The sequence below is a fragment of the Phalangium opilio genome, unplaced genomic scaffold (assembly GCF_054372755.1).
Source record: "Phalangium opilio isolate 3A_F unplaced genomic scaffold, DU_Popi_V2 ptg000039l_1, whole genome shotgun sequence".
NCBI classification, from domain to species: domain Eukaryota; kingdom Metazoa; phylum Arthropoda; class Arachnida; order Opiliones; family Phalangiidae; genus Phalangium; species Phalangium opilio.
In genome coordinates, this window is record NW_028324162.1 from 1797728 (window position 1) to 1869816 (window position 72089).

Genomic DNA, 72089 nt, shown 5'->3' on the forward strand with positions numbered 1-72089 from the left:
GGACTGGCCCGAGCTCTTACAGGCTATTTTCAAACCCCATGACGTCATCTTCTTAACTCAAACCAAAACTTAAACTATATTCATCGCTGGCCTGCTAGTAATTGGCTCGATTTCGTAAAGAGTTAATGAAACGTTAACTATGAACCCGTAGACAAAAAAGAAAATGCGGTACAGCATATTGGGAGGGTTCCAATAGTAAATGATATTTAAATAGCTAGTACAATAAGCATATAATTATAAGTCTGAAAAGAAAATACAAATTTACAAATAAAAATTTTTAATAACATAAAGTATATACAATAACTAGCAAAAAGACATGTATAATAATAACAAAGATATTTACAAAAGAACCCACCACCATTAAAAAATGACTAGACACCAGTCGAGCCAAACCCCCCACTCCCACGAAGCGTTGGGGTTAGATTCTAGAAACAATATATAAAACGTGTTACACGCTGAATCCTAAATTAAAACTAAAGTTATTTACCGCTGCTTCCACCGGCCTTAACAATAGCACCGGTGTAACTATTAATTGGGCAACTCTATCGCCTCGCCGGACAGTGTAGGGGGTTTCCCCTACGTTGGCTATGACCACTTTCAGGGGGCCTCGATAGTCGGCGTCTATTGTTATTCTTTAGAAATATTATACTGTTGGGCATTATAAAATAACTAATAAACATACCTATAGTCCCTTCGGCGACAAACAGCCCTTGGACCGTTAAGCTACTACGGCCGACAATGCGACCGTAGCTGTTCGCCGGTAGCATAACGGCTAACCCGGTCGACAAGATTTTGACACCATGCGGTTCAATCATGGTATCTACTGGACAATATAAGTCCAGTCCGGCCGACTGGGGAGTGGCACGACGAGGAGTAAGCGCTGCCGGATGAATTTTGACAAACGACAGGGCGGGTAATCGAGGAGCGGTAGAGAAAGACATCTTAAAGTTGTTGGGATTGGTGTTTAAGTAACAGAAGTTGAACAACTGATAACTTTTACCTTGAAACACGGGGCTTATATAGTAAATTATGGAGGTTAAATCTAATAGTGTCTAGCTTTCAAGATTCTTAAGAAACTATTTTTTCGATAATAAGGAAAAAAGTTAATTAGGTATATATTCATAGAATGAGAAATCTCTCCAAGGTCTAGGTTTAGTTTTCTATATGTAAAACTTGTCTAGTCACTATTCAAATAATTCAAATAAGATCGTGTGATATTAAAAATTTATGCGCGAAGGTTAAGAAGGAGTTACCTTGACAGAAGGCCGAGGGGTTAGGTTTTTTATTGGTATGCAAAGTTTGTTTGAGCCTGTCTGAGCGTGATTTGAATAATATATTTTGAATAATATGTATAAGATTTCCTTATAGGAAAATTTTTTGATGAAGGTTAAAAGTAATTATTTTGGGAGGAAGTGAAATTATTTTTAACATGATTTAAATATGAATAAACGTATATTAATATTAAACTATAGAGGTGTTTTTTATATGCGTATCTACGCTAATAGCCTTCATAATCTCCAGTATCAACTCGTCAATAAAAAATGCATTTAAAGTTAAATTAACAAATCGCTTGTTGATACACTTAATAAAGGTAAAATTAGGTGGTTTTATAAAAAAAAACCATATCTGGGCCTGTATTCTAAAAAAAAAATGGCCCTGAGATTTTGGTATAAAAGCTGGAGCATCGGCAGTAGATTTTCACAATCGAACTACCAGCAATGAGTCACTATCAAGAATCGCAATCGCTCTCTCAATCACTTCTTGAGTCTCCGCCGTCTTCTCCCGGGGATCGACCAGGCCCTAGTCGCGGTCGCCGCGCATTAACCCAATTTGTAAGACCATCGCCGCCGGAAGTTCTTATCGACTCCGACGACGATAGCTTTGTACAGGAGGTACTCCAAAAAAATATTGTCGGATCCAGCGGGATCGAAGGCTCTTTTCGCCTTCGAAAAGACGGTCAATACTACGAGACCAAAGTCCCCCCACGCCAGGGGGATTTCTACGTGGATCTTGCAATCTACAAATTCTCGGACATCAAAAACTCCCAGCCCGATAAGGTCTGGGAGTGTGACCACAAGAGGCTAAAGACAGTCCTCAAAAAAAACAATAGTGAAGGCGTTAAATTGATTAACGCCTTCCACAAGCTGGTGGAGGCCGTCAAACAGGACGAAGAGGCCAAACAGCAGCCCCCCAGTAAAGTACGTATCTATTTAACAATAAATCTGCAAACGAGGCGCTTTTTCTAATTGTTTTATTTCTGATAGAAATTTAGAAAATGAGCGACAGCAGTAGCAGCGGCAGCGACTCGGAGGGTAGTGAGAGGGAGGAACACGCGCAGGTAGACCGGTACTACACAATTGAGCGGCAGATTGACAAAACGAGTCGCAAATGGCATTGTAAACAAATCGATTTGCGTATAGCTTTTAAAAATTTGGATGACATTCCAACGCGAGATTTTTTTCGAATTTTTCGAAAAATTCTCGACGACGTTATACGTAAATTAGTAACCGAGAATCCCGGGTATAATCGGGTTCGAGTTGTTTTAAGCTCCCCCGGATTGACGACCCCCGTTAATATTAAATTTATAAAAATTGACAAATTCACCAGCAAACGAATTATGCGGACCATCTATAGAGTGACGCAATCTAGTCGGGACTTTGTCTTTAATGGTGAAGATTTTCAGTTTGATATAATTTTTCTAAACCTCGAAGCGAATATAGGTACATTGTACAAATCCATTAAAAATAGAACTTTGGTTAATTTGGATTATTTCGTTAAACAAAATAACCAATTTATTTTTATGGAGAACAATGATAATCTCTGTTTTGCGCGGAGTTTAGTTCTGGGTAAAGAGATGGCCGATCGCAATTTTTATCAACAAACTAAGCAAGGTCCTCCCTTTAACCAGGACAATTTTAACAAACTGAAACGTAATAGCGACCTTCAAGGTCATATTGCAAAAATCTTGCACCGAAAAGCCGGCGTCCCCGAGGGTTTCGTTACTTTAGAAGGTATTCAAAAATTTCAAAATTATTTAGTTCCCCATTATCGGATCGTAATCGTTGATGCTGCGAATAATTTTACCGTATTTTTCAAAGGACCCCAAGCTCCTAAATTTATTTATCTCTTAAAAATTGGCGATCATATCCACCCCGCTAAAACTTGGCACGGCATGATGGGCGGTTGTACCTCTTGCGATTTATGCTTAAAATCTTTTTACAAACGTGAATTGTTAAAAGAGCATAAATGTCCCGAGGGTACAAAACCCTATACATGTTTTCGATGCCAAGGAGAAGCTTTTCATTTAACCAAGGAGGACGTTTTAAAACGTTGCGACGAATGCCACCGCTACTTTTTCCCGGGCCCTTGCTACGAAACACATTTACTTAATGGCACCTGCGATAGTCAGAAACGATGTTTAGAATGCGGGCGGGTGATGGGCGAGGATCACGACTGCAATCCCGAATGCTCTCAATGTAAAATATTCCATCCGCCAGGCGAGCATTTTGTTATGCCTTTGGAAACCAAAATAAAAGCCTCGCGGTTTATTTATTACGACATTGAGACTATTCTTAGAAATAATATCCACGTCCCCATTTTACTAGTTTGCGACGTAGAAACTGAAGCTGGCTTTGAAACCAAAATTTTTTACGGCGCTAATTGCGTCGAGCAATTTTTAAATTATTTATTTAGCGTAGAGCAGGTAGTTTTGACTGGACAAAAACGTAAAACTTACCGACCACGCTTTACTAAGACTCAAGTCGTAGCTCATTACGCGAAAGCTTTTGATAACTTCTTAATTCTTAATGCTTTAGTCCATAGACACGTCACCCCTGCCGTTATTTTTGACGGCAGTAAAATTCTCATGATTCATCTCGAGGGACCGCAAATTAGATTCCTCGATAGCTATAACTATATTAGTCAGCCTCTGCGTAATTTCACCAGCATGTTTAGCCTCGGCGATGTGGCAAAAGGATTCTTCCCGTTTGATTTTCATACCGAAGAAAATCTAAATTACATTGGCGTCATCCCTGAAGCTTCGTACTTTAACGTAGCTCAAATGAAGGCCAATGATTATCGAGATTTTCAAACTTGGTACGCGTCAATGGAAGGATCTATTTACAACATCAAAGAGGAGCTTATTAAATATTGCATTCAAGATGTCCGAGTCCTGAGACAAGGCGTCGAAGCTTTTAGAAAAATTTACGTCGACCTAACCAAATTAGACCCTTTCTGCTTAAAAAATATCACTTTGGCGGGTGCTCTAACCACTATTTATCTTAACAATTACTATAAACCTTACAGCATGGGTATTGTTCCTTCTAACGGGTATAACGCAAAATTTAATCACAGTCAAATTAGCTTAAAATATCTCGCTTGGGTGGAGAAAACTGAAAATATAAAATTGCGCACTGCTTTAAGCTACGGGGGCGAGTATCGCGTGGGTCGCTATTTAGTCGATGGCTATAGCGAAACTCCGCCCAAAATTTTTGATTTCCACGGTTGCTACTTTCACGGTTGTCCATGCCAAAAACTTAATGCCTACAATACCCAACTTAAAGCCAGCAACAGATTTCTGTACGAGCGGATGCTAGATAGAGAGCTCTTTATTAAAGAGAATATGCCCGGCTATGAGTATACCTCCATATTTGAGTGTCAATTTGCTAAGCTTTTAAAAGAAAACGCCGAAGCAAAGGCTTTCTGCAAAAGTTTAACTTTTCGGCCTCAAATATCAGCTCGTAGCGCTCTCTATGGGGGACGAACGGAAAATTTTGTTCTCAACTGCCATGTGCAAGGCGAGGAGAAAATTTTCTACAAGGATATTATTTCTTTGTACCCGAAAGTCTGTCGTGATTTTCCCTACCCTAGCGGCCATCCCATTATCTATAACAGAGATTTTGACAAATCGCCGGGGTGGTATTTTGGCGTTATGAGTTGTCGTCTGCTGGCCCCTCAAGATCTCCACATCCCATTAATTCCTTTTCGCAGCGGTGGTAAATTAGCCTACGCCCTCTGTCGCACGTGTTTAGAATTGCGAGCGGAAATCTGCGATCACACTGTTAATGAACGGGCTTTCGAATCAGTCTGGCCAACGGTAGAAGTCTATGCCGCTTTGGAGCATGGTTATAAACTCCTCGATATATTCGAGGTGTACCATTATCCAAAAACGGAATATTTCTTCGCCCAGTACATGACTGATTTTATCGCCTTGAAGGTGAAGAATTCCGGATTTCCCGCTCACGCGCAAACGCCTCTGCAAAAAGAGGCGTATATCGCCGATATAAACAAGAATGAAAAGCTCTCGCTGACGGTGGCGGATATTCAATCAAATCCTTCCCTGCGTAGAGAATGCGAGAGCAAGTAACCCACTATTTCCAGAATGATGATGCTACGCCATTATCTCTGTCCTTTGATTGGTCGAACCTGAAAGGTATCGACCTGAAGATGTATCAGTATTGGAAAGTACTCAACATTCGTGAAATGAAGGCTGGAAGTGGGGGAAACTATGGAAATCTCTACCCGACCAAGAACGGGTTCGTCATTGGAGCCGCTCTTTGGGGTAATTTTCTGGAGAAACATGATCAAGTGGTAACCTTTCTAAACGCGGCCAAGCGAGTGTCCTCGGAGGTGAACGAAATTGTTCATCAGCAACTGACAAAATATTTTAAAGAGGCCTGCAACGGTTGTATTATTTCTAACGGATCCCAGCTACAACACGAGTTTGTGACTATGGACTGGGCTGAACGTGTGATTATACTACGAATATGCTGTTAATAATTTGAATATTAATTTAATTACCCAGTTGTTTAATAATTCAACATTTTTAAGTTTGGATTTTTGTAAAAGAATAGCTACAATAGTAGTATGTAATTCAAAACTTGGTTTGTGAATAAAACTGGAAAAATATTTAAGTCTTATCATTTATAATGAATAAATAGGATAGTTCAAATTAGACCTAATTAACTATCCGTTAATCCTCCGCCATTAGGGTTTATAGTGAAATTTACCAGTCTTGAAAAACCCTGAACTTTGCAATATTCCAAATTCTCTTCAAAAGCAAATATAGATTCCATAAAAGTCATTTACCAATCCTAAAAAAAACCTCGAACTTTGCAACATCACAAATTCTATTCCTAAGTTAATGCAGATAAAAGTTGACTAAATAAAGGTCATTTCCAATCTTTAAAACCTTGAACTTTGTAGTTATGCAAATTCAACTTCTAAATACACATAGATAGGTAGAAAAGATGATACTATAAAGGTCATCAACACTTTGGTAAAACACAAACATATGGAAAAAAAACAAATTGGGGAAATTTGATTAAAATCCACTTCCAAAGTATTGATAAGATATTAAACATTTAAAGTGATTAGTACTGGGAGGGTATAGTTTTATTTAAACAGTAAATGAAGATATACTAGATAAATAGTAATCGACGATCTTTGATGAGTGGGCAAGGTTGGAAAAAGTCAATAGAGATCAGTGGCCGAATTCAGCTGCCAAAGAAATCTCCTCCTACCTCTCCTAAGCTCGCTCATTGGTCCATCCAAATAAAACTTAAGGCTTTCATTGGCGATGGTGGTTATGAGCATATTAAACTTAAGAGTTTTGATTGGACGTTGATAAGAGGAAAAAAATATAATCCGGTTCAGTTCAGTTTTTTTTTCGTGAACAATGAACCGTGGTTGCAAGGTAAGTGCAATAACCTTTACATTAAATGTTTAAGTGCTCTACGTCATCTAGTTTCTGAACCTTAATTTAACCATATATGTTTTCCACGGGTTTGGTGACCTTGTGCAGTGTGTTTTATCACATTGTCATAACACTGGAAAAGCTATTTATTACGGTATTGAAATGAAAATTTCTGTGGTGGTTTTTGGCTGGTAAAATGTAATTATATTTTATTATAAATTATTAAATTCTATACTATGATGTATCAGCCTTCTTTAATGTTATTGGTCAGAGCTTCGTAATTGGGTCTGGCAAATGTGTTAGACATGAACAAAATGAAACATATACTGTCTTCCCATTGATAATTAGTTGGGTCCACTGCCAACATACTCAATTGCTTTAAAGGACTAGTAACGTATTTTTGACCTCTACAGTAGGAATTACATGGATATTAATATTCTCTTATGTCACTAACATGTTTATTTTAATACATTGAAGCCACCAATACATGGAAAACGTAGTTTCAAAAACTTCATTGATTGTCAAACACCACCTAGCAGAGGAAGAATTTTTATAGCTTATAGAAATAATAATAAAACACAGTCCATTCAAATGTTGCAGTTGTTTTTATTGTCTCAATTCATTTGTGTGTGGCATCTTCCCTTAAATACATTGGGTTGCACGGAACATTAATGACGGATTCCTTTGATCAAAAAATAGCTATTGTAAGACGTAAATATCACCATTGAATCATCAATAGGCTTACTTGTCTCTAGAGCGGGCACATTTTCTAATCGAATCTTCGTTAAATTATGCGAAGGACGTAATACATTTTGTGATTTAACGTTAAAGGTCAGAAGAAATACTGTTAAAGGGTTAGTTGCCAATAAATGGATCATTAACGTTTAAATTGAAACACTTTTTTAGAATAAAACATGCAAAATGAAAGTTATATCAAATATTTTGCAATTTATATACTGCTTCGTGGCATCTTAAAATGTACAATTGGAAATATACATATCGGGAATCTTCATTTAAAACTGCAGATATGATGATCAATAAAAAACCGTTTTTTAATAAATAGTATTTTAGGGTGAAATTTAGAGACGAGTCGGGCTTCCGATTTAATCGGGCTTTTTCGACCCGACCCGACCCGAACCCGTTTCGGTTCGGGTCGGGTCGGGTCAAATTCGTATTTATAAAGAGTCAAATCGAGGAATTTCAAAAGACTGGCAGTGGTTGGGTAAGATTTTGTTCCTTCAAGTGAACATCATTTCCTATTTACCGCTGTTGGAGGAACAATTATTTAACTACCCCAGAAACTCGTAGTTAAAAGGGACATTGGTAAGTGCTAGAACCGACGACCACCGCTGCTTTTTGTGGTCAATCCAGGCCCATTTACACCCGGTGACGTCTAACGAAAACCCTTCCCGAGTACAAAAATACGTCGAGTTACAAGACGAACTAGATTTAACAGGAGTAACGTTTCCCTTTGAATTTAGTGTCGATAAACTGGAAAAGTTCGAGCGCCAAAATAACTTATCTATTAACATGTTTTGCTACCAAAACGAGATTTTCCCAAGAAAAATTAGTACAAATCGGGTAAAAAACATCGCCAAATAGACCTCCTCATAACGAAGGGTGAAACGAAGCATTCTTGCCTTATTCGGAGCTTGAGTAGGCTTTTAAGCGACTAAGCGGGATTCGAACACGCGTCGCACTGTTGACGGTATTGCCTGGACCGTTTTTCCGGTCCCGATTCCGAAAAACGTAGGGATGAACAGGTCATCGACTGCAGCATTCACGGTCCGCAGAAAATCCTTATGCCGACGAAGGATCCAGTTTTGGAGTTCAAGAAATACGGATGGCGTGAAAAGGTGAGATATTAGTTTGATTATTTTTAATTGGTTGGTTTATAGATTTTGTCAATCGAGATAATTAAGTTAATAAAATCTTTTAATTGAAGTACGTAATCTTTGCGGACATTGAGGCTATTCTGCCGAAAATAGCCACCAGCATGCCCGATTCCACCCTCTCTTCAACAACTCGCCTAACCAGCCACATCGCCTGCGGGTTTAGTTACGTCACATACCGCGGGGAAGATGCCGCCAATAAATTCCTGGAAAATCTTCTAGTCGAACAGGAAGTTCTCTCCGAAAAACTAAAGGAGAATATACCGATGGACTTATCCCCAACGGATGTAGCCGATCTCACTCCAGCTGGATCGTGCTACATTTGCGGTGGTGGTTTCACGGTAAACGACGGTAAAGTTCGCGACCATGACCACTCACGTGGGTCGTATCGAGGAGCAGCCCATAACCCCTGCAACTTAAAACTGAAAACCCCTAGATTCATCCCCGTGTTTCTACACAACTTACCGCGTTATGACGCCCATTTGATAATGGAGAAAATAGGACTCGTCAAGGACCAGAATATCAAAGGCATCCCCAAAAAACTCGGAAACCTACATTTCGTTCAGTTAAGGAAACCTCAGGTTTCTGGACACTGTACGGTTTATTATCGCATCTCTTGAAGAACTCGCTAAAAACTTGGCCAACGGTGGAATGGATAAATTCGCTTGCATGAAGGAGCTTTACACACCCGAGGAAGTCCAGCTTTTGCTACAGAAGCAGGTCTATCCATACAATTATTTGAACAACGTCCAAAAATTCGACGAGAAGCACCTCCCCGCTCAAGACGAATTTTATAACAGTCTGACGGACGAACACATCACCACCCAGTTCTTCGAACACGCCCAAAATGTATGGGCTAAATTTAAAATCGAGAATCTTGGTAAGTTTCATTTTCTCATCTTTGTTAGGTAAGGTTAGGTTTTAACATTTCATTTCTTCTATAAGTGGGCTATCACAATTTGTATGTCCAATCGGACATTCTGCTGCTTGCGGACATTTTGGAAAACGTCAGAACAATGTGCCTGGAGTACTACAAATTAGACTGCGCTCATGTTTTTACGGGTCCCGGGTTCGCGTGGGAGAGCGCTCTGGCAATGACGAAGGTCAAATTAGACCTTTTAGTCGATCCGAATCAGCATTTCTTTATAGAGAAGGGTATAAGAGGCGGCGTTTCCATGATAAGTCACCGATTAGCACATGCTAATAACAAGGACCTCCCGTAATCTTACGATGACCAAAAACCAAGCATCTACATTACGTACCTAGGTAAGAATATATTAATATATATTTATTTTTGTTTGGTTTTTGTATTGCTTTGGTCATAAGCTAACATATCCCCTCTTTCTATCACCAGATTGGAATAGTCTTTATGGTACGGTAATGTGCGATTACCACCAGATGGGTGAATTCAAATGGATTCAGCCATGCCGCGACTTCAAGCAGGAGGTTATTATCAACCATTCCAATGACGACGAATTCGGATACATCCTGATTATCCGCAACATCTCCACGACACCCATAATTGCTACCCTCTCGCACCCGAAAAAAGGGAAATTACCACAGCTGAGCTCTCCCCGTTCTCCAAGGACCAACTTAAAGAAAAGGACATCTGCCCAAAACAGGTGCCGTCACTTTATGGGAAGGACAAATACCTTCTGCACTACCGAAACTTGAAGAACTACCTGGCGAAAGGGCTCCTCATCAGAAAAATTCACAAGATTATGACATTCAGACAAGGATCGTGGCTCAATTCATTCATTGATTTTAACACGGACAAGCAACGAGTTTGAAAAATTATTTTTAGCCACATCGTTCGATGTACATCTAACGATGGGGCTATTTGTTTGATTTGGTCTGAAGAAGATGTAGATGTAGAAGGGGGAGAAAAAGAAGAAGTATCGTTGGTCTTTTTAAAGGGAGAGTTAAAAGAGGAATTTTTGATTTTCAAAGGGTTGGGATTATTTTTTTTCTATAACAGTGCATTGGGAATGTACAACGCACATGTAAGTGAACGCACTTAGAGTGAAAAGGGATAAATTGTGTTAATGTGGTATTTTTCATTAATTGGTGATTTTAAAGGGGAAAGGCTTATGATCTATCTCTATGCGGATGTACTGTGAAAATATTAATAAACGAACAGTAATATCTGTAGTCTTTTATGAACACACAATTTTGTCATATTGCATTAATCGCTAAAACGAGAAATATCATTCTTTCCTTAAAATTTCTTATACTTTAAGCCATGACTTTTCTAGGAATGCGAACTTTCTGTACAATAAAAAGTTCGGGGTTTACAAAAAGAAATAACTCAAGTTGGGTGTTTTATCGAATTCTTTCTCTTTCAAACGCTTCTGGGCATAAGTTCATGTTATAAATTTATAAAATGCGATATATATGCGTCGGCATAAGTCTATGTTGTAAACTCATCGAGGGGGTAATCGCTAAAACTATCAAATTTATAAGATGCGATAAGTATGCGTTGGCATAAGTTTATGTTGTAAAGTTATATGAGCGTTATGCGTTTGATAATTTTAGCAATGTTAAAGGTAACTCATCGAGTGGATAATCACTATAACTATACTTTCACTTTCAAAAGGTCTGGGCATGTTAGAAATTTATATGATGCGATAAGTGTGCATCGGCATAAGTCTATGTTGTAAACTCATCGAGGGGATAATCACTAAAACTATCTGTTTTTCAATTCGCCGGAATATTACAATTACAGCAAAGTAATTTATAAGGGTAATAATTTTATCACTGTTTAAGGTAGGGCATCGAGGGGCTATTCACTCTGATTTTATGCACGGTAAATCTTTTAAGCATTGTAAAAGATAGCGCTATTCAATAATTAGGGTAAGGTATAAAGGGGTTATCCACTCATTAGGGTAGGGTATAGAGGGGCTATTCGCTCCTACGATGTGGCTACTATTACGAGCCCTTGGGTCGTCTACGGTATGTACAGACTGTTAAAAAAGTCTTTGCGCGTTGCGTTTTTCGCACATATTATATTTCAAAAACTATTCAAGCTAGCGCTCGTAACAATGCTTGTTAGATGTTATGGCACTTTTTGCGTATATATATGATTGGTCTTGTGGCGCAATACTTTGAAATAAATCAGACGGTCATTAAAGTGATGGTGAAGTGGAAAATAAAATATTTTTTTATTGATTTTTCCATAAGACATCCAGGAAATAACACCGAACGACTTTTAAACTACGATTAGTTTGAAATTTCACGAATAATTTTAAATAAGGAACTCCGACCAATTGCGTAGTGCCCTGCCTTTTTATCAACAATTTAAACTTGGCACGCTCCGTGTTGAATAAATTTATCGCGAGACTTGAAAAAATTTGCGCGATGTGACAATTGTGGCGCGAGACATGGAGCGTGCCACGAGAATTTTGTTAACAAAAAGGCACGGCGTTACGCGATTAGTCGGAGTTCCTTTTTGGAAATTATTCTTAAAATCTAAACCTAATTTGAATATTAAAATCAATGGGAGGTATTTCCTGAATTTTCATTATGCATACTGGTCTCATGATTAGTAGAAGAATCAATAAAAAGTCACTTTATTTTCCACTTCCCACTCCCTTTAAGAGAAAACTCGCGTCTTTTGAAGAGGAAAAGCGGTTTAAAAATATTGTTATTTGGGCCATGATATTATAATATTTACAGCTCACATTAATTACGTTTGGGACTTCAGCCCGACTCATTGCAGCCCACTGAAAATCTCATTCATGATGGCATATGCGCTGCACGAGATCCCTTCAAATACACAAATTCGACTATTCCATGCATGAAACAAATTCAGAGAAGAGGGCTTCTATGCTAGGAATGTTCCCTACGCGATTGAGCTACTCTAAACGGAGCCTGAGGTTGACCATAGCCTCCCGCGTTTAGCGCAAATGTGAGGCCATTGAAATATTTTTATTTTAGAAGCGGAAATACGGAACAGAGTAATCTGGGTGCGCGTCAAAGTCCAGGACCCCCTTCCTCGGGACGGTTCGATATGAAAGAAGAGGCTGGTCTTAGCGACAAAGGTAAAAGGAATTACATATTTTTTGCCGTCCCAGTCAGCAACGTCATAAAAACTTAGTTTAAGTGAGCCAATATGAAATTTTAAACTTTTAATTACGTGTTGGAGGGAGGGGCTCTATACTGGGCTATGAGTCGGACTGAGTTAAACGCTAACCGTTCTCTATTCCTACCTCTAAAATTTAATCTATCTCTGTTGAGGCTTAATAATAAAGCCGACCGCAACCAAAGCATGGACGAAGACGTATTTCACATTTGACGTTCAAAGCTACCGATGGAAAAGCCTAAAAATTAAATGAAAAAAAAATGAATGCCGGTAACAATGATCACAACTGAAAATAACAGCTAACAGCTAAAACGAACCCGAACGGTAAACACTTGAAGTTGGTCTCTCTGCGCTGCTGGTCTGCTACTCCTTTCGGTTATTTTCTATGGCAAAAATACTAACTTTGGGAGGTATTGGGATATTAGGCCATTTTGTGTTTTAAGACTTATTGTTAAGGAAAGAAAACTAGCCTTTTTTAAGAAATTTTGGACAACTATTAATATAAATATTGATAACTAGTTAATAGTTAAAAGTTAAAAAATATTTGTAAAATTCGGACGAAAATTTTCAAATAACAAGACTTTCTTCGAGTTTCAAACTGAAGAATGCTCGTGTGCTTTATTGAACTATTTTATACAAACAAAACAGTCACTTTCAGCTTGAATTGTTGCTTGATATTTTATTGGACATCCCCTAGCCTTTAAAGGGAGGATGAAGATGAAAATAAAGTGGTTTTTTTTATCGATTCTTCTTCTAATTAAGACCATTTTGCATAGTGAATCATCCAAGAAATACCGTCTGCGTTCTTGAACTATTTATTAAAAACAAGACTGTCACCTTCAGTTTCAAATGTAGCTTAAACCTCCCTTAGCCCTTAAACACATTTTTAATCTTTTATTAAATGACAGCCATAAACGCTAAATCGGGTTCAAGTCGAACGAGAGAGCGGGCCAATCCAAAGCGTCAATTCCTTCGTTCTCCAGAAATCTTGTAACTAGTTTGGACACTTGGACTGGGCAATTGTCCTGCTGAGCCTGAAACCATACACTAAAACAATGTTTTAAGTTAGTCAAGAATAATTATCATGTTATTAATACTAATACCGGTCACGACGTGGGCTGGTTACTCATACGGAGAAAAAATACAAGGGAACAGGGCGGATCTCTATTTTTAATATTACAATGCTTTACCTCCAAATTTCATTAGAGTTTATGTCTGTCTTTTAGAATACGATTAAGAATGTGTTTAATGGGAGGGTGTAATGAAAAATCAAACAATTTTTTATCGATTCTTCTACTACTTATAAGACCATTCTGCGTAGTAACATCCAGGAAATATCTCCGAATGATTTTGAAATTCCAATAAGGTTCAGATTTTAAGGATAATTTGAAATAATGACCTCCGACCCATCTCGTAACGACCTGCCTTTCTAATGACAAAATTCTCGTGGTACGCTCCACGCCGAAAGAAATTTATCGCGAGATTTAATAAAAGTTGCTCGCGATGTGACTATCGTGGCGCGAGATATAGAGCGTGCATTGGAAATTTTGTTAACAGGAAGGCAGGGCGTTAAGCTATTAGTCAGAGGTGCTTGTTTCAAATTATCTTTAAAATCTGAGCCTAATTTGAATTTTAAAATCATTTGGAGACTGTATTTCCTGGATGTTTCACTGTGCATGTAATGGTCTTATAATAAGAAAAATCTATAAGAAAACACTTTAATTTCCTCTTCATCCTTCCTTTAACGGCTAGGGGATGTCCAATAAAATATCAAGCAAGAATTGAAACTGAAAGTGACTGTCTTTTTTGTAAAAAATAGTTCGATAAAGCACACGAACATTCTTCAATTTGAAACCCAAAGGAAGTCTTGTTATTTAAAAATTTTCGTCCAAATTTTATAAATAAATTTCAACTTAAAACTAAATATTAAAAATTATCCAAACTTTCTTTAAACTGGGAAGTTTTCTTTCCTACACAAAAAAGTCTTAAAACACAAAATGGCCTTATATCCAAATACCTTCCAAAGTTAGTATTTTTGCCATAGAAAATAACCAAAAGGAGACCAGCAGCCCAGAGAGACAAACTTCAAGTGTTTACCGTTCGGGTTCGTTTTAGCTGTTAGCTGTTATTTTCAGTTGTGATCATTCTTACTGGCATTCATTTTTTTTCATTTAATTTTTAGGTTTTTCCATCGGTAGCTTTGAACGTCAGTTGTAAAATACGCGATTATCCATGCTTTGGTTGCGGTCGGCTTTAATATTAAGCCTCAACAGAGATAGATTTAATTTTAGAAGTAGGAATAGAGAACGGTTAGTGTTTAATTCAGTCCGACTCATAGCCCAGTATAGAGCCCCTCCCTCCAACACGTAATAAAAAGTTTAAAATTTCATATTGGCTCATTTAAACTAGGTTTTATGACGTTGCTGACTGGGACGGCAGAAAATACGTAATTCTTTTTTACCTTTGTCGCTATGACCAGCCTCTTCTTTCATGGCCCACCGTCCCGAGGAAGGGGGTCCTGGACTTTGACGCGCGCTCAGATTACTCTGTTCCGTATTTCCGCTTCTAAAATAAAAATCTTTCAATGGCCTCACATTTGCGCTAAACGCGGGAGGCTATAGCCAACCTCAGGCTCCGTTCAGAGAAGCTCAATCGCGTAGCGAACGTTCCTAGCATAGAAGCCCTCTCCTCTGAAGTTGTTTCATGTATGGAATAGTCGAATTTGTCTATTTGAAGGGATCTCGTGCAGCGCATATGCCATCATGAATAGGATTTTCACTGGGCTGCAATGAGTCGGACTGAAGACCCAAACGTAATTAATGTGAGTTATAAATATTATATCATTGCCCAAATAACAATATTTTCAAACCGCTTCTCCTCTTCAAAAGACGCGAGTTTTCTCTTAAAGGGAGTGGGAAGTGGAAAATGAAGTGATTTTTTATTGATTCTTCTACTAATCATGAGACCAGTATGCATAATGAAAAATTCAGATAATACCTCCCATTGATTTTAATATTCAAATTAGGTTTAGATTTTAAGAAGATTTCCAAAAAGGAACTCCGACGCGTAACACCGTGCCTTTTTGTTAACAAAATTCTCGTGGCACGCTCCATGTCTCGCGCCACACTTGTCACATCGCGCAAATTTTTTCAAGTCTCGCGATAAATTTATTCAACACGGTGCGTGCCAAGTTTAAATTGTTGATAAAAAGGCAGGGCGCTACGCAATTGGTCGGAGTTCCTTATTTAAAATTATTCTTGAAATTTCAAACTAATCGTAATTTAAAAATCGTTCGGTGTTATTTCCTGGATGTTTCAGTCTTATGGAAAAATCAATAAAAAATTACTTTATTTTCCACTTCACCATCCCTTTAATGAACGTCTGATTTGTTTCAAAGTATTGCGCCACAAGACCAATCATTTATATACGCATAAAGTGCCATAACATCTACCAAGCATTGTTACGACAAAGATTCGATACTCGGTTTTGAATTATCTCCACTCTAACCAAAGTTGCCATACTTTGAATAAAGGCTTGATTACACGTGACCTATTCATCCGAATTGAATTTGGTGAAAACTTTTCAAATATGAATCGACCCCAAGGAATCTGAAAATCTTATTTATATCCTCGAGAATACAACAAGTTGAATCAAAGTTGATAATTTTGACGTTTCCGGTTTCCGGTATAAGTATGCAAAGGATAACTGTGAAACCGGTAAAATATGAAAGAAGAATGCAAAACCTTTATAACGCACTTTACTTCAGAGCGCTAGCTTGAATAGTTTTTGAAATATAGTAAAATATGTGCGAAAAACGCAACCCGCAAAGACTTTTTTAACAGTCTGTACCAACCGGACCGAACCTAACCTATCCTATAATAACCATACTATTTAATATGTATTTTTATTTCGTTTCTCCATAGGTAAAACCATGGAGAACCTCCGGAGTAGAATTGATTTCACTCTGGTCAACACTCCCGAGCGTGCCATCAAGCTGGCGAGTTTCCCGGCCTTAATTTCCGTTAGGGTATTCATCCCGCGAAGTATAGTTACCCTCGTCCAATAACCATTGAGAGGTTTGGGTAAAGAGATTCGTATAAGACCTTATATATTGACCTCGAGGAAGGTTCGGGGTTAGGGGTTTATGCGGGACGCTAGCTCCGTCCAGATACAAGGCAATATGATTTAAATCAAAATGTTTAAAATTAAAGGGGGGCTTTTTGTATTTACCCAAATAAGCATTCTGGTCTACCAGAGCGAAAAGTACCCTTTTAGGTAGTTGTCCCATGAATAAATTATCTCTAACACATATTTTTGTACCGCTATTGATAGAAAAGGAGTTACACACCGTACAGATAATGGGGTATTTCATAGTTGCCACTTCGAGACATTTGGCTTGGGCTATAAGCACTTCCGAGGGTAATTTCACTTTGCGTACATAGAGAGATGCCAACTCGTAAACAACATTCCATTAAACCGCGTCTTCCGCGTGTATGCAAAATTAGTTTGGACTTTTAACAATTTTGAATTGAAGACCCGTCATATTTGGAATGTAACGTTATTGTTGACACAAATCCAAGTGTACAGTTCCGATCATATCGATCGTGCCACTTTTAGCGAAAGCCGCCCTCGCCTTAAAATCCTCGTTCTCGGCAAAGACGTCAAATTTACCGGCCGTGTCTTTGTAAAACAAAGAACTGGTAAGAAAACTAGTTTTGGCCGGTCCTCCAAATGTTACAGCCGTTTGAAACATGGCCTTGTAAGGGTAGTTTTGCGGTGACGGTGTCACGGATCTCTCTTGCGTCGAAAGGTGTACTTCGCTGAATAGACTATGGTGAAACAGATTGACGGGTCCCACATTTTCCGTTGCCGCCGGTAATGTAGTTCCATCGGCGGGATTGACGATCTTAACTTGAAAATGCGTTAAGGTCTTAGACATGTCCAAGTAAGCGTCGGTACTGCCGGCCACGGAGATCGTGATGGTGGAATTTTCGTTAATGTTAGAGATTGGGCTGTATTCGACCCATTCCCCACTCAAAATACTGGTATTGGTTAGAGGTACGTTGAAAAGTTCAACTTCCGAACTGACGGATCCATGCGAATCGGGGTGAATGTGCGCCATTATATTTTAGAAAAAATATCAGGCCGTTTAAAAGATGATGCTTTCCTCTTCCTTCTCACGTTTCCTTTTATTACCACTTCCCGTCATTTTTCGAATTTCTTCCGCCGCGCTGAGGGCCACGTCTTACGCAGCGACTTTACCGTGGGTCTTTACGGATGATCTTATAGCAATACCGCTAGCCACGTCTTTCGCGACCTTTGCACCCGTATTTAAAAACTTTCTCCCAAGGAATATAGCCCACTTTTTAATTAGTGGCATGGCTCGACGAAAAGCAGAGGCTATAAAGTTCTCTAAGCCGTAACCGACGTGTTGCGACGAAACACCCCTGTACACAGCCAAAGAACCAACTAGCTGGGAATGAAAGTGCTTATAGAAATCAACTCTTGATCCATGTCCAATCTGGTTCAGAAAATGATGATCGTAATCCGATTGGGACATTTTTCTGCTCGTGACGCGTTTACTTTAACGCTCTAAATGCAAATGATACGTGAATCACCGTCACTTTCTTATTTATAATGGCGTCCACATTCTACGAGGACTAAAGTGTAGGGTAACGTGAAGTCTGCCTCGCTCGAAATATACGGGAATACCGAGCTCGCTCATAATGTTAACTTCAATCGACTGGAAAGTGTTACTAGCAACGGGAAGATAGTGCAGTCTGGGAAAGTCTTTATCTACCGTCTCACCATCATTACCCTGTATGCTCACGATTCTGAGTAAAGGTACGTGCACATCTCCAACCGGTCTACTTTCGACTATGTCCAAATAAAAAAAGAGAGAATGGAGACCCGCGTCCAAGTCCATGGGGTACGCAGCTGTTCTAGAGTGAACAAAGGTTGAGGTTTTCGATGGGTCTTTTGAAATTCCCAGCATAATAACTATCCGCCACGTAAATTACCACACGGCGTATACGTCGTATGTAACTGAAACTACACTTGGCATTCGAGGGGTTTCGGACTCTATGATATCGTCATCACTGTCGACCTGGTTTTTAAGAATAGTCATATCCGAAACGTCATCCTCGTCGTAATTAAGTTGCTCTAGGAGATCCTCTATATTTCCATAATACAATGCGGGTAATTCCACCATTCTAGAATAGGACAGATCCTTCCCAATACCGGTGAGCGTGGACGTGCACGTTCATGTTATTCCAAGTGTGTGGATATGAAATTTCCGCTAGGCCGACTTCATACGGTCCTTGTAATTTCACTGCTTCGGGAAGATAAGTCCTAAATTTGTTTCTCGTATTATCGGGGAAATATCCCATCGACGAATCGGAAGGTAGAGTAACGTAAAAACTCATGCTATATCTATTTCCTGAACCCAACTATCGAAGGACGGTGGATAACCTTTCCAACGAACTAATCTCTCTAGTGTCCCGTCTCGTCTGTGACGTTTCCGCAAGATCTTTTCTATTTTAAACACGCTGGTACTTAGGTCTTTCCCAATTTTCTGTAGTTGTTCCTTGTAAACAATTTCAGTAATGGGGTCGGAATTCAAGTCATGGATCTTATAAACCGGCGGACTTCGAGGTAATCTTTCCGCTACTTTAAAGAGTTCTTCCGTCCATGTGGGTAAATATCCTTTCTCAAAGATATTCTTATGCTTGCTTATACGAACCACATCGCCAACATCAAAGGGATACTTTAAAGGGGGTGAAAAGTTTACTCTACCATAGAGGTTTTCCCAGACGCGTTTCGAGGTTTCCGCGGTGACTTCAATCGGTTTGCATTTCATGGACCGATGATAGTTGTTGTTGTAGGCCCACACCAAATCTTTTAGCACGTCAATGTACTTTAAGGTGTTATTTTCCGTAAAAAAACGATACATACGACTCTTTAGAGTCCTATTGAACCTTTCGACTACCGTAGCTTTTTGCTCGGAATCAGGGGCGAAGAACTCTATCCCTCATCTTTTTAGTTCTCGCTGTATGTCCTTGCAAATAAACTCATTTCCATGATCACTTTGCACCCTCTTAGGTGACCGACCAGACTCTAAAACAGCCTTAAATGCAGAAAGAATGGTTGGCCCTTTCTTGTCCTTGGTCGCTACCACAAAAGCGTACTTACTGAAAACGTCTATGCAACAGAGAAGGTACCGGAAACCCTTATTATGACGAGCTACGCTTTTCAAATCCGCCAAATGAATCTGCCACTGTTCGTCGACTCCATACACAAGTGTTCTATTTCTTGGAAAATTTTTCCTAGCACTCTTGTGTAGAGTATACGTATCTTGAGTTTTCAGGAAATTTTCAATCTCTTTCAACGACACATTTAACCCCCGCTCTTTAGCCGCTCTATATAAACCCTGCACGCTACCGTAGGAACCCGGGTCGGACACAATAGAATAAATCTCTTTCAAGTTATCCATTAAAGGTACAATTCAGGGCAATTTGATAATGCCAGAAGAGAAAATCACTAACTTCTATAATTATTATAATAAAAATTATTAATATAACGCTTAAGACTTTAGGGTATTTAAAAAATGACTCGGGTAAGCTAGTTAACAGGCTGAAAGCAGGCACCTGGCTATCAAAACCTTCCATGGCTTAATACTTTAATCAATTGAATCAAAAATCATAAATGAAACATATTTTATTCTGTAAGACAAAAATACTACAAACAAATCTAATCTCTGAAACCCTCACCGTTCATGGACTCGGAAGCAAACTTAAATTCATCAAATTCCTTCTTTTCACGCTTTTCTGGAGGGTCTAAGTCACTTTTTCTAAGTTTAATTAAAGTTCTGGGAACATTCGCGTTATATAAAAGTTCGTAAAAGTGGTCAGAACCAGGGACGGGAGTCTTTTTCCTCGATTTCACAGCCGTATACGCTAATAAGTCTACTATATTAGAACCGATTATTTTACGTTTCTCATAAATTAATTCACCAGCGTCCGTCCATTTTATAGCGGAGGCTAGTTCCATCCACTTGTACAGGTTTAAACAACCAGTCGCCTTATAGGCTGGAACCGATGATGCAATTTCGGCGGACCAGTTTCGCGTTTTACCCGGTTTAACCTTCTTGGTCCTCTTTTTCTTATATTTTTTATGTATTTGTCTTGACGGTATTGTTTAGTTTTGGATCGTCGATAATGGTCTTTAGTTTATCGTCCTTCTCCAACTCTAGCGTGCTTTCAATTTTGAAATCGTTTTGAGCCAATTTTAGTCTCTGGTACGCGTCTTGCGAAATTAATAGCATTTTTTTCGCCCCTTTTTTACTTTATGGCTCGGCTTATGGCAGCACCAGCGACAGAACTTATGATGGATAGAAGGGGGGTCAGAAGTAGGGGGAGAAATCCACCGTTTTGCATCAGTATCTTCTTTCTTTTCGAATGTGGAATATTATCAGCAACCCTCCGTATAGATCTACGATGTTTCTTCAAGCTCTTCTTCTCACTCACTGAGAGTGGTACGTTATTCCGAAGAACATTTATACAACATTTTGCTATGACCTTTATCGCTTACTTGTTGGCAAGCTTAATGGCGGCGTTCCTCTGGCACGCATTGCAGCTATTAAGGTATTTCAAAAAGTCTAAATGCTTTCGCACTCTCTGTGACGGAGCCATGCCGCCAAACGGAACACCTTGACCAGGGTACAATTATTATTGTTCCGGTAAAAAGTTCTGGGATGAGAGCACACGACAGTCGTCAATCGGGGGCAACCTTGATCTTCGGCGTTCAAGACCTCAGTTTTTAAGAGATGCGATAACACCGCCGCTTTCTCGATTCCCTTAGTCACAAAGGTGCTGGCTCGTTCATGGATCTCCAGAAGTATTTTGGGTAATTCCTCGAAATCTTGATAACCCTCCTCAAATTGCAGGTCGCAAATGTTCCGAGTTAGCCAAGAACATTGCCTTTTATCGCAACGCGATAGATCAGCAAAGGGGCAAGGGGATTTGAAGATCCAAACCTCGTAGTCCTTCGTCTCCTCAAAGTATGTGGCCATTTCCTTAATTATCCATTCACCTTTAACTCGAAAGAAGTTAACCTCGATGAAGGCAGTCATTTTGGGACGAAAACTGCAGCTTGTTCTCCAGGCAATATTCCAGTACGTAATCTACGATCGTCCGAGGTACTAGCTTTGAGGTCTAAAAAAGATAACCGAAACTTTCAGAGGTGGCCTGTTTAAACGCGTCTACCACGTATTTGCTATTGGTTTGGTATATCTGTTTCGCAAGATGAATAATGGCCGACTGGTCGCGTGGTGTTTTGAATATAACCAAGTAATGGGCGTTAAGGTTTAAAGTACGTATTTCTTTTCCGGGATAATACAAGTTCTGCATTAATATAAAAACCGAGGTATTTCTTTGATGAGAACCTCGTATAAAGAGGTTCGTCACATCCTTATTATTGGCAATTTCACTTAATATATCATCCAGTATAACAAAATTCCTCACACTGGCGTCTAAAATGCTAACATCTAATAAAACCTCATGAAATTCTACCATCGGCGAATGTGAGGATATAGTATTAAAAATATTCGCCTGATATTCCGTGTAACACCAAATTATCCTTTCGGGTGACGGTAAAATACACATTTCACGATGTTTAATTAATTTAGCTACAAAAACACTCTTCCCACAACCAGTGACCCCGGCTACGAGCCCAGTAAATCGGTGTTGCAAAGTTAAATCCATCTCTTTAAATGATTTAAATAACTATAATCATGCTATATATATAATTAATTCCGAATAATGGATATAGAGAAAACTCCAGAGAGTGTACTTACACTATAACGTAGAGTTTCCTGCGGGACCATAGTTGCTGAATTCCGCTGCTGTGGTGCTTTAGTTGCTGTAGAGAGCTTGCCGTAAAATGATCTTATTACCACGTGCACGAGTTTTTATACATGATAAACCGGAGACCTTTGATAAGCCCGATAAGATTTCTAGTCTCAATGAAGACATCGATAAGCCCGATAAGATTTCTAGTTTCGATGAAGACATCGATAAAATTGGAAATAGCGTGAGTGATATCAGTTATCGGTTCTGGTTTACCCCCGCCATGTAGAAATATATTGATAAACAGTTCTAGTTTACCCCCGCCACGTGGAAAGATATCTTATCGATAAATGGTTCTAGTTTACGTTCTAGTTTACTATCTGGAAATTTTCCTACCACGTGGAAATATATCTTATCGATAAAAGATTCCAAATTTCTTATCGGTACTTGTTTATCGCCGGCAACGTGTCTATTCACGTATCTAGTTATTTCAAACCACCACCATTTTAATTCTCCTCCGGAATGGTTTTAAAGATACACCTCGTCTTAAATAGTAAGTTGAATTTATTTTATAGATGAAATGCTGAATTTCGGCTACCATATACTGTAAACAGAGATCCGAGGCTTAATATTCAGCCTATTACTTATATTTACAAACAGTTCTTACCAAGTTTTCTTATTATTCATATGTTTCGTTTCGGAGACAAGCAACACCCACTTAAATAAATGCTTAATTTAGAATATGCGGCTTATTTAAACCAAAAATATATTAGTTAATTGGCTTCCTAAACAAACACTTTGGACAGACAGCAGGAATTCCGATCCCATTTCCGCTTCGGCGCGAGATTCGAAATAATCAACTTAGGGGTGAAGTGTAGAGATTTAAACAGAATATTCGCAGTGCGATAGGCTTAGAATAGGTTAGGTTTGGTTTTGTTTTGTACCCCGAGATTTAAATTACCCACGCAAAGGCTTAACAATTTCAAATTTCGTGTCAAAGTTTTGAAGTGTTTTTGAATTTCCAGTTTTTCTTAAATATGTAACCGGAACAGCATTATCATTCAACTGTATGGTGTATTCTTTCTTGATCTTACCAAGTCCACAGAAGAGACTGGGAAATTCTTTTTCCGGATCTACTCTTGACTCAGAGAGTATTGGGTGAAGTCTTTCAATTATTTTGAGAGAGTAGTACGCCAGTATGGGCTTTAAAGATGGCGGCCACTGTTAAGGCGGGGGAGAGTAGTTTTTGCGTTTTCTCTCTTCTTTTTTTGGAGGAACACCTATATTTGATTGTGTATGCTTAAGACCATAATATAAAGTAAAAAATTATTTTCTTTAAAAGTTCTAATATTAAAGATAATTTTTCAATTTGAAGGCTTATATATGAAGACCATAATATAAAGTGCAAAGTTATTTATTTTCTTTAAAAATATAGGTTTTAATATTAAAGATATTTTTTCAATTTTCATTTTAAAATGTATTTGATTTATTCTAAAATAATTTCTTCTGTCTTCGTAAGGAAGAAGATAAATTTTGATATTATTATTAAATCTTATGCAAGGCATTAAGTTGTTCTTTTATATACAAAGCGTTAAGTTGTTTTCTCGCGTAGAGTTCCAAAACTAATCTTTCGAGATCTTTAGTTTTGACTTTAAAGGTATAATAAAGTTCTTCGGTGTTTTCTAGGGGTTTTTTCCTCGGTTTTAATTTCGTTATTTATATTTTTGGTGTACGTCTCTGTTTCATCAAAACTGAAGGGTATATTTTTTGTCGGGTGTCCTCTAATAAAGTTGCATTTGGGGAAATGTTTTAAATGTTCTTCGTAGGGATTATCGGTAGGTTTCCATGCTAATAATATTCCCTCGCATTCGAAGCACTGTACTAGATCGTCGGTATGTAGGGAATAAAATCCCGCTGTGCTTAAAGATTTTTTATAGTGTCCATCTTGAGGCCAGGAGTTAAAAGTACGATATCTCTGCACCTCGGAGTTCATGATGAGGAATGAAAATGCTTATAGAAATATCCGATTTATATATCCACCAAACTTTCCTACCCCCCTTTTTTAATCCCCCCACATTCCTTAACATATGAAATAAAAGAAAACAGTATTAATAAAAGGTCACACATTTATTTTTTAAAAATAAAAAAGAGATTGCAAAGAGTCTTTTTTAACAAAAGGATTAAGTTATTCTTTACGGACGCGTTTCAACATGTTTGTAACAATGATGTCATTTTTCAAACCATCTCGTCAAAACTGCTTCATGAATGATTTGAGGCTCTTTCTTTTTGATCTCTGTATTATATAAGCAATACAATATAGTCCGCATGTCGAACTTGACAAGTTTTGTAGTCTTCTTTTGTTAAACGACCATTTTCTAGAATTTCTTTTAACAAATTCTTTCATCGAGGGGAGAAAGTTTCCTAGAGCCAATGAGTCAAAGTAATAACCACGTCTGTTGCCATCAAAGTAGACGCTGACCCAGTGAGACCCGTCTTTGTAGTGATTGTCTAAATTTGTTATAATGGACGAAGGAAACTTGTCAATTTCTTTGGGTTATAAATCACTTGGATAAACCCCTATGAAATGTGGCGTGAATCTTAGAAATCGTGTTATCTGTTCGGCATTCATTATATCTCTTAACAAACGATTGACACGTTTCTATTTTTATCTATTTGTAACAAAGCCTGGAATTCGGATAGTACGATGCAGCTTAGTGTAGTGGGCGTGGGTTTTTCAAAACCCAATTCTAATCTTAACTGTCCCTGCTTTGTAGGACTCCAATGATCGGAATGACTCGCGCTACCGTCAGGCGTCAAGTCTAAACAGTATATGGCGTAGCCCGAGGCAAAGTCATCCATAGAGATATTGTTCGCCTTGTCGTTGTAGTGACTGTTTCACCCTGACAATAAAGTGTAATAGCTTCGGACAAATTGCTTTTTACTGTAGTGGGGTTTTAAGGCTTTGGATGGGTATTGTTCGGAATTGATGAATGCTGCTAGATGATTGACATAATAATGTCCGAAGTCAAAGGGGTTACTATCTAAGGTTCCATTGTAAGAGGTGTGTTTTACAATAGCGACTGTAATCCGTGAAGGCTGGGTACCTAGGTAGATGTTTCCGATTGATGTGTTTAAGATATTTGGCGCAATTGTGAATATTTTAGTTTCCGTTCTAGTGTAACTATATTGGGCTGCTTTAATGCTTAAAGCTTGTTCGTGAGCAAATAGAATTTTAGGAGCTAATTGAAGCTTTAAGACGTACAATACGGCTTCAACGATTACGGGTTTATAACCATTGCCTGACGCGTTAAGTTTACCCATAAGACAAAAACCAGCTTTGCTTCAATGTAATTTTAATTTCATAGAAACGCCGTTTATCAGGTATCGGGGGATATTAAACATGTCTACGTAAAGGCTGGAATACATTTCAATTTCCTCGGATAAAGCTGCTAGTTTCTGGCGTTTAACAAAACCCATATTTTCTGTAAGCGAATCCATGCTTCCGCCTGTATCCTTGTAAAACAAGGAGGCACCCAAATGGATTCTTTAGCTGCCGGGCCGTATGACGTCAGGGCCGAAAGCAAAGCAGTGTACGCGTAGTTACTAGCAGCGGGTGTTGTTGCGCATTCGCCCAACTCCAAATCGACACGCTCAAATTGACTATGCTCAAAATTATTTACAGGTCCAACTTCGTCAGTAGCTGTTAAAGCAGTTCCATCTTCATTTACGATTTTAGTTCTGGTGTACAGCATTGTTAAGGCTGTATCCACGTATTCGCTACCGCTAGACGTTACTTCAAATGCAATAGGTTGGTCGCCTTTCAAAGATGTCAAAGGTTGATAAGGAACCCATTTGGAATTTTGGATGGCTGTTTGAAAGGGAGGGGGAGCGAAAATATCGAAACCCGTGCTGCAAGCTTCAGTCATTTTTTAGGGAGAAAAAATATCACGAACCGTTTTGAATGAAAGTTTACGTTTATCTGATTTAAATTTATTTGTGTTGTTTTGTTTTATAGATTTCTTTCTCTTTGGTTTTTTTTCTTTTTAGCTAGTCTATTCTTTTGTTTGGCACCCCCTCTACCGTATTGTTGTTGCACGTCATCCAAAGTTTCGGTGAACCTTCTTTTAGCCGAAGTTTTTAGATCCTTTCCAGAGCCGACGTCGCTTATGATATTTGAAGATATGCCCAGAAACTGTTTACCAAGGAACTTTGCCCCTTTAATTAAGAAAGGTGATACGTATCTTCCGAAAGATTTCAAGAACGAGCCAATGCCTTCCCCGTTTTGGCCATGACCGTGTTGTCCTTGTTTCCCGACGTAAAAAGTCAGACCTGATCCCGACTGCGCTTGTTGGGTATAATAATCCGTGTAAACACATCTTTTGTTATCTAACGCGTTGGACTTGCGCATCTTAAATGAACTTTACAGTGCAACAGTCCAAACTGAAATAAAGCCAGTTCACCCATGTGGTCCTTTATATGGATGCCAACCTCGCTAATATAATGTTTTGACTGAGGGACGTAATGGGGTGAGACAAACGTAAGGCACACGGTATCCCCGTGTTTCTTGTCTTCGATGGGTATAATACGTAAGAGGGGGGCGTGGATGTTACCGACAATTTGTCCTTCGACCAGATCGCAATAAATATATAATTGAGATAATACGTGGTAGTTTAACCTGGCAGGTCTATCGCTCAACCCTTGTATATTGAGAGGGTTTCGGTAACCCAAAATCGCAGCTAATGATTCGTGTGTTTTGAAGATAATTTTGGTATCTTCAGGGGCATCGGTTTTTAGTTTTACATGCACCGTCGTCTTTTTAATTTGAAATAAAGAAGTGGTTTTTTCGCATACTTTGGAAGTATTGATAGTTTCCACAATGTGGTTAAGTGATTTGTAATGGCCGGCCGGTATATTGTGTAGATGATAGCTTTCGTAGCTGTCAGTTTCCCATCTTTTCGTTCAACCTGATAAGTAACGTCACATTCCTTGGGATTTTAAATTTTTTAGAGCTACTTTCGTCGATTAAGTCTTCAAGCGTTTTTCTCTTGCTCACCTTCCTCTTAATCGTTTTGTATATAACATTGTAGAAACTGCTTGTACATATATTATTTCTACTAAAGAAATTTCCCATTGTCCTTGTAAATTAATAGGATCGGGTAGTTTAGTGATGTAACTTCCCATAGTGTTATTAGGGTGGACATCCTTACTAGCGTCACTAGGTAGAGTTAAATAGAATTCAGATTTTCTCGACATTTTCGGCTGTTACCCACGAGTTCTGCGATTTAGGTAGACCGATAAACGATACTTATATTCTAATTTCCCTTTACGTTTACGTTTCTTGAGTATAGTGTCTATCTTAAACAGTTTGGGTTCCACTGTTCGAATGAGCTGATCAGAGTAAAACAACCCGGTTATATGCTTGCTGTCCAAATCTTTCAAACGATATAATACGGGTTTTCTGAAGTTCAAAATAGAGGAAATGACAAATACTTCCGTCGAGAAATTTGGCTCATAACCTTTAGAAAATTCTGGTTTAAGTTTGCTTATTCTTACTTAATCTCCAACACGAAATTTGACGTCTTTTTTAGTAGGCTTATTACTCATTTCCGGTTTGTAAATGTTTTTGTACACTTCCAGAACGTTAGAGGGGGAAACATTGTCGGGTGTCATTTTTATTACGGAATGATAAGAGGCATTGTAGCCTTTAACTATGTCTGTCAAATGATCTATATATCTATGAGAATTGAAATGAGTCAACATTTTGAATATTCGATGTTTCAAAGTTTTAATTAAACGTTCTACAAATGGACAGTGGAAATTTTCTGACGTTATAGAACCGTATTTGATTTTATTTTTCTTAAGAAGTTTTTGCGTCTGTGAATTAATAAATTCTTTACCTAAATCAGACCAGATGGCTTTAGGTTTGCTTTGTTCGATGATAACTTCGAGAGCTTTCGTAGCCTCGGTCGCGTGTTTTCTTTTCATGGGTACTACAAAAGCTTTTCGGGAGAAGCAGTCGATGCCCACCATAAGATATCTGTAGTCATCGTTGTATTTGGCGATTGACCCCAATAATCAGCCAGATCTACTTCGACTCTATCCGAGATGTTAAAGACGGGGATTTTACGCCTTTTGAATTAATGTATAGCTGTTTTATGCAGTGTGTAAACGTCAGTGGTTTCTAGAAAGGTTTTGACTTCGTTTCTCGAAATACCTTGAGATTTGACAGCCTTGTACAATGGGTTTAAACCAGTGAACCCTGACCGATGTTTGGTGTTGAGATAAGTATTCTTTAAAGTTTCTACTTTTTGGAGCTTCGATAAACCTCCCATAATGTACTCTTGGCTTTAAAAGGTTGTTTCTTCGAAATTAAAGGGCTCGTTTTATTGTCAAAAGTTAATCTCTTCTTCGCTCTTATATACGTTCGGGGTCGAAGCCGATTCTTCAGCGGTACAGAACTGGGCGATGTCTTGGTTGAGGGGGGCGGTGCTAATGGAGAAGTTGATTTGCTTTTTGGCGCTAGAAAGTTTTGCACAAAGGGTTGAAATTCTGTCCACCCCGTCGGTGGATTACCTACGAGTGAAGGGGCTACTCCGTACTTATTGAGGAAGGTCGGTTGTATAGTAAAATAAACTAGCTGAACTATATCTGAATCTGGGATCTTAAGGTCGTTCACGAAGAGAACCCCCGAGTCATCCCAACGTACACTAGGAGCGTTACTTGCTAAGTGGTCGAATATTTTCTTCGCCGCTCCTCTATATTTCAGGGGAAACATATTAATCCAGCTGTCTTGTTTATTCGATGGGTGGGGTTTCGAGATGTTCTGGTAGCGCTTCATCGCCTCTTCATAAAAAACCCATTTGGTTCTTTCATCTAAAGATTGATTTGAGATAATCTTGTCCAACTCCGAAAACACTGTATTGTTTTTTGTAATCTCATTATTTGATGTTATTAATTGATTTGATGGGCTATGATTTTGTTCAGGTTGTTGTTGTTGCTCCAAGGGTACTAATGTCATTTTATTAGCGTAAACTAGTGTTTTATTCATTTTGAGAATAAACCGCCTAAAAAACTTGAAATTACGGGAAAGACAACACTAAAGAAACCGCTTCCTGTTTGTTTAGATAATATGGTTCTTTTGGCTTTCCAATGAGTATTTTTGCAAGCAATTTTACGAATATGTTTCTTGTGCTTACACAATTTATTATATACGTCTGGTTTCAGATTGACAGCTCCTTGTAAAGCGTTGTGACAACACTCGCTGATTGAATCAATAATTTCTCGATTAGAATTTTTAAGAATAGCTAATCTTTGAGGTTTTTTTAATTGGCCCAAAGCGGCTATTAAATTGATGTTTTTAGCGGCTAAACTTTTCTTTTTAATACCCGATGTTTTCTTGACCTTTCTCGGTGATGACATCGTAAAGAATGATTAAATTTTAGTAATGTCGTTTAATTATATAGTTTTCTTCTTGGGAGTATAGATGACTATTTGTTCTCCCGGTAAAATATTTGTTCTAAACCTTAAATCGGAAGGACATTTCTGTGTTAAATCGCAAAGTAAATACCCGTGAGGTTTTTCAGTCGCATCCAGATAACATTCTACAATAAATTTAGAGTTGTTGGGTGCCAATTGTTTAGAGAGAGCCACTAATTGCATAAGATCTCTCACAGTTTTCATAAGAATCATGTAATGCGCGTTTAAGGAGGTTGTTCTCAAGTTTTTTTCAAAAATATTTTGTAAAAGGGTGATTACGAATAATTTCCTATGGTGCGATTGCTTAGAAAATATTTCTGATTAAATATTATTTTTATTTTCTAACATGAGATCGTCTAAGACGATTAATATTGTTTTAAAGCCATCGCATATAGTAACGTCGGGTAAACCTTGACGCATAATTACGCCCATTTCTTTCAATTTATCGTAGCAAGGCTGATATATACTATAATGCCAAACAACTAAATCGACTTTAGGTTCAAACATTTTATCCTTATTTTCACTTATTCGTTTACATAAAACTGTTTTACCAGATACCTAAGGACCGAAAATAATCAAATTTCCAGGTTTAGTGAACGGTATCATAGCTAATACTCGAATGAAATATATTTGTAACTATCATTCGTACTTAAGCGTATTCAATTAATACGCGAACGCGCGCGTGCCCCCCGGGTCGCGAACCCCAAACGCGTGGGGGGTAGGGGGGCCCAAGCGACACGCGGGGGTGGAGGGGGGTAGCGCGGTTGACGCTTGTAGGCCACCGTAAACATGTAGAAATAATTTTGAAAAGTAAGGACATCATGCAGCCTTTCACTATAGTGGCTTCTACAAGCCTTTAACATGGACCGTCACTATTTGAGATGGTAAATACGGTTAAATCAAAGACCCTTGTATGGTCAATCCAAGAGACGCTGAAGGGGTTTTTCTAAATGTCCCCCAAAAAGAAAGTCACCTGAGATATAATAATTTTGCCCGCGAAAAGTTTCTACCCTCGAACATGCTAAATACCTCGAAGTCACTTGTTTGTTCTCGAACACGCCTTGACCCTAGTAAAAAGTATAAAATGAAGAAGTTGAGACCTCAAAGTTACCACTTTCTCTCAGACCACCACCATGAACAACCAACAAAACCAAGCTATGGACCTTTCTTCAGCATGGTAAGAAATACTTTTTTTTTAAAACTTAGTTTTTTTTAAGAGAAGACTTAAAAAATCTCTCTCTATGGCTACGTCTACGGGGTTGATACCTCCTATTCCCCGTCGAGTTTTCTTACTCGGCGGATACTTCCCGCTCTGGGACCCCCGAGTCCCTTACCTCGGGGGACCTGTCACCGCCACCTCGGAGACCACGCGAAGTGGTAGGGCCAAGGCCTCGGAACCCGTCACCACCACCGTGCACCCCCTCCCCCGAACCTCAACTAGAATATCAACCTCTCCCGGCCATATACTATCCGTGGCAGGCTATGCGCAGGCCAGGAGAGGACGACTTAAACGTCAACGGGGACTTGTAAGTGAACCTTTTGTTTTGCGTTGTTTCGGCCAACGTTATTATCACCATTTCTTCTAATCATTGAACCACAAAAACACCCTACTGATAAACATAGAAAGGCGGGTCAAAAGGAGCCGCGACTGACTTGTAAGAAGAGATCCGTTTTGAAAACGGAATACTACACCAGCGGAAACTCAATCCTACAATTCTGCAACCGCATGCGAACCTTCTTTTGAAATTCATCTATATTCTTAACTCAAGTAGCTTTGACAACAGACTAGTTGTTGCCTAACAATTGAAAATTTAGTAGGCAAATAGTAAAGATTAACGAGGAAAAATCGGGCTTCGCAAAAGGCAAATCTACCCCATCTAGAGGTGATTCAACACTATACTCTTTCAAACAGATTCGTACTGTTTCTGAAAGGTCAAACTATAAAAAAATGAAATAGGCCTATTATCTTTCAAGGTAATTTGTTTGAGAGCGGCTCAGCCGCCCTGCACGATTCGGACAGCTGCCCACTAGTAAGAACGTGAAACACAGTTTCTTAAGTAGTATAAGAGTCGTTTTCCAGCAGCAGAGTTGTTATAAGCCGTGAGAGGTTGAAATCAACAGTAAACTTTTAAAAATTGGTCTATCTGCTATTCCTTCCTTATATTGTCTAAGGCAAAAAAAATTAAAATCGGAACTCAATGCGAAGAGAAAAACACGATTAAAGCCGGTAAAAACCTAAAACCGTTGCTTCTCTCTTATTTCTAAATTCTCTTACGCGTTACAAACACAGTGAGTGAGTGCTTTCGACTTTCCTTGTTGATATGGCAAGTAAACTTGAACGCGCGGGTATACAAATTTTGCCCTATCTTTGTGCATCAACATTCTAGGCGCTCCAAAAACAAATTGTGGTTGTCCAAATGCAACAGACACTGTCTGCTTAAATAATATCACGTGTCACACGTGTCCTACCTTGTAGTTTTTCCCTGGAAAAAAAAGCTGGCAATAAAGTTTCAACGTTGCCGTGTGCACATTTTGTCATGCTGAGGATGAATATCAGCCACAACTCCACATTCCCTGCCCAACCCCGACATTAAACGTCCTTCGTCAATTACACCATTCTATAAACATTCGCCCTGTCCAGTTCTATCACTGTTATTGAACAGTAGTCACCCAAATAAAATCATTCAGATTCTGTCCGGCTGTCTAGAAACCCCGACCAGCAACCAGCCATTATGAAACAATGTCGATCATGAATCGGTAAGCACTCAATTCTCCTTCAGTCATCCAAAGCGTGGATGATTCTCAAATTTGCGAACATGACTCTTGGAGACTTTAATGTCGAAAACGTGAATAAGCGCAACCGAAACGAAATTCAAGTTTCCAGACGTCTCCCGTTAGTCTACCCTTCCACCTTCACATGTCTAAACAAATATCCGCAATTTAGACAACTAGTGAACAATACCATTACAATTGTATAAGTTTAAGTTCTAGGGTGAAGCTAGATTTTATACGGTGTTGTTTTTCCATGCTATAGCTTACAGCATAGTAGGGTTGACTCTAATTTAATTATTATTAATGAAAAAGTGTTTTTTTGCGTCACTATTTCCTTAATAACCTTTGAAGTTCAAATCCGATTTTAGTTTTGAAAACAGATTCGGTTTCTGGGTAACGTTATGCATAAAATGAGACCAACCACATCAAATTCGAAGAAATATTTCGTGACGTCATTTTGCGATAATTTACACATTCGTGTGTTGCTCGTGCTCTTTTCAAGATTTTCTATTAATTTCGATGGCATCGGCTTTTCAAGGGCTCATCCTTTCCAAAAACGTCTTACTCGTCGCTCTAGCTATTATAGTAAAAAAATTTCGACCGAATGAAAACGGCCGGAAACTTTTGATCGCGACTGTACTTGTTGAAATGGCGAAACTTTTTACCGACTGCTTCCTACATAAGCGAATCTCGGGGTCAAGGGTGCCGTTCACGAACCCCGTTGTCAGAAACAACTCTTTAGAAATAAGGAATCTACCGTTGATTTTTCGTTCGTTAGTTACGCCAATCTTCCTCTTGCCAGATTCATGATTTTCCATCTTGCACGTTTAAGGTCTTCTCGAATTATGATACTCTCCTCTGTCGTGTTCAAGGGTTTTTATACTAAATTTCCAACGTAGCTATCGCGAAATATCTATTGTCCTTGACTGTTCCGTTGTTAGATTGTAGGCGTATTTTTATGTCAAAGTTCTGAAACCAGAGATTAAGAAATTCTAACATTCCCAAGATCAATAAGATAAATAGTACAATGAGTAGTTTTTGGGGTTAACCTCCAAGATCCAACGAATTCTTGACAACCTTTCTGTACTTGCCTCCATAACAGGTGACGAGTAAATAAATAACACAATAGTTAACTTGACCTATTTATCTATTATTACCCACATTCCTTAAATAGACCTGTCAATATTTGATTGATTGATTGACGAAATATTTTCCTAACATCTTTAAAGGCCTAAGGTCATTGTTGAAGAACCCCATCGCCTGACGGAATGACGCGTCAACTCTTCTGTTAAAAGTAATCCTTTTGTTGAACTATAAAATCTATTGCAAATTTATTCTTTTGTTATAAAACTATTTGACACCTTTTCCTTCAAATGTAAAAATCAATCGGCCGTCCATCTTATGTCGCCTATTATTCGTTGACGAACAATATTAGACGTGTTTAAACACGTCCGAAATCATCGTCGATAGACTTTGGTAGTACCTTGTATTGTTTGTTATCAATTTTGAAAAATCAACTGTCCTTGACCCCCGAGAAGAAGAGAGGGGGTGGGGGAGGAGGGGGGAGAGAAATCTAGTATTAAAGAACGTGGGAAAATAACAGTACTCCACAGTCGAACATTCATCGTCAAAACCTCAACATAGACGCTGAAGCACTTCGATGGACCCTTGATGATATGGCCTCAAATAAGCCTTGGAACATAGTCGAAATATACAAGTTTTTTTATTATTTTCTGTGCTCTTATTTACACTTAGATCCTGCTAATATACCTTCTACATTACCCGGTTTTATCATAAATGGTGGTTTAAATATTATTCAAACGTTCCTCGACCTACTAGACTATATGAAGCAGGTTCCTCGTAAACCTGAATCGTGTCAAACACTAGACGAATTGGAACATCTATGGAATTTAATTCCTAGCCCTTTAAAAATTGCTTACTCGGACCGCGTGAAAAGACGGAAGCAAGAAATAGAACGTTATAGCCGTGAAGAAGAATCTTTGATAGCCCGTTTCGATAATTCTCAAAGAGGCAGGGAGGTGGGGGAGATTCTAGATAACGCGTGTCAACAAGACGGGACGGAGAACGACCCATTCGAATACATGTCCTCGAACTTTTCCGACTACGCCCCCAGCGAAAAGAGTTCCATTGTAGATTCAGAGGAGGCCGAGAAGATGTACGAAGCTGATGTCTATGACCAATGGGGTGGGGGTGTCCCCCCTCTCCTATAGACGATGTACCCTCTTGCGAAATTTTAGAGCAAAGCGGGAGATTTTTCGAACATTTTAATATGTAAGGCACGGAAATAATTCTAAATATAACTGACGATCCTGTGGATAGTATATGTACTATTACGGACATATATTAGGCGAGTACCGAGCAACAGATTACGTACAAATAACTTTACGAACAAATAACTTTACGAAGTCTAAGTATAATCTGTCGTTCGGAACTCGAATTATCCTTTAAAAGATTAATCAAGTAGACCCTTCTTTCCTCTTTGATCAACTAGCTGAATTACTTTATGACGACAAAATCGTCTAACCGTCGTCAACTAAAGCCCTTCAGTATTTTCTCAAAGGATCGAAGGGGGATTCGACGAATCCCAAGCACTGATAATCTCTGTTTACCGCGTGCTATTTGCGTGGCTATCTTTCATCGTGTCTACATGAATAACAAAAACAACACAGAGTTAAAAAATCGTTACATAACCATATCACGAGCAGGACCCCAATACACAAACCAAAAAACAAAGGCTTTAGATCTTTGTCAAAAGGCCGGAGTCTCTGTATCCGAATGCGGTACCCCCGCTTCGCTCCAGAAATTTAAAGCTTACTTATCCTCCTATTCTATATTCGTCTATAAATTCGAAAACAGAGTACCCATTTTAATTTTAGGCGAAAACGACCCTACAGATACCAGACCACGTCTCTTCCTCTATAATGTCATAACAAATTTAAAACCATTGTTTAGTCACGACCACTTTTATGAGAAATGCCTCACACCTTACTGGCAGATTCAATCTCATAAATGCAATGACTTTTGCTTTAAATGTATGCGTCCTACTGTTTGCCATGGACGAGAAAAAACATGCGGTTCCTGCCTACGAAAATTCTGGGGTGACGATTGTTATAACAGTCACTTGGTTCCAGCTGGGAACAAAAAAGTCCTTTGCGAGCGGCTTTACATTTGTAAAAACTGCTTTAAAACAATTGATTTCGGAAAACGTACTACGAGGCACACGTGTGGAGAGATGTATTGTCCTGTATGTGGAAAACACCAACCCAGCGACCATTTATGTTACATTCAGGTGATCAAGGTTAAAACCCCCTGCATTATCCCCTCCAAAAAACCACGCCGTAATTTACCAGAACTCAAGTATGTTTTCTTCGACGTTGAATGTATACAAACGAAAAGATGTACGGAAAAGTTGGGCGCGTACGAGCATCAAGCCATCTTATGCGTGAGCATCTCTGTTTGCGGAGACTGCATTGACGAAACGTCCCTCGATTTTAATTGTATCAAGTGCAGTCAATTTGGACCTCGCAAACAACGCTTCACAGGTGGGAAACCCATAGCTGCCTTCCTCGACTACTTAGTCCGCTTATTGGACGTGAAGAAAGTCATCGTGGTATCTCATTTCGGCAGTAACTACGACAACCAACTATTAATAAGGGAAATAATTAATCGTGATGAGAAATTTGTACCTGAATCTTTGAAAATTAACGGTACACGTATTTTAGAAATGAAACTTTCTAATCTGTTATTCCTTGAAAGGGTATTTTCCTCATTTCCTTTTCAACGTAGTGGATCACGAATTCGATATAGACAGACAAGAGGAGACTAACTACGTATTGGAGAACACTCTACCACCTACAGAAGCTTACGGGTGTCAGTATTTCACCAGGAAAAACCTGGACACTTTTTTAAAATGGCACACTTCAGAAGTCAGTAAGGGTAAAGGCTTTAATTTTTTAAACGAACTGTATTATTATTGCGAGAACGACACTTTACTCTTATTTTTAAGGTGTCTAACTTTTCGGTCGCTCCTACTTAAAGTTACTAGCGTAGACCCATTTAATTGCAATTCCGTTACCCTACCGGGTGTTTGTTCCTATGTCTTCCGGAAAAATTATCTCAAACCAAACACAATTAGTATTATTCCCTCAAACTACTATAGACTTGGGGAAAATCAGTCATTAGGGGCCATTGAATGGCTAGAATGGACGTCATACGATTGAAACATTCTCATTCAATCGTCTTTTAGAGGCAAGGAGGTTTAGCTGCAGACCCTAAAGGTAGATGGTTATTGCCCCACAAACAAAGAAGTGTTCGAGTACATGGGCTGCTATTATCATGGTTGCAAAGTTCATTAACCCGTAAATAGGAACATGATTTTACACGGTGACCCGACACAGACTTTAAATACAAGGTATACAAAAACCGAGAAAAAAATTTGTAAACTAGAGGCCCTGCATTACAAAGTAAACGTCAAATGGGAATGCGACTGGCAGCAAGACAAAAGAGATAAGCCCGAAATAAATGAATTTCTTAAACGTAACGATATACGTATTAAAACATCAAAAAGATTAAACCCCCGAGATGCTTTCTTCGGAGGCAGGTGTTGCGCCAATAAACTATATCATAAAACTACAGGCACTGAAAAAATGCACTACGTTGATTTCACCAGTTTATATCCTTTCGTGAACAAAACGGGTAAAATTCCTATTGGCATCCTCAAATCATTTTAGATCATTTTCCTGACATATTTTCTTTTGATGGCCTACTCAAATGCGACGTACTACCAGCTCAAAATCTAACACACCCCGTTTTACCCGCTCGGATAAACGGGAAGCTAACCTTCCCCCTATGCTACACCTGTTGCAAAACTCAGTTTCAAGGTGACTGTACACACAGGCCTGACGAGAGAGCTGCGGGGTACCTGAGTTACAGATGAGCTAAGGTATGCTGTAGAGAGGGGGTACAATATTACTCGCATGTACGAAGCCTGGTCGTAAAAGATCACACAATACGACACCGAGACTAAACAGGGTGGTCTTTTTAAAGACTACGTCAATGCCTTTCTCGAATATAAAACCCTGGCTAGCGGTTTCCCCGCCGATTGCGTCACACAGGAGGACAAAGAGAAATATGTCAGGAATTACAAAGAAGTTGAGGGGATAGATCTAGATATAGATAAAATTGAAAAGAACGAGGGGTTAAGATGCCTCAGTAAGTTTATGCTTAACTCGTTTTGGGGGAAATTTGGACAGAACACTAGACACGCCTCAACAGACATCATTAAAGACGGCAAGACACTGTACGAATTGATCCTTGACCCCGATAAAGAAGTAAAAAGTCTCTTGACTTTAAATGATAACACCATCTTAGTCAAATCAGAAGATCTTGCCGAAAATGAGATAGCGCATAAGCATACAAATGTGGTAATACCGTGTTATACAACAACTATGGCGCGACTTCATCTTTTAAAACATCTTGAGATGGTAGGTGACCTCTGTTTTTATATGGATACTGACAGCCTTATATACCTCTCACCAGATGGCGTCCCTATACTCCCGACGGGGGAGTACCTTGGGGAATTAAAAAATGAACTAGAACCTTACGGGAAAGACGCATATATTTGTTAGTTCGGAAGTGCTGGGGCTAAAAACTATTCCATGAACATTTAAGATCCCGCAACTGATAAAATTACTAACATTATTAAAGTTAAAGGATTCTACTTAAACACATCTACAGAAAATTATGTTAATTTTGATATCATGAAAAAATTATTAGGAGTGAACAACCAGGGGAAACCTGAAATAAACTCTGTGCAGGTACCCATTGGACGCAACAACGGTAAACAATGGGAACGTAAGCCTTGGCCAGTTCGGAACGAGTACGATGCTAGACACGGAGACGGCTAATAAATAAAGCGCGAACACTGGGCAAACTAATGCGGAAACAGAGAGCACACATGAGACACCATGTTATATTTTTATGTCAACAAAATTTATTTAAGTTAATGAGGAAAATTATCAGGTTTTATTGAGATGGCTTTAACAATGACTTCTACATTTTACTGACTAGCTCGCACTGGAGACTAGAGACTACTCTGTACATATAGTTCTGTACAACAAAGATATTTGAATATGAAGTAGGCTGTGGCGCTAGGCGCGATATTTAAACAAGAATAAGACTATATTACAACAATCCCTTTGCGCGGTCCTTAGTAAAAATAACATAATTTAGGAATTAGTAAAAATAACATAATTTAGGAATTACAAACAATTATCTTTTTTAACCGTAGGATATAGCCAAGGTGGTCCAACACGGACCTCGAGAAGTTTTAGAAGATCAGAACCTTATGAAGTTCAAAGAGGGGATAGAGGGGGGCATAATTGGCGTCCCAAATATAATGGTTAATTTTTTTTTAAAGACCGTCAAATTCCACACAGTCGTAAAGTTACGGCCCTTAGCATTAGCAAAACAATCCTATGCCAAACTTGCTGGGCAAAAATTTTACTACAAATATATAAATTTTTCTCTCTATTCAATAAAAAAATTTCCTTCTTCATTTAGAGGACACACGTGGGCCAAAAAAAAGAAACTACAGGCCGAAGTTAATATTTTAATTTTATTCGCAAATTTTTCAATGTCATAAATTTTTGCTTTTTACGTTTAACCTACTTTATTATTTTATGCAACCTCTAAGGCTGAAAGAAAAATTTACAAAACTGGTTTTATTGTTGCTATTAGAAACCGAATTTTACGGATTTACAATTGTTGGTGACCTTCAAGTACTTGTATCACTTGTTAAATTTTGGAATGAAAATCTTTTAACAAGTAATTTTTTTTCTTTGCGGGGGGGGGGGTTCTTAGTCACATATCTTTAATACTTAACCATAGAAAATAGATACTAACAATCAACAACTACTACAAAGTCGGATTCGACACTAAAATCCATAGTCAGCTTCATTCCTAAAAATGAATATCTCATTATGTGGGTTGGCACAAATGACTTATTTCAAATGGTAATTACTTTTAAAAGATTGAATACGAGTTATTAACTTTTTGTCCGGTTTTCTTATAGTTGTCAATATGTTACTTATAATGCAAATATACCATAATATTTCAGATTTCAAATCAATCCAACTACGAAGATTCAAGGCAAAACATTACTAGACTGTTTATGGAAGTGGAATTTACCATTAGGAAGGAAGGGAAGAACTTTATACTTCTTACTCCACTGTTACCAAAGTACTTAAGTACAATCAAAGGAAAGAGTTCATGAACATTGACAAAGATGTCGAAGACCTTTCAGTAGAAACAGAATGTTACGTGCGGGATGCAGAATCTTTACCTTGCATTCTTTTATTTTTTTTCTTTAAATGAATACTTCAATGTTAGCATTAGGTACAGTAACAGTTCCTAAAGTGAATGAGATGCTCCTTAAAAATCATCTTAAGAAGTGAGTGTGCCATTTAACGAAGATCTAGAACTTCTAAATCATCAAGGATTTTTCTGTTTTATAGAAGCCTCCCTCTTCCGTTTTCGGCGGATTATTGCGTGACCAACGAAGGTTGGGAAGAACTTACCAACACTTTAAAAAATCTTTCAAGAACTATCAACGTTTAAAAAAACGTTCAAATGTCCTTTTGTAGTGATTGAAAATTTTATAATTATTAGAGCTTTGGGTACAGTCTTACTTTAAAGGTCATTGCACATGTCCTAGACGGTCTAATTGGTGATGGGGGAAAGTAAATATCTTTCTTCTGGTCTTATCTCTCTGCTTTGGCTTATGTTCATTTTGGTCACGTATTTTTGGCCTGCAATGCCAAGAACCTCTTATAACGTTGTTGTTTTAAAAAATTTCTTTCAGGACCAAACTGAAATGAAATTATCAGAAAGATTTTCTAAACTTCCCAGACAAAAATAGATGATGAGTTAGGAAATGAGCCTCAACAGAAAGAAACAAGAAAGCCATACAATATCTTAAAAGAACTTGGTGACATGGTACCGGTAAGCATTGTTATTTTGTTTATGATGATAACAGCTTTATATTGTTTGATGTCTAATAATTTTTTTTCCAATTCTAACTTAGCAACTTTTTTCTCACGTTTCATTTCAAGCCTAGCCTCTTCAAGCTGCAGTCTAGAACAATCGTTCTCCACAATATTTTGATTTGTAGCGACGAGGAGCGCAAAGTGATTATTTATAGAATCCAGCCTTTGATTTTGCTCAACCCTTTTCCTTTTCAGTTCCTCATACTCATCTTCAGCTGAGGCAATAATAATGTCTCGGAAAGTTACGGGTCGTTCCTTTGGTGCCTTCGAGCGCAATTAAGCTATATGAAATGAACCTTCAGTTATGAACCAATTTACTCGCTCTATTTCTCTGTGTTCCAGTGAATACAATGTCACACGGATTAAAGTAGCCCATAGGAATGAAGGGGATCAAAACAAAACTTTGTTTCTGATGAAAAGAAATATGTGTCTTTCCTTGCTTATTGTTTTGTCTCTAAAACTGTTAACTTTGCGGGTGAGTAATGCACATAAACACCATACCACAATAAAAGCCTATATCCAATATATTCTACAGGATACGAGAGAAACACTTTTGATTAAACATTAATACCAACCTGGTGTAACGTCCGTATCAACGTCACATGTTTCCGGTCTTAGAACACTTTCATCCAAAGTAAACGGCAGAGCACTGTTCGACGAATGTGCGTCGGGATCTAAAGATACGAAAGTCAATGACAGCGTAAAAGCATTAATGTTTTTGCACGGACGGTGAAGAGAAAAAACAAGTGACAACCTATCCGTTGACTCTAAGAACTACTCACGTAGTTCAATTGTTAGGAACTATTTGGGAATGATGTTATCACTTAATGATGGGGTGACTTAGTGGTTATAACTTAATGATGGGGTGACTTAGTGGTTATAACTTAATGATGGGGTGACTTAGTGGTTATAACTTAATGATGGGGTGACTTAGTGGTTATAACTTTTATCTTGAAGCAAGAAGGTCCCGGGTTCAATGTGAATGATGAGGCATTACACAACTGGTGGTCTACCACTTAGTTATATGACATCCGAAACAATGACCAATGTTTACATCATTCACAGATCTTTGCTTTCAGTTTCAACGTAGGAAGCATAATGAAGTGAACCTATTGGGTGATTTTCCTCTTTTCCCTCCTTTTATTAGCTATTCCATTACTGATTTATCATACCAAAGTTTGAAACATATGTCTGTAATACAAGTAATGAACGGCTACCACTTGTGTTTGAAAGCTGATCTTTAAAGGTAAATATAATATCGTATATGTGGACTGTTAGATATTTTAATTTATAATATTAATGATGAAAGGAGAATTTATGACAAACCATGAATGTTTACATCAGATGGAGTGTGGGTTCATCTTCGGTACTTTGCCTGTGAGTGTTTAAACCACTGTTACACTTCATGTACATTAGTATTTTAATATGTAGTATTAGTGTTTAATCTACATACAAAACATTCGATGGCGAACCGTCACCGGTGTCATGTTGAATCAAAGCGAAGTCCAACGTAGGCATATTTCAAAGAACATTCAATATAGTTAAGAACGTAATAAGGCGGGGTCTATGTCGTCGGTTCACTGAGACAGATATAACCTGAGGTCAACCAAAGTGGATGAGACTTGCTGTATTCACGAAGTAATGCCTAATACGTTTCGCAAGTACGTTACAACTGTTTTATTGCTGTCATGATTACGGAACCCATTGTAAATAGTGTTTAAATGTTGTTAACAAAAGTTTTAACGAATCTATAACACCCGACTGTTGAAGGGCTTGGTTCCACAAGTCGCTTCCCGAGGAAAGATTCTTTACCCGCCAGCTTTCAAGCGAGCCTCATTTCATTGCAGAAGCGGACGTTCTGAAACCTACAAGGCAGTTTGGCTAGCGGGAAAAGTATGCAAGTGGTTGGGAAGTGACGTTTGGAACCCTTTCAATTCAAAAACAAGTATCATCCAAATGAGTTGCCTCGGACATCAATCCCTAATGCTCCATGACGTTTATAACGAACAAGTTAAGCAAACCTATTGTCCATTGATTGGTCCCTTTCAGTAATGTTGGATGGTGTAGATAAAGGAAATCTATGAAATAAGGGTTGCATGGATTAGAGGCGACCGTGCTGTGAGGTGTGTTGTCGTTGTAAAGGTACATATATTTAATAAATAATTCCACTCCCAACATATGAACATGAATGTAGCACATTATTTCAGGGGCCCTCTCAAGCACGATTTCGGAACACACGTAATGACAACAGGATCAATTACAAGTAATGAACGTACGAACTCTCTAATCCTTCATTGAATCATTGTCCTACAAATTCCGTTTGAGTTTTATGCTAGCAGTACACATTTTAAGTAGGGAGAAAACCGTGTTGTAATTGTTCGTGTTGGAGATAATGTTGTTACTGACTTCCGTATTCAAGTGAAATGTACTGAATAATAAGTATACATACGTGCCAGGTTGAAGATCCGACGAAGGGCCTGCACCAAACTCTCGACCACCAAAATCAAAAGAATTTGGAATGCCCATCATCGAAACCTTTGGAATCAAAGCGGCAATTCGTGATTCCAGTGGTGTTAATTCCTCGCAACGTTTGGTACCACCCCTGTTTTCTATGATTCTTGGGTGTTCGTTGCGACCTTTTTGCGGACATCACGTTTCAATGAAGCCCATTTCTTTTTAATTTCGTCAGATGTGCGATTTTGGCCGTGCACGGTGTTAATATTTTCGGCAATGTTTGCCCACTTATTACGCGTCTCCTCCATGCTTTTACCATACTCATTATTTAGAAGAGACGGCACCGCTTCTAACAAGGTAATTAATGTTTCTACCTCATCCATAGAGTAAGCGGCCATTTTAATGTTCGATGCTTTTTTAGCAGAACTCGTTGCACATACCTTTGTGGCCATGGTGGAGATTTGAAGAAAATAAATATGGTATTTTCTATATATTGGTAATAACGGTAATATTAATGAATGGGAAAATAAAATACTAAATGTAAACATTTAATGAACATTCTCAACCTAAATAATTATAACTAATACAACCAGGCTTAATCTGTCTTTCTGATGGTAACGTTTTTTATAATGCAAAACAGGAATAGAAATGTTTGTGCCTGTAATTATCAATATTATTAATATGTTCCATTGCAGGACAGTAGTCTGTCGCAGGTAGTGAAGCGCACATCGACTTGTGCGTAAAGAAACACGCGTCAGTAAGCATAAAATCAAGGATAATTAAGCATGGTGTCAAAATAGAGCGACATAACATTTTAACGCGAGGATAATTAGGTTCAGATTATTTCCAACAGTGTAGGACGTTGACCAAGGAGAACCGGTCTAGCACACACCTTTGTGAAACTGGTCTGACCATAAATGGGCGAAATTAGCATTAAAATTTATAGAAGGGCGTCGTATATCACTCTAGCTCTTGCAATGGAACCTAGCATACTGTCCCGCCATACAAGGGACTTAGCTACACTTGGTCTGATGACTCTACGAAGACCAACCGAGATGAGAAGCCCTAACAGCAATGCTCATCACTTCACCAATGCATACAACCCGATCATATTATCCGAACAACCCTTACCAAAATGAGAGTCTTATTTTAGTATAAAGTAAGTCTAAAATAAGGATCAAGGATATTTGGGTACCAAACTTGTCTCAAAAATTGTTAAAAAATATAATGGTTTCATATTGGACTCCTTTGAGACTAAATTTAGTCTTACATAAAAGGGCTCAGTTTTAGAGACTGTAAAAGGATTGCTTCTAGACTTGATTGAGAACACAAATCTGCGACTTATTATAGGACTCCTTATAAGACACATTTTAATCTCACCAAATAAGGCTTAGTTTTTGAGATTGGAAAGCGATTCTTTCTAGACTTGATTGAGAACACAAATCTGCGACTTATTATAGGACTCCTATAAGACACATTTTAATCTCACCAAATAAGGCTTAGTTTTTGAGATTGGAAAGCGATTCTTTCTAGACTTGATTGAGAACACAAATCTGCGACTTATTGTAGGACTCCTATGAGAGACATTTTAATCTCACTAAATAAGGCTTAGTTTTTGAGATTGGTAAGCGATTCTTTCTAGACTTCATTGAGAACACAAATCTGCGACTTATTATAGGACTCCTATAAGACACATTTTAATCTCACCAAATAAGGCTTTGTTTTTGAGATTGGAAAGAGATTCTTTCTACACTCTAAGAAATGGAAGTGTTAAAAAAGTTTTAAAATGGTGTAAACACCGTAAAAACACCCAAAAGAGAGTTTTATTACGTTGAGTTTTTAGGGGCCAATTTAAAGTGTAAATTCGGTGTAAAATAACACCATTAAAACACCGTTTTGAAATTAAACATGTAAAATTATAGTATACTGCGGGTTTTTTAAAAAAGGTCTTTCATTTTCATTAATGTTTTAATATTAAAGTCAATCCGAACAGTAAAAAATTATTGAAAACCTTAATTTTTAAACGTTTTTTTTAAAGATGATATTCATGAAAGAATATATTTTTATCCATTAAATAAAATTAACAAGGAAATTCTTAATCCAACGGTATTGTACATTCATAAAGCACTGCTAAACGTGTTAGGTGACACTCTATACCAAAAAATTGCTCGTAGCCCCCTAAAATTCTTTAACAATAAAGTGTATATAAATTATAATGAAAAGTTCGTTAAGGTTCATCTTTGTAGAGATGAATTTCAATATCAAACAGTAGTGGGGACTAAAAGCAAACGAAAACTAAACTTAAAAAAGACGAGCGAAATTCTTTCATCTACAATTGTCTCATAGTCAATAACTCGGTTCCGTACTCTTTATCATAAAAGTTTGTATATCTTTAATATACGAATAATAAGATTAAGCCCCCCAAATTTCAAGCCCTATCAACGCTATTGCACTCTTGAAAGTGTTACGCGATACTCTTAAAAGTATTGTGTGACACTAAAAAAACGAGACTAGGTTAGGTACTGGCCTCACAGTAGGGCGACTATTATTATTATTGTTACAATTGGGGAGAGGGGGGCTCACATCCTTGCACCAATGTCAGAAGCTTATTGTGCACCCACATATTCAGGCCTTGAAGAGACCTGTGGCCACGGTGTAGCGTAGAATTCGTTCCACCGTTATGGACTATAGACGCCAGCTTGAGAGGCTAACATGTGGGGCACATGCTTTTGTGACATGTCTTATCTTTATTTTGAGTAAAATTAGAGTAGAAAATGTTTTTTTTTAAATATTTTAGAGTAGATTCGGTCAAACGCGTTTCTGGTGTTCGAAAAACTCTTCGTGAAAAGAGATTGTTAAATTTAACGAGTTCGTCTGTATCTACTGCTGGGATATTATAGCCTCCAAAACCAATTTAACACCCGATGCATTTTTACTAATTTAAAACTTTCTGCCATTTCAGAAGTTATTAAGTCGGTGAAAATGACCAACATATCATGCAGTTTCACGCTGGATTTTGTGCAGTTTCACATTGCATGAGAGAACTACCCTTGTCTAAAGGGTTATAGCTCTGCATGTTAGAACTGTCCTCTTAAGTTCTCTCTATGAATATAGCGCTAATCGCGAATAAATCAAACACTCATATGAGAGTAAAAAATTAACTTTTAGTTCGATATAAGAGTTAAAAAGGTGTTAAACTACACCTCTATTGCACCATTTTAATCTTATCTTTGACACCAATTGCTCAAGTAAGTGTTATTAAACCCTTTAAGGGGTGTAAATGAACACCTGTAACGGTGTCAAATTTGGACCCATATAAACTACTTTTAAAGGTGTTAAGGCACACCCCATATTCTTAGAGTGTACCAGCATAGTTTTTTCCTTGTTTTTTTTGCAATTTGCAATTAAACAACAGAAAATCGAGCGAATCTTGCAATAGTATACAAGTAAGAGACTCGAGGGAATCTTACAATAGTATACAAGTAAGAGACTCCAGGGAATCTTACAATAGTATACAAGTAAGAGACTCCAGGGAATCTTACAATAGTATACAAGTAAGAGACTCCAGGGAATCTTACAATAGTATACAAGTAAGAGACTCCAGGGAATCTTACAATAGTATACAAGTAAGAGACTCCAGGGAATCTTACAATAGTATACAAGTAAGAGACTCCAGGGAATCTTGCAATAGTATACAAGCAAGAGACTCCAGGGAATTTTATAATAGTATACAAGGAAGAGACTCGAGGGAATCTTACAATAGTATACAAGCAAGAGACTCCAGGGAATCTTATAATAGTATACAAATAAGAGATGCGAGGAAATCTTACAATAGCATCCAAATACGACACTCCAGGGAGTCTTATTACAGTGTCCGAAGTAGAGACTAGAGGGAATCTTGCTATAGTGTCCAAATGAAAGACTATGAAATCTTACATTAGTGTCCAAATGAAAGACTCAATGAAATCTTACATTAGTGTCCAAAAAAAAGACTGCAGGAAATCTTACATTAGCATTCAAATACGACACTCCTGGAAGTCTTACTATAGTGTCCGAAAATGTGACTCGGGGAGTCTTACTATAATGTCCAAATAAGGGACTCGAGGGAATCTTACTAAAGTGTCCAAAAAGAGACTCGAGGGAGTATTACTCTAGTATCAAAATATGAACACCCGATGGAAACTTACAATAGTATCCAAAATAGAGATTCGAAAGAATCTTACTATAGTGTCCAAAAAAGAGACTTAATGGAATGTCCAATTAAGAGACTCGAGGGATACTGCTACAAGTCTTGTAAATTTAGAAATCCAAACTCAAATAAGTCTCGTTTTTGGACTGCCGGTGTACCTAGTGGGGACTTATTACGGTACTTAAATAAGTCTTGAAATTCGAACCGCGATTTTGGCAAGGGTACCAAGATCCAATAAGCCTCAAATACTTACCCTGTGTACTTCCCGTTTTAAAAATTAAAGTTAATAATAAAGTAATAATAATACTGGCTTTATTTCATTTACCAATAGCAAAGAAATTTTCCAATATCAGTGATGTTCAATTACATGTATTATAAAATAAAAATAAATACCATTTACCAGAAGAAAATAGGGGAAGTGGGTAGCCGTAGCCTTGAGCCATACAAGTCGTCCAGTGATTCTCACTTACAATGGTCGATTCCCCTACCACCCTTAAAATTTGAATCTGGCCAATCGGCGCGAAGCATAAAATAGTACCAGATTTCATTGCGAACGTCACCATGTAGCGAACTGTGGAACTAACTTGTGTAGTCTGCTTATATTTCTGCTGTGCTTCAGTTTGAGTTAGGGTTACGTCAGGCAACGGGTTAATGCAGATATTGGTTTAATTAAGGACGAAAATTCGATTATTTAATAAAATGAATGTCGTTAAGAGTACGCAGTGTGATTTAACGTACAAGGAAACTACCGATAAGAAAACTCAGGCTGTGTTGAAAGGAAAAGTAAGATCTACCCAAACCAATCCCAATGTTAAAAATCAAACTACAACAACTTGGATACAACTTTATTACTTTGAACTCTTCCCTTTCACAGTTTAAAACTTCGGACAAGTTAATTTTTTCCCTGGAACTTAGAAATACCATTGTATTTAAAAATAAAGACATATTTTAAAATAAGTTATGAATTTAGTACTTACCACTCGATTCCAGCCTCTGCCATTCTGCCTGAGTGCCTCACTGCCTCTAGCAGACGCCTCTAGTCAGTTGGAAGGCGTAGGACCGTACTGTCCACAGAATCACGTCACTCGTGTGTTAGTGCGCGTAAAAATCCTATCTCTCTTCACCCCCACGGGGAGGGAAATGGCGCGAAAAATCCGTAAACGGGACGCCTCGCGAAGTTGCCCAAGCTACCCACTTCCCCTATTTTCTTCTGCATTTACGAATGTATATACCTTATTGAACAGAAATCAAAGCTCGCCGGCAGGCCGGGAGTGTGGCGCACTCCTGTAAGCCAAGCTTCTGGGCGGCAAAGTTTGAGGGAATACGACACATGTCGGCGATCCTACCCTATAGGTGCCGACTGTCCCGTGTCCGCCGGAGGTGACTTACCCCAATTCCACCTTCCGTCACCTCCCAAGTAAACCTCATTTCCTTCCCTGCTTATACACATACGACCTAGCGGCCCCCGTCAGTGCTGGGCCGCGTAGGGTCTCCCGCCCAATTCTTCCTGGTGCTCAAGGCCTAACGGCTAAGCACTAGTGTTGTAGGTGGAAAAAAAAAAAAAAAAAAAAAGCTCGCCGGCACCTATAATAGTTTTAGATTCCGAATTTTCCGATGAAATTGGCAAGGCAGATGAACTGGAATTAAGCTCTTTCATCAAAGTAAGTAATTTTGGTGGCGATTGATGTTTTTTTGAATATTATTTATTGTCAAACCGTTCATAAAGTACAATGTTTGGAAATAGTTAATTCAAGTTCGCATTTTTAGATACGCCTTAAACACTGTCAAAGTTTAAAAATTAATATTCTATTCCTTTCTTAATTTTCAAGTAACGAAGAAATGTTTGTTGTGGCTGCTGGTGGCGCTGAGTCGTCACCTGAAACAACCGAGGAAACTTCCGTTGACCACCCAAGCACTCCTTGTAAAGGAGCTGAAAAGGCTGGTGTGGACAGCACACCTAATAAAACTTCGTTAAACGAAGAAGAAGATGATGAAGATGTTTTTTCCAGCGGAAACTAAACAAATAATTTCAATTAAAATTAAAACCTGTTTAGTAATCTGTTATTAAAGACTATAGAATAATCTGAACTTGTCGTTTTTTATAAAGTCTAATGCATACAGTTCTTGGCTTCTATCCGGTCATCTGTTTTCAGCTTTGTGCGCTTTTTGTGGGTACGACGTTCTATATAACCGATTATTGGAGATAAGTGGTGCAACAATGGATTCACGTTCCCATGGTTATTTTGATCCTAGAACCAAGTTCGGAATTTTCGTTTTATGATTTAATATTCACGACGTACCCGCGCAAGATGCGTACAAAGCCGTAAACAGATGACAGGATAGAAGCCAATGAGTACATATTAGTGTACAAGTGGAATAAACAATATCCAGTAGAGAATTGAGTTCTGGATCTGAGTTGGAGGCACCATAACCAATAATGCCTTACTCATTTCCTTTCTCAAAAAAATATAATTTTGACAACATTTTTGGCCTATTGACGCTACTCGGTCTACATATACTCTAATCTATACAACAATGAATCTATTAGTAAAAATGTTCATGAAAGGGCTCGTTTTTTAACATCATACCCATTAAAGCGTATAAAGCGGAATGCGAGGGATATTTTGTACACAGAAAAAAATGTGTTAGGAAATTGAACACAATCTCTGAACATCTTCATGCAACACTCTCCTATACATGTTCAAAAATGAGAACATGTTCAAATAGAAATCTGTTCTTTTTTCTAATGTATTCAAGCCATTTTGTTTTTGACTTTGAACGTGTTTTTATTTAAGTTTTCTGCCTCTGAACATGTTAATTATGCAGAAAATGTGTTCAGGAGCTGAACACAATCCCTGAACACCTTCATGCGACTCTCTCTACTATACATGTTCAAAAATGAGCACATGTTCAAGTGAAAATATGTTCACTTTCTAATGTGTTCAAGACGATTTTTGTTTCGGTTTTGAACGTCTTTTACGTGTTAAGCATACACTCTAAGAAAATGGGGCGTGCTTTAACACCTTTAAAAGTAGTTGGGTCCAAATTTGACATCATTACAAGTGTTCATTTACACCCCTGAAAGGGTTTAATAACACTTATTGAGCAATTGGTGCTATAAAATGGTGCAACAGAGGTGCAGTTAAACACCTTTTTAACTCTAATATCGAACTAAAACTTAATTTTTACTCTCACATTAGTGTTGTGCAATTCCTTAAAGAGTGCGGCATAGCACCTTTCAGAGTGTCTCATAACACCTTTCAGAGTGTCTCATAACACCTTTCAGAGTGTCTCATGACCCCTTTCAGAGTGTCTCATAACCCCTTTCAGAGTGTCTCATAACCCCTTTCAGAGTGTCTCATAACACCTTTTAGAGTGTCTCATAACACCTTTCAGAGTGTCTCATAACACCTTTCAGAGTGTCTCATAACACCTTTCAGAGTGTCTCATAACACCTTTCAGAGTGTCTCATAACCCCTTTCAGAGTGTCTCATAACCCCTTTCAGAGTGTCTCATAACACCTTTCAGAGTGTCTCATAACACCTTTCAGAGTGTCTCATAACACCTTTCAGAGTGTCTCATAACACCTTTCAGAGTGTCTCATAACACCTTTCAGAGTGTCGCATAACACCTTTCAGAGTGTCGCATAACACCTTTCAGAGTGTCGCATAACACCTTTCAGAGTGTCGCATAACACCTTTCAGAGTGTCGCATAACACCTTTCAGAGTGTCGCATAACACCTTTCAGAGTGTCGCATAACACCTTTCAGAGTGTCGCATAACACCTTTCAGAGTGTCGCATATCACCTTTCAGAGTGTCTCATAGCACCTTAAAGTGTTGGTGATTTATTACCAATCAGTGCTATATTCACAGCAAGGTTCCACTTTGAGTTAAATTAAGAGGAAAGTTCTTACATGCAGAACTATACCCCTTTAAGCAATGCTTGCAGGGCCGGATTAAGAGGGGGCGACGGGGCACTGGCCCCCGGGCGCAAGTCTTGTTGGGGGCGCATAGAGTTAAACTATTCCCCCTTAGGGACATTTGCTGTTCTGTTTTTTCCGACTTAAGGGGGTGGCCCCCGGTGCAAAATTGCTTAATCCGGCCCTGAATGCTAGTTCTCGCATGCAGTGTGAAACTGCATAAAATTGGCCACTTGTTCGACTTTAAATCGAGCATAAAACTGCATGAAAAGTTGGTAATTTTTACCGACTTAATAGCCTCTGAAAAAGGCAGAAAGTTTTTAATTAGTATAAATTCATCGGGTATTAAGTTGGTTTTGGAGGCCATAATATCCAAGAAGTAGACATAGACGTACTCCTTAAATTTAATAATCTCTTTTCACTAAGAATTTTTCGAGCACCAGGAACGCGTTTGACCTTATCTACTCTACAATATTTAAAAAACTTTCATTTTCTACTCTAATGCTTCTCAAAATAAAGATAAGACATGTCACAAAAGTTGGCGTCTATAGACGCCCTACTAACATAGTCTCGTTTTTTTTAGTGTCGCACAATACTTTTAAGAGTATCGCTTAACACTTTGCTTTTAGTCCCCACTACTTTTTGATATTGAAATTCATCTCTACAAAGATGAAACTGAACGAACAATTTTTAACACTATATTACTACAAAATTTTAGGGGATACGAGCAATTTTTAGTAGAGTTTACGGATTATTTTAAGGGGGCTAACTTTGAAATTTTAGGGGCGCTAAAGCCCCGAAAAAGACTTAGCGACGCCACTGCAAGAGTGTCGCATAACGCTTTTAAGAGTGTCGCCTAACACGTTTCAGAGTGTCGCCTAACACGTTTCAGGGTGTCGCCTAACACGTTTCAGAGTGTCGCCTAACACGTTTCAGAGTGTCGCCTAACACGTTTCAGAGTGTCGCCTAACACGTTTCAGAGTGTCGCCTAACGCTTTTAAGAGTGTCGCATAACGCTTTTAAGAGTGTCGCATAACGCTTTTAAGAGTGTCGCATAACGCATTTACGAGTGTCGCATAACGCTTTTAAGAGTGTCGCATAACGCTTTTAAGAGTGTCGCCTAACACGTTTCAGAGTGTCGCCTAACACGTTTAGCAGTGTTTTACAAAAGTACAATACCCTCTGATTACGAATTTCTTTGTTAATTTTAGTTAAAGGATAAAAATATATTCTTTCATGAATATCATCTTTAAAAAATGCTTAACAATCAAATTTTTCAATAATTTTTTACTGTTTGGATTGACTTTAATATTAAAACATTAATGAAAATGAAAGACCTTATTTAAGAAACCCGCAGTACTATAATTTTCCATTTTTAATTTCAAAGCGGTTTTTAAAAGTTTTTTTTTACACCGAATTTACACCTTAAATTGGCCCCACAAAAACTCAAGGTAATAAAACTCTCTTTGGTGTTTTTACGATGTAAAAAAAGTGTTTTCTTAAATTACACTTCCCTTTCTTAGAGTGTACGAACATGTTAGGTACAGTCGCCTAAATTAAAATCTTTCTCTCTCGCGACGTCTTGTTTCAACAATAAGCCGCAAATTATTGATCTGATACAATTGATAAAAAAAACTTATTGTATATTGTTGTTTTAATAAAGATTTGCGGATTTTTGTTGAAACAAGACGTCGCGTGAAAGGAAGTTTTTAATTGCGGCGACTGTACCTCTCTCATTCTACAGTCCAAGAGATATATGTACGAGAATTTCTTACTTGTAATTAATAATTAATAGGTATTACTGTACTGAGGTTTAAGTTATTTTGCTAGTAAAAGGACTATTAAGTATTGAAATATATTCTTGTCACGTAATAGTTACTTAAAACTTACCCACAAAAAGGATTACACCTTTAATATTCTGAAGGGCCAAGGCTTATAAATCCAGGCAAAAACTTATGTGCTGTTACTTTCGGGATCGGTTTTCTTATTAGCACTTTAGCAGCAGTAAAGGCTGCAGACGAATTTTAGGGAATATTAAAATTGCAAAAATGCTTTGTCAGAGAGTTCGTCTCATCGTCTGCGCTTTGCCAAGAAACGTTTTCAAGGCGTAGTTTAATTAAACTCACATTCCAAATATTTATTATTTAAAAATATGCTTACCAGTCTGGGAATTATTTTAGAGGGGTCTAAGTTTGAAATTTGCGGCGGGGGGAATAGGTGGCTATACCCCCCCCCCCCAAAAAAAAGGCCTAGCGACGCCACTGATGCATTGAATTGTATAATTACTTCAAGTTTAAATTCATTCTTGGGCGACAAAGAAAAACCATGGATATAAAGAATGCGCGTGAGGAAATTGGTTTTCACGCTTTTTGATAAGCAACTTCCTATCTCCGACGGGACCTTATTCGATGTATACTCTGTTCCAGCTTTAGTCGTCAGCACGCACAAAGCTACGTTACATAGAGATCTAGCTTATAGTGTGCTGAGAACCAAAGCTGGAACAGAGTATATATCGAATACGCTTCGTCGAAGTACGCCTTCAACTACAAGGTTACAGAACATGAAAACAAATGATCGCGTTCGCTGTTCCTAAATTTTTAACGCGTTCATTGTGAAAGTGTTAAGATTTTCTGTTCAACTGTCACAATTTTTCCAAATAAAAACAAAAATTAGAAGTTGAACGCCAAAATTAAGCGAAGTGTTCAATAAATTACACTTTTTCATCACTTAAACATATCAAGAAAATAAAATCTGATTTTTGAACACTAAAATATGTTCAAATCTTTAACACACTTTTTTCTGTGTATCATTCGAAAATGGTTAAAGTTTATATCAACTTCGTTGAAGGAACGCGTGGCCGTCGAGGGGGGAGGGGAGGAGGAAGGCGAGGTGGTGGAAATCGCAGGTCAAGCACATGAGTCTGCTACGCTTGCAGGCAGTTTGGCCATCAGGCTGCCAACTGTCCCCTATTAAGAGGTAACGACCATTGTATATTATATATTTTCTTAGCAATAGGTTAGTGTAATATGGGGAAACTAATAATATTTTTTTATTTATTGATATATGTTCATTAGCTATACAACAGCAAGCTAGCACTCAGCCAGGGCCCTCTCAGCCAGCGCCCACACTGCCCGATTTTCACTAGAAACCACAAGGAAAAATAATTAATGGTAATTGGTTATGAACTATGTTTCAGGGCTATTTGAATAGGTTCATGGTGAATAGTTAAGTGAAAATTTAAAATTCCGTTAATGGGCGATAATTATTTTGCTTTATTTGTTTTTATATATAGATGGAACCAAGTAAAACATTGTAATATTTTTGAACACGTTTTTGTAACCCATTATTTCTTCAACTTTTGCGATGTAAAAAGGGGGGTAGACAACACTCAGCCTATCGGGACATACAAGGGGAGTTAATCTAATTTTTCTAAGGTTCAAAATTTGAGGCTAATAACGTTATGTTTCCTTTACACCGTTGATGGATTAAGAGTAAAAAGTTCAGCATTGTCAAGACCTGGGATGTTAAAGTTCCACACGGACACCAGTGTGTACTTTCTGGCTTCTATAAACCACCATCATCTGGGCTTTTGTCTGCCCCACATGGACCTCAGTCTGTACATACTGGCTTTTATCTCCATCGTTATCGCTAAGGCTAAGACATACGCGGCGATCGGCTAGGGTTACGAGAAACGTCTAGCCTCCCCAAAAAAATACTGCTTCCACTACTGGGTTTAAACTCCTTGTTACTGTTGTATAGAGTCATCATGATAAAAGCTTAAAAAAATTACGAGAGGACAGACCTTTTTTATCCTCTTGTTATTTTCTTAATAAGAATATTAAACATTTATTTTGTATCAAAAAATATTTTTTGGTGCTAAGATTGCTTTAGAAAAATCCAAACGGTTAGGCATAGGTAAAAAAGACATGTGTAAGCTATTTGCAGAGATGATAATTGTTTTACGTGTTTTAAATAAGACTAAAGCTTCCACTATTGTGTTTATGATCCTTGTTTGTTTGACTGAAAACCATCTAGGTATAGATAACAGTCAGACCAAAAATTTCAAAAATATATATTTTAACAGTCAGACCAAACATTTCGAAAATATATATTTTAAATCAAATCAGATACGCCCACCTAGTTCAAAATAAACCTTTTAAATTTGCGGGAGCCATTCTTGAGAATGGTTCTTTGCTTGTAGGTTGTCAATTTATCTACCAGTAAATATTTGTGCTTGGAAGTTGGATGTTAAGTCAAATTAAGTGGTTGTAAAGAGCCAGCAGGTTTTTGCCGCTTCTTTTTGTGAATATTTGATTTTTGTATGTAAAATGGAGGAAGATAATGTTGAGAGTAAGGATGAAATGCGGAAGCGCTAAGCGCGGGAAAGGATGAGGGCAAAAAGTTCGACGTTTTCATTGGATACGTAAGGTTATATAATCTTCTCGACACGGAGAGGTAATATTTTGGTTTTCCCAACTTGTTACCTCTCCGAGTGACGTAAGTCACGAAGAGGTTCTGTAACGATCGTGTGTGTGTGTGTTTCTGTCTGTTGTTACACCCACGTGGGTGTGTGTGTTTCTGTCTGTTGTTACACCCACGTGGGTGTGTGTGTTTCTGTCTGTTGTTACACCCACGTGTGTGTGCTTGTGTTCCTGGAAACAAATCAATAGTCCGAGCCTAGAAAATCGACTAAATAGTTGTAATGAAAAATTGGCAAATTATTAGGGTCTTGAACATCAAAATATAATAAAAATGATTTGTTGGATTATAATAATAAAATTTTGCTTAACCTGGATTTTGAATGAATGGAGTTTATTGTGTATAAAAAAAGCCTACTGGCTCACGAGATTATTCACAGGGATAAGAAAAAAAAGAGAACAATACATAAATATAAAAAACAGCAGTATACAAATATACAAATATTTACAATGTTGAGGAATCTTTGACTAACTACCATAGGTTTTAATACACAGAGCCGTCGCCAGGGTCAAATTTTAGGTAGGGCCGCGGCAGGGCACATTTTCGGACGAATGCATCTTATTATCGATGCGTGTGCCAAGTCTTAACGCAAGATTTTTAACTGAAAAGTCTGGTTCAAGATGATGCATATTAGAAAATAACTTAAAAGTTCCTAATGTGAAGAACACGACGCATCATTTTGCCTCAGATTGTTCAATTAAAATCGTGCTATAAGCCTTGGTATACTCATCGGGAATAGGGTAGATTAGTATTAAAATCATGTCTATACAAGAAATTTAAAAAATTTGTACTATATATTAAAAATTAAGCGAGGGAAGAGACAATGTCAACGGGGTCTCAAAACAAATTAATAGAACGGTTAAACACCTATAAATTACAAGTTGGGAAACTAAAATATTACCTCTCCGAGTCGGGGAAAAGACGACTCAATATCGAAATACTAGACCAACATATTTTCGCTTTGTTTTGTCTAACGAGGCTTAAGTCATTGAATAGTTTTCTCTACATTGTCAAAATATATAATCATCCACTAATCCTTGGTTTCAAATCATTACTTACAAAGAATATATAAGTTCTGTGTTAAATTTTATTCTCTGATGCATACCACTAGCTTTGCCTTATATAACGTTTAATTCGGAATAAAATCTGTAAGACACGATTTCCATTAGAACATACCTTTACGAGAAGATCTTAGTTCCTTTCTAACGAAAAACTAAACTTTCCTTATCAGTTTTTCATGATTATAGAACTGAAAGGGTTTCTTTTACCTTAGCGTTTATCTCGGCAATTTTAAAGTTCACTTTCAAATCATAAATCTTTATTTAATCTCTAGTCTCTCTAATTAAAAAAACATGAAATGTCCTAAACGTATCTCTAATTTTCATTACTACCAATTTATGCAAAAATACTAATGGCTAATTCGAACCAAAAAAAACCACTCGTACGTCTAAAACAAGGTTCTGGGAAAACCCACTTATGTTTAGTAAGTCGACAGAATTAATTATAATAAAATATTTATTGATTGTGCTCATCAAGTGTCCAATATAAACTGACTACAAAGTAGCTAGCTCCTTTATGAGGAAACCTCGTTATTCGCTATAGGTGGCGCGCACTAGTGGAATAGATCAGGGTATACTAGTGGCGAGACTAACAATATATGATAATGTTATTAAGAGTATATAGCAAGAGTATATATCAAGTGTATTACGAAAGTATATAACAGGAGTATATAACATCTTTCATTCTTTAAAAAATTAAGTATTACGAAAACGTGTTGGATTGAAAATATTAGTTCTTGTTCGGGTTGACCTTGCTGTAAATGTGTAAATGGTGCTCGTGTGCTGGGTATGGCGGATGCAGAAATTGTCTTGGGAAATGGGGAAGTTCCCGGAGAAATTCGAGTAGCGCTGTGCGGGTGTTGTCCAGCGTCTGAGCAGTCGTCATGCCAGAAGGACTTAAAGTCCTAATGTTTGATATTGATGTTGTACGTGGCGGTTCGAGTTTACGCGGTGTAATTACAACCACTATTTGCTTTTGGTCTGGTCTTGACGTTTGAAGTATAGAAGGAGATCGGATCTGTGTTGCTGAAATCGGTGAATGAGTTTGAGTTGTTAAGACTGAAGTTTGTTTTTGTATGGGTGGTGGTAATCTTCCTAGTCTGACTCTTGAAGTGGTTCGGTAAGTATTGGCCGCAGGATCGGGTAGATTGGTTAAATTTTGCCGCAAATGCTTAACACAATTGTCCTCCACCTGTTGTACTTCTTGTGCCGTGTTGGGTTCAGCGTAGTCGCTTTGAAGTACTGAACGGAGTAGGTGTGTCGGACGTATTTGGTGGCGAGTTCTCCGCCATGTTTTTCCGTCATTTATCTTCAGGATAGACGACAAGGGCTCTTTGCTTTCGTGTAGTACTTTTGCAGGTTTCCATTACCGTGGTCCGACATGGTAATATACTGGTAACCCGGCCTTTAGGGTTTCAGGTATTGTGCGGTGCGCGTGATTTTGACGTTTAATCATTGGGTTTTTTAATCCAGTAAGGTTTGCGAATACAAGTTGAGAAGTGCGTTCGAAGTGTTTGTTTTGTTTATAGTTAACGGTGTTCTGGTTCGGCGTCCTTTTAACATCTCGCTGGGTTACGGTAGCTTTCCAATGGGCCTCCAACGATATTCCATAAGAACATACCGTAGGTCACGACCTTCCTGTTGCGCTTTGATTGCCAGGTTTTTTTATTGTTTGTATGGTTCGTTCTGTCATACCGTTGCTTTTTAAGAATGATATGCGCTGGATGTTACGTGTTCTACTGCCCATTGTTGAAGTAAACCCTTGAAAAAGCTCGAGTTAAAGGGAGGACCATTATCAGACACCAATTTCTGCGGAGCACCATATCGACAGAATTGTGGATTTGGGAACTTTATTATCGCTTTATCATTAGTGCTTCGTAACTCTTGAGCTTCTACGCATTTGGAGTAATAGTCAACGTAGAATGATCAGATTTGTATTATTGATGTGGAAGAGATCCGCACCAACAGTGTGCGAGGGTAGCTGAAGTACATCGTGAGGCGTAAGCCCATAGCGTGTTGGAACGGTCCCTTTTTTCGGCAACTTGTACAGTTCTGGACATACTTTGTGATGTCTCTTTTCATTTGCGGCCAGTAAAGATTCAGCTTGGCTTTAGATAGGCACGCGGTTATTCCTTGATGAACCGAGTGAATTTGGGTCATGACATCACGGCGGAGCACTTCAAAACGTAAAGCGCATCCCGTCGGTAAATTAGGCCTTCTGATGCATGAAGTTCTTCTTTTATCGCCCAGAACGGCTTTAACTCGCTGTGTAATTTTTCGCATGCAGATCGCCATCCTTCTTTTATGTAGAACAGTATCGTTTGTGCAGGTGGCTCAGATGCGTTAGCGTTGTTGAATTGAGTTTGTACACTCCCGGCTCATCGGTTTTTAAGTAGGATGAGTCAATTTCTGTCGTGGATTGAGGAGCACGTGACAACGTGACGGGCACTTGTAAATGAGTGCCAGGTATGTAGACCATCGTCCTTTGGTATCTGAGAGTCTTAATGATGACAATTAAAGGTTTATGATCGGCCTGTACGATAAAGGGGACTCCTATGACATAATAGTGGAATCTTTCGCACGCGTAGACTATGCCCCGAAGTTCACGTTCTATTGGCGCGTAGTTTAGTTGAGTGCGGGTGAAAGACGATGAAGCATACTCAACAGGTTTACCATTTTGTAGTAGTACTGCACCGACGCCTATTAGGCTGCTTTCTACTGATATTGTCCTGGTGGCTTGCGAATTGTAATAGGCCAGTACTGGGGACGAGGAGATGAAGCGTTTAGGTTTTAGGAAGACAGCTTCCCTCTTTGCGTCCCACATGAATGAGACCTCTTTCTTCAGGAGCTCGCGTAGTGGAGCTGTAATTGTTGAGTGTTGGGGCAGGAATTTTGCCAAATAATTCACCATGCCGAGGAATCTTGGTAATGATTTTTTGTCTGTTTGAATCGCTTGAACTTTTGTTGGTGAAATTTCGAGGCCTTTGGAGGCAAGATTTTGCCCAAGTATTCTATCTTGTCTACCGCTAGTTGCTGGAAATAATTCTGACGCTGAGGAGAGACCATAAGGTAGCCGGAGGAATCTGTATCGTCCGTAAGGTGTTGCGATTGTACACAAGTAAGAGCTTGGTTCATCCAGCTCTATGCGCCAGAACGCACTTTGCGCGTCCAGGACGGTGTTGATCAGCGTAGATTTGTTGAGCGGTAGGCATTGGATAGTAGGGTTCCGGGTGTGACCTTCCTTTTGGTTTTTCCACTATTGCCATTGGGTGGACCCAATCGGTGAGCTCCGTGACGGGCACTATGATGCCGAACTGTTGCATGCGTTGCAATTCCCTTTGTACTCTTGATTGCACCCACACAATGCAATAATGGTTAGCGTCATTTTTCTACGATGGCAAAAAAAAACGTTTTAAACCCCACCAAAGGTGATAATGTTAAAGATAAAAACACTTCTTGTTAAATTGTGAACTAAACTTTATTCATCTGTTTTTATTTAAACATTAGTAATAACTAATTTGGATACGACTAGTATCGCGCTTTGTATAAACGCATCTTCACGCAAATAAACTTGTTCACTATACGTAACACAGAAGTGATTTTTTTATATTTAACCTCCTCTACTTTTTATCAAAAGTGATTTTATTTAACTTACCAATTATATCTGATGAGAGAATAGTAACTCTATCAACTGAACATACCAGTTTCAGCAACCCTTCATATCTAGATATCACAGTTACCACTTCCACAGTTTCCAATTTGAGCGACCATTTCTGGCAGTAGGTTTCCAATTTGAACGACCATTTCGGGCAGTAGGTTTCCAATTTAAGCGACCCTTGCGTGCTATAGGTTTTCAATTTGAGACCCTTGCAGGCAATAGGTTTCCAATTTGAGGGACACTTGCGGGCAATAGCTTTCCAATTTGAGGGACACTTGTGGGCAATAGGTTTCCAATTTGAGCGACCCTTTCGGGCAATAGGTTTCCAATTTGAGCGACCCTTTCGGGCAATAGGTTTCCAATTTGAGGGACACTTGCGGGCAATAGGTTTCCAATTTGAGCGACCCTTTCGGGCAATAGGTTTCCAATTTGAGCGACCCTTTCGGGCAATAGGTTTCCAATTTGAGCGACCCTTTCGGGCAATAGGTTTCTAATTTGAGCGACCCTTTCGGGTGAGTTAATTTTACAAAGCTCCTAGAGCTAGGATTTCCACCAACCATTAATTACGGCTGATCATACAAAGCTCCGAGAGCTAGGACTTTCACCAACCCTTTAGGGTTATAATACAAAGCTTCTACAGCTAGGGTTTTCAACAACTTAAAAAGGTAAAGCTTCTAACCCATCTGGGTTATAAGTTCATTTTACAAAGCTCCTAGAGCTAGGATTTCCATCAACCATTGATTACGGCTGATTTTTACAAAGCTCCGAGAGCTAGGACTATCACTAACCCTTTCGGGTTATAATACAAAGCTACGAGAGCTAGGACTATCACAGACCCTTTCGGGCTATAATACAAAGCTACGAGAGCTAGGACTATCACAGACCCTTTCGGGTTATAATACAAAGCTACGAGAGCTAGGACTATCACAGACCCTTTCGGGTTATAATACAAAGCTGCGAGAGCTAGGACTATCACAGACCCTTTCGGGTTATAATACAAAGCTTCGAGAGCTCGGACTATCACTAACCCTTTCGGGTTATAATACAAAGCTTCGAGAGCTAAGACTATCACTAACCCTTTCGGGTTATAATACAAAGCTTCGAGAGCTAGGACTATCACTAACCCTTTCGGGTTATAATACAAAGCTTTGAGAGCTAGGACTATCACTAACCCTTTCGGGTTATAATACAAAGCTTCGAGAGCTAGGACTATTACTAACCCTTTCGGGTTATAATACAAGGCTTCGAGAGCTAGGACTATCATTAACCCTTTCGGGTTATAATACAAGGCTTCGAGAGCTAGGACTATCACTAACCCTTTCGGGTTATAATACAAAGTTTCGAGAGCTAGGACTATCACTAACCCTTTCGGGTTATAATACAAAGCTTCGAGAGCTAGGACTATCACTAACCCTTTCGGGTTCTTCGAGAGCTAGGACTATCACTAACCCTTTCGGGTTCTTCGAGAGCTAGGACTATCACTAACCCTTTCGGGTTCTTCGAGAGCTAGGACAATCACTAAACCTTTCGGGTTATTCGAGAGCTAGGACTATCACTAACCCTTTCGGGTTCTTCGAAAGCTAGGACTATCACTAACCCTTTCGGGTTCTTCGAGAGCTAGGACTATCACTAACCCTTTCGGGTTCTTCGAGAGCTAGGACTATCACTAACCCTTTCGGGTTATAATACAAAGCTTCGAGGGCTAGGACTATCACTTACCCTTTCGGGTTATAATACAAAGCTTCGAGAGCTAGGACTATCACTAACCCTTTCGGGTTATAATACAAAGCTTCGAGAGCTAGGACTATCACTAACCCTTTCGGGTTATAATTCAAGGCTTCGAGAGCTAGGACTATCATTAACCCTTTCGGGTTATAATACAAGGCTTCGAGAGCTAGGACTATCACTAACCCTTTCGGGTTATAATACAAAGCTTCGATAGCTAGGACTATCACTAACCCTTTCGGGTTATAATACAAAGCTTCGAGAGCTAGGACTACCACTAACCCTTTCGGGTTAAAATACAAAGCTTCGAGAGCTAGGACTATCACTAACCCTTTCGGGTTATAATACAAAGCTTCGAGAGCTAGGACTATCACTAACCCTTTCGGGTTATAATACAAAGCTTCGAGAGCTAGGACTATCACTAACCCTTTCGGGTTAAAATACAAAGCTTCGAGAGCTAGGACTATCACTAACCCTTTCGGGTTATAATACAAAGCTTCGAGAGCTAGGACTTTCACAGACCCTTTCGGGTTATAATACAAAGCTTCGAGAGCTAGGACTTTCACAGACCCTTTCGGGTTATAATACAAAGCTTCGAGAGCTAGGGCTTTCGCAGACACTTTCGAATTATAATACAAAGCTTCGAGAGCTAGGGCTTTCACAGACCCTTTCGGGTTATAATTCAAAGCTTCGAGAGCTAGGGCTTTCACAGATCCTTTCGGGTTATAATTCAAAGCTTCGAGAGCTAGGGCTTTCACAGACCCTTTCGGGTTATAATTCAAAGCTTCGAGAGCTAGGGCTTTCACAGACTCTTTCAGGTTATAATTCTAAGCTTCGAGAGCTAGGGCTTTTACAGGGTTAAATTACAAAGCTTCGAGAGCTAGGGCTTTCACAGGGTTATAATACAAAGCTTCGAGAGCTAGGGCTTTCACATGGTTAAAATACAATGCGTCGAGAGCTAGGGCTTTCACATGGTTAAAATACAAAGCTTCGAAAGCTAGGGCTTTCAAAGGGTTATAATACAAAGCTTCGAGAGCTAGGGCTTTCGCAGACCCTTTCGGGTTATAATAGAAAGCTTCGAGAGCTAGGGCTTTCGCAGACCCTTTCGGGTTATAATACAAAGCTTCGAGAGCTATGGCTCTCGCAGACCCTTTCGGGTTATAATTCAAAGCTTCGAGAGCTAGGGCTTTCACAGGGTTAAATTACAAAGCTTCGAGAGCTAGGGCTTTCAGAGAGTTATAATACAAAGCTTCGAGAGCTAGGGCTTTCACATGGTTAAAATACAAAGCTTCGAGTGCTAGGGCTTTCACATGGTTAAAATACAAAGCTTCGAGAGCTAGGGCTTTCACATGGTTAAAATACAAAGCTTCGAGAGCTAGGGCTTTCACATGGTTAAAATACAAAGCTTCGAGAGCTAGGACTTTCACAGGGTTATAATACAAAGCTTCGAGAGCTAGGGCTTTCAGAGGGTTATAATACAAAGCTTCGAGAGCTAGGGCTTTCACAGGGTTATAATACAAAGCTTCGAGAGCTAGTTCTTTCACAGGGTTATAATACAAAGCTTCTAGAGCTAGGGCTTTCACAGGGTTATAATACAAAGCTTCGAGAGCTAGGGCTTTCACAGGGTTATAATACAAAGCTTCGAGAGCTAGGGCTTTCACATGGTTAAAATACAAAGCTTCGAGTGCTAGGGCTTTCACATGGTTAAAATACAAAGCTTCGAGAGCTAGGGCTTTCACATGGTTAAAATACAAAGCTTCGAGAGCTAGGGCTTTCACAGGGTTATAATACAAAGCTTCGAGAGCTAGTTCTTTCACAGGGTTATAATACAAAGCTTCGAGAGCTAGGGCTTTCACAGGGTTATAATACAAAGCTTCGAGAGCCAGGGCTTTCACTGGGTTTTAGTACAAAGCTTCGAGAGCTAGGGCTTTCACAGGGTTAAATAACAAAGCTTCGAGAGCTAGGGCTTTCACAGGGTTAAATAATAAAGCTTCGAGAGCTAGGGCTTTCACAGGGTTAAATTACAAAGCTTCGAGAGCTAGGGCTTTCACAGGGTTAAATAACAAAGCTTCGAGAGCTAGGGCTTTCACAGGGTAAAATAACAAAGCTTCGAGAGCTAGGGCTTTCACAGGGTTAAATAACAAAGCTTCGAGAGCTAGGGCTTTCACAGGGTTAAATAACAAAGCTTCCAGAGCTAGGGCTTTCACAGGGTAAAATAACAAAGCTTCGAGAGCTAGGGCTTTCACAGGGTTAAATAACAAAGCTTCTACAGCTAGGACTTTCACAGGGTTATAATACAAAGCTTCTACAGCTAGGAAGTTCACCAACCATAACGGTATATTAAACTTCTACAGCTATTTCTTTTTAACGAAACATATTCCTTTATGATACGTATAGTACGATTCTCTGTAAGAGGCCTCGAATCTGTCTTGAAAAAGTTTGTTTCCGAACGCTAAATCTAACTGGTAATGATAGTCAGTTGAAATTTTCTCTTCAAGACCCGGCAGAAGAGACATGTTAAAAGAATCAAAGAACATTTTCAGGGCCGTATTACTTTTTAAAAAATTTATATTAAAATCTCCAACTACAACTGTCGGAACAGAGGCATCGTATCTTATATCGAATAAAGGATTAAAATCCTCAAAAACTGATCTCAAACTCGCTCCGGGCGATTTGTACAACAAAACAACAGTCATCGGTTCATTTTCAATGGAAACATCCAACCAACAGTGTTCCACATGCGAATTTCTGAAAGGTCTATCGGTTCGCAAAACCCTATTATCCAAATCGTTAACAACATTTTCGGGTATATCTTTTAAATAAATGGAAGAACCAAATGCAATTCTACGTGCCGTTCTTGGCAGATAAATACCGCCCACTTCCTTAAAGGATGGCACACTAAAATCATCGGTATCTTTCTTCCACGTTTCAACAAAGCATAATAACTGGGCATTTTTTATTACCGTGTCTGCTAAAATATCTTCCAAATGCGCGTTTAAGGACTGCACATTATGAACATAAATGTAAACCCGTTCGTTCAAAAACGGTAATACAATACTCTTCGTATCCCGTAATCTTTTAAGTTCCAATTCTACTTGATTGTTTTTAGGCGCATTTGGAACTTGAAATTTACCCTCAATATACAAACCGGAGGCGTTTCTAGCCCTACTACAAGCAACGTATAAATGAGTTCTCTCTAATTTCTTTCTGGGATTACAATGCACTACTACGGACGAGTATGTATCGCCTTGACTCTTGTGTATCGTAATAGCCTCAGAAATGACCAAAGGAAACTGTCTCCTAGAGACTGAAACATTATTTTGCCTCCATTTTCTACTAAATGCCTTAATAACCTTCTCGACAGGAGTCCAAGTCCTGTTATAGTTATTCTGCTCGTACAATCCAAGACACTTTTGTCTCAACAACTTCCCAACATTAGCATCAGCAAACTCAATCCAAACCCTGAACGGAATTTGTTCCCGAGCCTATTTTTACCGTACTCTATCTTCCTTAACCAACCTGTCGCACCATTCGTAAGTCCATCAGACGTATCGACATTGTTAGTCATCATATATCTCGCAACACAAGCGAGTGTTAGTTCTTTAGGGAGACCATAAGTATCAGACGTTGCTAACGTTTGAATTTGGGAAAGAATGTTACTTTTAACTTTGCTACTAAGATCACCATTTACAACATCTACTGAAAATGAAATACACTTTTCCGTACTCATTTTTAAAGAAGTCTCTTGGTTAAATTGGTTGACTTATCGCTTCTTTTGGCGGTACACGCTCTCTGTTTACTTCCAAACTTACGAATAAGTCAATATCATCCTAATTCATAGTTCCCACAGCCATTCTATTCAAAGCTTCCGCAAACCTCTTATCATCTTTTTGCCTCATAATTTCTTCAAGCTCACTAAATTGGAATTCCTCCCATATTGGGTTACCAATTAAAGACGCATATGGATTGTCACTATCACTTTGACTTTGAAAAGCGAAATGATCCCGGACGGGTCTAAGTTGGTTAAAATCTCCAACTAAAAGTACAGAGACACCACCAAAATAATCTGGGCAACCCATTATCTCTTGCATTCTAGAGTTAACTCGGTTAAAAACCTTCGCACCAACCATTGATATTTCGTCAATAATTAACAACTTCACTGAACCATACATCAATCTACAATTGTGAAGAGCTTCACTTTCTAATCTGGAAATGTTTCCGGCAAATTGACTAACGGGTAGACAAAAGGTACTATGCAAAGTCGCCCCACCTATATTAAAGGCAGCCTTGCCCGTAGGTGCGCGTCGCAAAACTTTAACCTCCGACGGATTAGACCCTGGTTGCTTATTGTAAAATCTAGTAACAGATTCAAATATGGCACTTATCAAAACGCTGTTTCCAACACCAGCGCCTCCTGTAACAAATAGCCGTAAAGGCGTTTCTTTGCACTTTAAATGGTGTAGAACTTCATAAAATATTTCTTTCTGTTTCAAATTCAGCTTTCTAACAAGGGCATTGTATTCTGAATCATTAACTAACGTGACTGATGGAGCAACAGTTTTTTCCGTATTACCATCAAGAATATCTCTGTTAATATTTCCTATTGCCTCTTCCACTGTATTAATTAGAAATTCAGAATCTTCAACAATTAAAGACCTATCTATTTCATTTTGATGTTCCAATTCAGGTTGGATATTAGTCAGATCTGCTTCAATCGCTTCACTTTCTAAATCTCTCACAGCCTGTTCAATAGCTGCTTCGTCAATTTCATTATGAAATTCTTTTGTAGATTCCGTTATAGAGTCAAGTCTAAGCTCAAAATATCTCTACTCTCATCACGCCAAGGCGAGAATAACATGACTTGTTCACGATAAAACTGCTCAGGATCTTTCACTAAATTGAATCTACGATACCGTATGATTTTAGAATGAACCCTGAATCATTTTTCAGTTTTACCATTTACCACATTGAACTTCATCGTTCTCACCGTCATCAATATGACTTTGAGTTTTCGAAACTCTCCGACTTTTGGAAAATTCATACCAAGCCGCAAATTGAGAGAACGTTACTGCCTCTAAATCATCTGGCCTTTGAACATAATGGTCTAACATTCCAGAAGCGAAAACATCCATACTATCTTACAATTGTTCAAGCTCAACTTTGCTTTTGAGAATATGAACACGATTTTCGGGCACATTTGTATTAACATAAATGCAAGCCCGACTACACCTGGAGACTAGAATTTGTAAAGCACTATAAGCCGCTTCCTGCGCGCTTACCTCGTGCGCGTTCAAAAACTGATTAGCAATCACCTTCAACTTTTGCTTCACCGTGCATTTATCTGACTGCGCTCGTTTAGCAGCTTCACGCAGAAGCATTGACATACCACGCTGAGATTATCCTATATAAGACACGATACACATAACCAGAGAGTAAGAATCAAGTACAAACTGAATGCCCATATTCGCTTGCCAGAGGCGCAAAGTACACGGGTTGTACGGATTAAATCTAGTATCTTTAGGGTGTCTTTTCAATAAAACCACTTTCCTTTTAAGGTCATACGTAATGGCTTTAATATATTCATCTTCAGTTAATCGCAACTTTTCCAACAACTCCTCAAAACTATGTACCCATAATTCTTTTTCTTTTGAAAGAAAAAGCTCACGCAATTTAATGGAATTGCTCTTACACCTAAGTTCTTCGTCATGACTGCTCGGTTATCTTAAACTCGGATCATAAATAACAGTTCTAGGCATGGGAGGAAATGGAATTTCAAAACGACAAACTGATCTATTATTAACCTTCTTCCTACACGTTGTCGTGTGTTTAAGCATTTGCAATGACGTTAACAAATCCCCATTATCATCGTTCAATTTACCAGCGCAAGAAATAACTTTATCAATATATTCCTCTACCTCTATAAGATTATCAATATATTCCTCTACCTCTATAACATTAAACAAGTCATCTTTAAGCTTAGGCGCATCTTTAATCCATATCAACCCATGTTGATGAGAAGAGCCTCTTTGCTGTATTTCAACCCTGAAGTAGTAATCTTCAATAACACCAAGAGGGCCTAGCTTTTGCAGAGCTTTAAGAAGAGCCCGAAAACGGTGGTCAAAATATCCTGAATCAACTTTGCTTTTTCCGAAAAAATTAAATTGCCAATATCTTCATTTGATAAGCGATCCTGACCCGAGGTCACCCTCAATATGTTCAAAAGCTCAGGCCATTTGCCTTCCGCAGCTGAAAACGTTATAAAAAAGGTAGCCGTACCAAGCTGCCTAATCATAGCCATCAACTCTTTCTGCCTATGCTGCCAATATGAAGGCGAGGACTGCAAATTTTCTAATACTCTAAAACCATCATCCTGCTTAACAATTGAATCGAGTGCACCAGCAGACGATAAAAACCCAGCAGTGTAGTTTGAGCCATCTTTTCTCTTGGTTTTTCTCATACAAACTTGTATGGAATCTCTAACTTTCATAGTTTCCAACTTAACAAAAGTGTAAAACAATTTAGACGGATTTTTAGCACAACGCCTATCAATATTACGAAGCTCCCACTTAGCAATGTCCCCAAAACTACCTTTAACCTTAAGGTCTCTCTTCTGACCAACATAAATACTGGGGAATGACAATTCCTCCGCGTCCTCGTCATAGAGTAAAGACATTGGCGTTTGACCTTCACCAGGAGCAAACTTAACACGCATGGTATTAGTGGGTAGGAAATCTGACAATGACACTAACAACGTGTCTTGATTCCCAACTGGGAATCAATTAACTTCGATCGGTTCATTCCAAATTTCATCGCTATCATTCTCATTCTCTACATTCATTGACCCTTGTGGGTTTTCCCTTAAAGCATCACCATGATTTAACTGACGGTCATTTTCGTCAACAATAAATTCAAGTTCTTCTGGAATTGGATCTAATATATCGTTCCTAACGGTTATCCCATGCTTAATATACAACGGTGTTTTCACCAAAACCTTAAGAGCTTCGTGCATTGTTTTTGGCCTAACAGTTTCATACATATAGGGTGTGTTATATCGCATTCTTCTCATGAACTCAATTTGAATAGTATCTGTCTCACGTGGTAACCTTGGTAACACTGAAACGGTAGACTCGACATTAACAGGAACATTGACCACGTTTCCTTTAATTCCTCTTTGTTGATCACAGCCTAACCTTCTTATTTGCATAAAAGGTATTCGTGGTGAAATCATTCTTTCCTCTAAATTTGACAAATTAACTAGTTCTACCGGAATTTCAGGAAACTCAAAACCATTTTCCCTGGAAAAATTGGGGATTTCGATTTTCTTTACAGCTTTATTACAAGCACTGCATAAAAATACTCTATCACTTAGCTCACGACGGTGAATACCAGGGACAGCCAAAAACACCGCAGACTTAATTAAGCTACCAGATGCTTTAAAAAAAAGATTTGAACATCCTTCACATGGCCACCTTGGACCTTCTTTTATGGTATCAAAATACGTCTGCTCTATAACTGAAGGATTTGCCCTCCTTTCTGCCACAGACAATCTGTTTCTCGAACGTTCAGAGTTCCTAAACTCGGCATTTGCACGACTTTCAGCCTTAGCCGACTGATTTTTAGCTGCTTCAGTGTTTCTATACTCTAAATCTTGGCGTTTACTAGCCTTATTCATCTGATTTCTTACACGTTCTGCTTCAACGTAATCTAAATCTTGGCGTTTACCAGCCTTATTCATCTGATTTTTTACACGTTCTGCTTCAACGTAATCTAAATCTTGGCGTTTACTAGCCTTATTCATCTGATTTCTTACACGTTCTGCTTCAACGTAATCTAAATCTTGGCGTTTACTAGCCTTATTCATCTGATTTCTTGCACGTTCTGCTTCAACGTAATCTAAATCTTGGCGTTTACTAGCCTTATTCATCTGATTTCTTACACGTTCTGCTTCAACGTAATCTAAATCTTGGCGTTTACTAGCCTTATTCATCTGATTTCTTACACGTTCTGCTTCAACGTAATCTAAATCTTGGCGTTTACTAGCCATACCCAACTGATTTCTTACACGTTCTGCTTCAACGTAATCTAAATCTTGGCGTTTACTAGCCTTATTTATCTGATTTCTTACACGTTCTGCTTCAACGTAATCTAAATCTTGGCGTTTACTAGCCATACCCAACTGATTTCTTACACGTTCTGCTTCAACGTACTCTGAATCTTGGCGTTTACTAGCCATACCCAACTGATTTCTAACACGTTCTGCTTCAACGTACTCTATATCTTGGCATTTACTAGCCTTACTTAATTGGTTCTTAACTCTTTCGCTTGCTCTATACCATTCCTCAAACCTTTTCACTCGCTTGGTAAGTACACCAGCCTGATTTTCCCTTTCACGATATGACTCATTCTCTCGCTTCTTTGCCATAGATCGTGCCTCCTTCATTCTATACTCTTCATTTTGTCTCAAAATTCTCATTCTCTCTAACGGATACACATTACCATGAGACGTGGAAGGTAATTGTTCATCGTTCGCTATCATTATAGAACTAGCCGATTCATTATTAACTAAATTCAACGTTTCGTCGGTAGTAATTACCCCAACTCTTACAGCGCTTTCACTTGAACTTCCGTCTAATACATTAACCATAGTACTACCTTGGCTAACAGGCGACTCAATAGAACTAACAAACAAATTAGGACTAGAAGTACTAGAAGCTGCACTTTCAGCCTTAGCTTTTTTCTGAGCTGCTAAAACTCTTCTCCTTTCATTTTCTCTCTTCTTAAACTCAGGATCTGACCTTTTTGCCCTCATCCTTTTCCTCGCTTTACGCTTTCGCATTTCATCCTTATTCTCGACATTATATTCCTCCATTCTATATATACGAAAGGTCAAATACTCACTTAAATCCACAGTACTTCCAACTTTCAACAACAATAATTCCAACTTTCAACAACAATAATTCCAACTTTCAACAACAATAATTCCAACTTTCAACAACAATAATTCCAACTTTCAACAACTATAATTCCAACGTTCAAAAGCGATAATTTCCTAGTAGTTTTATTGACTACCTACTGGCATAGAAATTCTTATTAAGAATAGCTCCGGCGGATTAAAAAAATATATTTACAACTAGGTGGGCGTATCAGCCCTGCCGTCACGTTAAGTTTAAAAAATATTTTTTTTTAATATTTTTGGTCTAACTGTTATCCTCAACTAGAAGGTTTTAGTCAAATAAATTAGAAGCATAAACCCATCAGTGGAAGCTTTACTAATATTTAATACATATCAAACAATTTTGCTTTCAATATTATGTCTACAAATAGCTTCAAAATGTCTTTTTTAACGCTGACTAACAGTTTGCGCAGTTTCCTAAAGCAATCTTGGAACTGAAATTTTTTTAATAAAGAAAGTCCATTTTGGCCCGAGGAACAGGCAAAAAAAGCAACGGCCTAAATTTTTTACATTCAAACACAAACGATTAAAGTTATTCGGTTTTCTATTGTCTGCTAGAAATCCACCACTATGGAGCAATATTAAAGGAGTTATTATAAAGTAAATGAGATTTCTAATGACATTTCCGTTCTCACTCCAGTGACATTACTCCTGAGAGAATATCAATGAATGAAGGCATCTTTCGCTCTTTTTAGGAGATAAACACAAGTTAAAATAAACACAAGTTAGAACAATCAGGGGGTATGTACTAAGCTATAAGCTTTACCTTTTTTTTGCATTGTGTACAATGATACATTTCGTTGTTTATTTCCTGTATTATGAAAGA

The 72089-nt window shown here is 38.4% G+C and overlaps 2 protein-coding genes across 2 annotated transcripts; both read right to left on the reverse strand.

Annotated features, from left to right (window-relative positions):
• Positions 1–17225: 17225 nt before the first annotated feature.
• Positions 17226–17789, reverse strand: LOC149681106 (uncharacterized). Its single transcript, XM_089834485.1, has one exon. It carries the CDS (start codon positions 17787–17789, stop codon positions 17226–17228), a length of 564 nt encoding a protein of 187 aa, XP_089690611.1.
• A 1299-nt stretch (positions 17790–19088) lies between these two features.
• Positions 19089–19619, reverse strand: LOC149681107 (uncharacterized). The gene has a single exon (XM_089834486.1). The coding sequence runs from the start codon at positions 19617–19619 to the stop codon at positions 19089–19091; it is 531 nt and encodes a 176-aa protein (XP_089690612.1).
• Between the last annotated feature and the right edge of the window lie 52470 nt (positions 19620–72089).

Coding starts and splice junctions, on each gene's coding strand:
- LOC149681106 (XM_089834485.1), bottom strand. CDS start 17,789: ATGGCGCACATTCACCCCGATTCGCATGGATCCGTCAGTTCGGAAGTT.
- LOC149681107 (XM_089834486.1), bottom strand. CDS start 19,619: ATGTATCGTTTTTTTACGGAAAATAACACCTTAAAGTACATTGACGTG.